A 72,089-nucleotide genomic window follows, 5' to 3' on the forward strand; every position below is an offset into this window, starting at 1 on the left:
TCCCTATGATGACAGTGAATGCTTCTTCCTTGATGTTATTGATGAGTTGGTTGAGGAATCACTCCCAACTATTTATCCAAGGATCCTTTAGAAGCTTGTTTGAATCACTTCAACTATGAAGACTTCGATATCGAATCTTCAATAGCTGAAGTGAATTCATTGCTTAACTCCACTCCCATCACAGATTTTTCTTTATAAAAATCTAGAATTGAGCCTCTTCCTCCAATTTCTAGTACTCTGCCTATTCCTTCCTTAGAGTCTCCACCTAAGCTTAAGCTTAAGCCACTACCGAACAAGCTCAAGTATGCTTTCTTGGGTTTAAATGACACTCTCCCAGTAATCATTGCTTCCAATCTTACAAGTTCCTAAGAAATTAGTCTCTTAAAAGTTCTTAAGCAAAATAAAGAGGCTATTGGGTAGAGTGTGGCTGATTTGAAAGGAATTAGTTCCATAATTTGCATGCATCAGATTCATTTGGATGAGAATTCTTGAACATCTCGGGAACTCTAAAGAATATTAAATCCCAATATGAAGGAGGTGGTTATGAAGGAAGTTATGAAATTACTAGATGCGGGACTAATCTACCCCATCTCAGATAGCAAGTGGGTGAGTCCTACTCAGGTAGTACCTAAAAAATCAGGTATTACAATAGTTGAGAATTTTGAGGGAGAATTAGTTCCACAACGCACCACTACTAGATGGCGTGTGTGTATTGGTTACCGGAAACTCAACTCTACTACTAGAAAGGATCATTTTCCATTACCATTCATTAATCAGATCCTATAGTGGTTGGTTAGCTAAATATATTATTGCTTCTTAGACAAATATTCCAGCTATAATCAGGTGGCCATTGATCCTAAGAATTAAGATAAAACTACGTTCACTTGTCCATTCGATACATTTTCATATAGACGGATGCCTTTCGAATTATGTAATGCGCCAGCAGCATTCCAGAGGTATATGATATCTATCTTTTCGGACATGGTTGAAAAGTTTCTTGAGGTCTTTTTGGATGACTTTTCTGTTTTCGGATCCACATTCAAAAACTGTCTCCAACATTTGTCCATAGTGTTTCAGTGTTGTAGGGAAATAAATCTTATTCTTAGTTGGGAGAAAAGCCATTTTATGGTTCAAAAGGGTATTGTTTTAGGATATATCATTTCAGAGAGAGGTATTGAAGTTGATAGAGCCAAAGTAGATTTGATCTCTAAATTGCCTCCTCCTACCTCCATAAGGGGAGTGCGATCATTTTTTGGGCACGTCGGGTTCTATCAACGTTTCATTAAAGATTTTAGCAAAATTTCTCATCCTTTGTGTAATCTACTTACAAAGGATGCTCCTTTTGTCTTTGATGAATCATGCTTAGAAGCTTTCCATAAGCTTCACTCTCTTCTTTCTTCAGCTCGTATCATGAATCCTCCAAATTGGGCTCCTCCATTTGAGATCATGTGTGACGCATCTGATTATGCTATGGGTGTTGTCTAGGGACAACGAGTAGATAAACTTCCTCATATTATCTACTATGCGAGCAAAACTCTCTCAGTTGCACAATTGAATTATACCATTACTGAAAAAGAGTTACTTGCAGTTGTCTTTGCTTTGGACAAATTCAGATCATATCTGTTGGGTTCTAAAGAAGTGGTCAATTCTGATCATTCTGTTTTGAGACATCTTTTCTCCAAAAAGGAAACCAAACCCCATTTGATTCGATGGATCCTCTTACTTCGAGAGTTTGATTACGAAATCCGGGATAAGAAAGAGTCAGTGAATGTGGTAGCTGATCATCTTTTTAGAATTCTGATTGAGGATACCTTAACTTCACTTCCAGTTTGTGATTCCTTTCTGGATGAATAGTTGTTTGGGGTTTCTTATACAGATTTGCTTGGTTTGCTGATATTGTGAATTATCTCGCAATAGGAAAAATTCCTTTGTCTTGGTTAAAGTAGGAAAAAAATTAATTTTTCTCCCAGATTAAGATGTACTATTGGGAAGATCCCCAGCTCTTAGTGTTGTGCTGACCAAATCATTCGTAAATGTGTTCCTGAGAGTGAGTTTCATAGTATTCTGACCTTCTGTCATAGTTTGGCTTGTGGAGGTCATTTCAGTGCAAAGAAAACTACAGCTAAAATTCTTCAGTGTGTTTCTTTTGGCCTTCACTCTTTCGAGATGCATATTTGCTTTGTAGGTCATGCATTCGATATCAGCAGTTAGGATCAATTTCCAGAAGAGACATGATGCCCTTAACTTCGATCTTAGTCATTGAGATTTTTGATGTACGGAGTATTGATTTCAAGGGTCCTTTTGTCCATTCAAATAAAAATGGTTATATTCTTGTGGTTGTTGATTATGTGTCTAAATGGGTTGAGGCAGTGGCTACTAAAATCACCGATTACGCAGTTATGATTGAGTTCATTTAAACGAACATTTTCAGTCGGTTTGGTATGCCACGAGCTATTTTTAATGATAGGGGTGCTCACTTCTGTAATAGGTACTTCCGTACTTTAGTACAAAAATACTCCATCACTCATAAAGTTGCTACTCCCTATCATCCCCAAACAAATGGCCAAGTTGAAATATTTAATCGTGAGATTAAAAGAATTCTTGAAAAAACAGTTAAGCCAGATCGTAAGGATTGGTCTTTTAAACTAAATGATGCTTTGTGGGCTTATCGAATTTCTTTTAAGACTCCGATTAGTATGTTACCTTACCATCTCGTCTATGATAAAGGGTGTCATCTTCCTATAGAGTTAGAGCATAGAGCTCTCTCGGCCATAAAAAAGCTCAATTTTGATATGACCTCTGGTGGTTCTAATAGGAAGCTTTAACCAACTGAGCTCAAAAAATTACGTAATGATGCTTATGAGAGTGTGAAGATTTACAAATCAAAGACTAAGGCATTTCATGTCAAACATATATTACATAAAACTTTTGAGCCCGGGAAGAAGGTTTGGTTGTTTAATACACGACTGAAATTTTTTCCTGGAAAGCTTAAGTCACATTAGGAGGGTCCATATATGGTTATTTTTGTTACACCTTATGGTGTGATAGAAATACAAGATTGCAAGACTGGATAAGTGTCCAAAGTTAATGGACAGAGACTTAAAACCTATATTGAGGGTAGTGTGCAGAGAGGCACAATGGAGGCAGTAAAACTTCATGATCCTATTTACTTGGACTAGAGAGGTCAGTTTTCGTCGAGCTATCGATGTTAAACTTAGCATTCTGTCAAGCTATCGACGTTAAACTTAGTGTTTGTATGTTGTACTTTAGTTTCTTTTTATTTTTAATTTTGCTTTAATTTTTAGGTTTTAGTTTATTTTTATTGTTATTTTATTTCTAGCTTAGTTTAGGTTTAGATTTATTAAGAAAAAGAAATAAAAATTGAAAAAATATAAAAATTTGTCTTCAAAGCTCAAGCTTTAATTCTTAAGCTCGAGCATCAGCTATCAAAAGCTCAGGCTTGCACACGTTAAGCTCGAGCTATTCTCCATCGCTAACTTAAGGGTTTTTGGTGGTAGGCTCGAGCTCTCAGGTTCTAAAGCTCAAGCCCTGGGTTTTAAAAGTTTTTAACAAAGCCTGGGTTCTCCTTCTTTCATTCTATCAAAATCTCTCTCTCGAAGTTTCTCTCCAAGTTTTCTTCTCCATACTAATTCACCATGATTTTTGACATTCTCCTTCTAAAGTTGCAAGTGTTAATCAGGTAAAAATCTTTATCTTCATAATTGCTTAAATTTACTTCCTTCTTAGTTGCTTAAATTTCTAGATCTGGACTAGGAAAGCATGAGTTTCTTTTTAGATGAGTGATTATTTAGATTTTCATAAGTTATCTGCATACAATGGTGGTTTAAAGGACTTCTTGGTTGATCTGTATATTGATTTCTGAGATCTGTGTTGGTGTAGCTTCAGGTAGAGCTCAAGCTCTACAACTTTAAGCTCGAGCATTGGGTCAAGCTCTAGCTCAGAGGGTTAAGCTCGAGCTTCAGTTCCCAGATTTCATAATTTGATGGATTTTGGTGATTTAAGGGGATTTCTTTGAAGGTACTATTAATTAAAAGTTGAGATGGTTCGTCCTGGTCCTTTTAAGCATGCTAGGGTGACTAAAGATGTTTTGCCAAGTCCTTGGAAGACAATTCCAATTTCCTATGAAATGACCTTTGATTATCAGGCGTTCATCACTGATCCTCGCACTAGATGGGCTATGAAGTCCTTTAGTTATAGGCACCTTCTGCATCTTATGGTTCCTGTTACTAAGATTGCTTATCGTCTTCTTGTTCGGTTGTTTTATATAAATCTTGTTTATAGTGAGAATGACAATTGGGAGCTTAGAACTATGATCAATGGGCATGAGTTGATTGTTAATCCTTGTGTCATTGCTGCAGCTTTGGAATGCTATCATAAGCTTCCTCAGGTGGTAGATGAGAGGCGTAGTTGTCCTAATTTCACACATTTCGCTAGGGTACCACTTGCAGAAAACTTGATTCAAAAGTTATGTGATGATAGGTTTGCCAGAAGAAAGCATAGTAATATTACCAAGGCTAAGATTCCAAAAAGGTTATGGATTTTGGATTCTATTATCTCTGCTAATGTTCATCCTCTAGGACATAAAAATATTCAGAATACTAATTTTCTTTAGGCATTCTTTACTATTCAACTTAAGCATTGGTATTCGTTTCCTCGGATGATTTTCTGCCAGTTACTGGAGTTTTGATCAGAGATTGGACCACATAAGAATGTTCCTACCGATAAGCTACCATTTCCTTATATGATTACTAGGCTATTAAATATACAGGGTTTTATATTAGATAAAAAAGAGGAGTCTTGTGATGAATCTCCTCTATTTGGAATGAAGGAATGGAATAAGGTGTAGACACATATAGTAGCGAGTCGCCGCAATGTAGTGGAGTTTGAAGATGAGGGTTATATAGTAGTTACTACTAGAGTGGCAGATGAGGATAACGATGAGGCCACAGAGGATGAGATGGATACCTCTGATGGCCAGGCACCACCAAGAAAGAGGCCAATTCCTGCAGCACAGCCTAAGAGTTCTTCTCAGGCTGAGATCAGAGAGTTACATGCCAGGGTGGCAGAGCTACAGGATGAACAGACATTACTGCCACAAATGCTGATTGAGCAACAGAGCATTCTTGCTGAGCTTTTATGCCGCACTCCATCTACCGCTTTTACTTCTACAGATCCTCCTCCACCTCATATGGATTAGCTGTCTAGGGCTTTTCTATATTTTGTCTTGCTAAATAGGCACCTTTTAAGGACTAGGGCAATTTTTTTTTGATGTATTTCATTCTCTATGTTGTATTTCTGCCTTAAGTTTGTTATTCAAAGTATTATACTAATTCTGATTATTTATATACATGTTTTTTGCCTATCCTATCCTTGTGTTGATATTTGAGCTACATGTGATATTTCTCTGTTATTACTCCATATACTTAATACTCTGATGTGTGTTGAAGTTTGATGTTCTTGCCAGGTACTACAGGCTAAGTTTGGGGGTGACTTCTCTATTTTTCCCTTATGTGCTTCATATTGGTATATATTTGCTGGTCTGGTATAGTATGGTAATATCTTTCTAACTCTCTTTTGTTTTCACACATTAAGGGCAATGTGCACACTAAGTTTGGGGGTTAGGGGAAATTCAAATTTTTGATATAAAATAGCACAAGGTCAAGGTCCTGAATTTTGATATTACAAGCATGATTTTGAGTCTGTTGATTTTCATGTATTCTTTGTCTGATATTGGTTAGAAATGGTCTGTATGCCAAAAAAATGTTGAAAAGGAATTCTTAAAAAAAATTTACATTAGTTGGTAGCCTGTGGTCCACTTTATTAGGATGATTATTGTTTGATGATATTGATCTCTGAAATACTCCACTTTGCACATATTCACAATTGCATGAATTCTATATGGTATAAACTAGAAGTCTTGTTTTGTTTTGAATTAAACTGAGATGAGTAGGTAAATTTGATAATTTAGATAACCAAGGCATAAAAAAAAATAAAACAAAGGAAAGAAAAGGTATGTATGTAATAAATGAAAAAATTCTTCACCAATGTGAATGAACAAAAAAAAAAGGGTCAAGTTCAGGTCTGTACCTAGATTGCTTAAGCAATTAAGCCCTTAGGGGTGTGTTCTGACACCTAATGCCCTAAGACCATCTGGTTTGGGAGTCATTGGCTGAAAGCTTGCTATATAAGGGGTTTAGGTTGCCTAGATTACTTGAACAATTAGGTCAGGAGGGGTGCTTTATCACTTAATGCCCTAAGACCGTCTGGTTTGGGAGTCATTAGCCGAAAGTTTGTTACATGGGTGATTTAGAAAGCTTAATAATGCCTTGGGAGTTGGAATTTGAAAAGTTTACCTGTAAGTTGAGGAATAGCAAAGAATAAATGCAAGTATGGATAGTAAGCCACATGTTTGACTGTAAGTTCACTATTAAAGAGTTTTGGAGATTCAGATTGTTAAATAAATGATTAGACTAACATATGGGGACCATGGCTGTTAAATTAAAATTGGAAGTTGAAAGTTTTTCTGATTAATATAATTATCTGTACTTGTTATATTTGATTGATTGATGAACTTCAGGGATATCATGAATTAAAAACAGGCTTGAATGAGCTTATTGTGTAATTAATGCATTATTTGAGATGTTTGTGGGTACCATCACTGGAAACCTCATGAGACTATAACTCGCCCACTAAGGGTAACTAAGTGGTTTAAAGGCTTGTTGCATAGGCTAAATGCAACCGTGATTCTCACGAAAGTAGCAATATGTAAGTTTGGGGGTGTGATGAGTGCTAAATATTGCATATTCAATCCCCTAAATATTCGTTTGTTAAAACCTAAAGTGATACTTCTATCCATTATTAGACTGATTTATGCTTGTTGTGTGTTTATAGGTACTTTCCCAGAGAAACATTTAAAACTGGGACTTTATGATAAAAAGATTGATATCAAAGCTTACAAAGTCATTACCGGTCATCCAAAGCAAGCCGAGAGCTTAAATGGTGAAGTTTGGAAGAATTCAGGTACTAAAGTTCGAGCCTAAGTTCTAAGTCTCGAGCCCGGCAAGAAAATGAAGAAAAAACAACAAGGCATTAAAGCTCGACCCTTGTACCTCCAGAGCTCGAGCCTTGTACGTCCAGAGCTCGAGCCCTACTCAGTGGTGCTTGAGCCTTACCCTAGGGTGCTCGAGCATGAGGCGTCGGAATTTGAAGAGTTGATTTTAAATGAAAAACAAGCACTAGGGCCTCGTGCCAAACCTCAAGGATCGAGCACTATCATTCAAAGCTTGAGCCTTGAGGCCCAAAAGCTCGAGCCCTATGAAGCTTGGATCGAGCAATGTTAAAAGAAGAAAACCCCAAAATATTTTATGTGTTGATGGAAAAGACGCTTCGAAAAATAGTTGAAGAAATTTGACGAAGTACAAAATTGGAAACCGAGCACCATCCTTTGAAGCTCGAGACATATTTCAAGAAAGCTCGATCTTTGTTCCCAAAGCTCGAGCCTGAGCCCCATAGCTCGAGCTCTACTTCTTAAGCTCGAGCCTTCCAAGACAGATTGGATTTAAAGTTACGAGGATTATTCTTTTCACTCCAGAGGGGCCAGAAGACCTAAAAGCCCACCAAATCCTTATTTCTTCTTTAAAAGAAGGCACAGGCCTTGATAGAAGAAGTTCATTTTTCTCGTATTATTCAGAAAGCTGCTATTATGGTGGTAGCTTTTAGGGTTTCCATAACCTTTGAAGATGAAGATCCTGAGAAGAGAAGTGCCGTCCATGACAATGAAGACGATAACAACACAGATGATATTCTGCATCATCATGAGTAGCTAATTCCTCTCTTAGGGCACTGATGTAACCCGATCTAAGTACTATGGTTTAATTATTTTAACTCTGGGATATTTTTAATATATATTATATTTCTGATTACAAGATTATGAGCAATTGAGACAACTAATGTTTTAAATAGTTTCCAAAAAATTATTACTTTGTCTTAGATATAACTATTCATAAACTATTCTCACCCGACTCTTATTGAATGGTATCTGGCGTAGCCCTGCTAGACATAAAAATGGAGATCATGTAATGGTGTTCCAATATTTTTTATAAATGAATGTTTTCATAGTCTATGCTTAGGAAAGATGGATTGTTTATAAAATTAGTTAAAGTGGGTAGGTGGATAGTCCATGCTAACCACAGATAGGTTATAGTTAACTGCAATTTATAAAACATCTTTCTTTAAAAACCGAATTGAACGAATGTTATTTAATTCAATTCATTTGATATATAAATTGTTAAATCCCCAGAGTTGAAATAGTTAATCATAGTATGAAGGTTATAGTGAAGTCAAAACCCTAAGACTTTTCTCTCTTTGGTCACTGTAGTTTAATTTCAGTTTAATTTTATTTTATGTTCTTGATAATCAATCAATCAATCAATTCAACTAGTTACCTGCAAACCAAGAAATAAGTTTGATTAGTTAAAAACAAAGTAAAGAACATTCATCTCCCTGTGGGATTGACACTCTCTATATAGTATTATCCTACAAAGATTCGTGCTATTGCGAATGGTAATAAACTGAGACACAACATTATTATTCACGCTAAATTCAGGTCATATAGCTTATGGAGTTTGCGGGCGTGCCAAAGTATATATACATATATATATAACTCAAAATTGTGAACGCAAACTATCCCTTTTTAATTGGTTGCTGACTTCAGGCGATTGCGCAAGAGAGAAAATATGAGGAACTCTTGCCTAGGTTCTTTTCTGAGTTGGATCCAAGGAATTTTAAAGGGTTTTGAAGCAAAATTGTAATGCTTAAATGAAAATAATTTTAATGAAATGGCATGGCATAATTGAAATTAAATGGAAAATAAAGTGCAATAAAATTAACTTACAGAATTAAAATAACTGGAATCTAAATAAGGATGGTCATTGAATTTGATTGAATGGTGTTAGTCCCTCCTTTGATTAAAGTTTTCCCTTTTAAAGGTTAAAAAGTTATTTCAGGCCCGTCTCTGAGAGTTATCTTTGATTAAAGTGTGTTCAGTGCATTACAGTGGTTTACAGGGCAGTATAGTCATTTTATATATTCATGAGAAGTCATTTCAAATTACTTGAGGAAGGTAAATTGTATTAACAGCCCATTTACAAGCTAATTTGTGTGGCATTTCTGGTTTAGCAAGTGATATTTGGCTACTAAGACTATCAAGGGAATTTATATCTTTCATAAATATTTTAGATCATTATACACTTGTTTGAGATACTATATTGCATTGAATTCCACATAAACTCAATTTGCTTAAGTGTACATAGCTGTAGCTCTAGATTTCTGTATATATTGACAACTGTCCTTCTTAGAGGTATTTTGGTCTTTACAGATAATGAACACTTATGTAACACATATTATATGGTCCTTGTGTGAGAAAAATAAGGTTTGTTATGCATTACATAGTGATTAAGCTTGATATATATTGCAGATATATATACATACACAAGTTATCAAATTGTATTCTCACTAGAGGACAAAAAAGTGAGATGTACCAGTTGATGAGCGCTGTAATGAGCCGAGTTTTCATTCAACCCGGTGCGTCAGTGATGACCAAAAGATGACCCGATAACGAATCTGAAATGCGGAAACAAAAGGTAAAACAATGGTCTTTAGAGATACAATGTGTCTCTAAGACACTAATGTGATCCTCAATGAGGTCACGGAACCCAAAGGAAAATAATTACAGAAGTAACGCTTCAAAAACGGGTAAAAAGGAACCTGGGGGAAAAATGATCATTTCCAAGTTAAAAGTGGGTACTACCGAGCACACCATTGGAAAAACAATGAAAAATTAATGAATTTAGACTCAAGAATCACTTGATTCGAAGTTCGGATGAGGAAGATACGGCTAACGGAAGAAACAAGGGTAAAAAGGTCAAAGTAGTCAACCATAGGTCATCTAACCGGTTACCAAGCCTTCCTAACCGGTTAGGAGGCCAAAAATGAAGACCAATACACTTCCCACACTCATCTAACCGGTTACGAGACCCCTTCTAACCGATTGGGAAGCAAAAACAGAAGGTTCAGCAAAGAAAACTGGCAGCAGGCGTTTTTTTGGCAAAAATTGGAATTTTGAGGGTCAAGATGACATTTTCTGGAAAAACACAAAAAAGAAACCCCCCCCCCCCCCCCCAAATCGAGTTTTCTACTCGGTAGCGCAGGTGAAAATGAAAAAAAAAAAACATTTTGAAATACCCGAATGCCCCTGGAATAGAATAGGGTAAAAACTCATTAAAATGCAACCTTAAGTTTTTATTTCATCAAGAAGGGCATTGTTTACCAAAGTGGGCATGCAAGTGTATGTAATATGATAAAATAGATGTGCTATAATTACCTATGGCCTCATGGGATATCATATGCAAAATATGACCCTTCAATGCCTTAAATCATATATCTTCCATAGGCAACAATAAAGTTAAAATTAGCATACATTTCACATAAGTGTCTTTGGCCCTTGGCCTCATTACAAACACATTCTAAAAGTAACAAAAGGTACACTTAAGTGCACATTACATGGCTTGAACAACAAATACATGTTTTGTCAAAATAAACCAAAATGAAGTATGATATGCTAACAAGTGCATATTCCAATATAATAAAAATACTCCAAGGCATCAAAGCAACTTAGGGATGTGATGCATCCCAAAACAAAGTTTCGTTATCTACAAAATAACCCAAACAACTAGGGTGAGTAATTAAGTTACTCGTAGGATATGGTACATGCGCATACCCTATAGTTTCAAGTATAATGCGAACCAAACATAGATCATCACAAGGGTGCATTCCACCTACCGTCTATGTTTTCAAGGCACTCTAAGGGATCATCTCAAGTTATACAAATATTTGAAATGACAGTCACATTGCATCCAAGTATACATGAACAAGTACACTAACCGCATTGAAATTAAAATCACCAAATCACAAGCTACAAGAAATCCATGATTTACAACTTGGAAAGAAAAAAAATGCGAAATCAAATAATAGAAAGACTAGGATATGTGGCCACGAGACCATACAAGTTATTTCGGGTAATTACGATCCACAAGGTACAACCTAGTGCGCACTATGACTTAGGAGAATTTTTATCCTCCGTACTAGAGCCAAACCCTAGCCATCAACATTTCATATCCTTACAAGCTTCCAAAAATCAACAAGTTCATGACATTTCTATAACCTCAATGCATGAAACTACCTACCAAACACAAGTAGGGTAAAACCACACAAACCATGCCCTAAGGTTGCATGTCTAAAGTGGTAAGCTAATGATACTACACATTGTGCTATATGAATTTAATATTAATGTTGGCCACAATCACTAACCATGCAATATGGTAATTTACTTACAAGTAATTACAAGTGCTACATACAAGATTTTCATACTAGACTTTCAATGAGATTTCAATTACTTAACAACATAAGTACAATTTCAAGATATTCATAACAAACCCTCAATGAAATCACAAGTATTAGGCAAATCATTAAACAATAACCTACCTATGCAATTTAATAGTCATATACATGCTTTAATCTACAAATCCTAAGTCGATCATATAAAATCTATATTTACATGCAAGTATAAGAATTTAAAAGGCATGTAATTAATATATATAAAGCTCTAATATGTATAAAACCCAAAGAGGATAAACATACAACCACCCCTACCTCAATAGAGAATTGAATCTCTATAATCCAAGCAACCAAGTTTAAAATAGGAAAACAAAACAAGGGTTTTGAAAAGGAGAGCAAGAGGAAACTTTTGTCTCCCAAGGTTTTTAGTTTAAGGTGAGTGGAAGGAGGCCAAAATGAAGAAGAAAGCTATCAACCAAGCTTTTCTCCAATGGTGGCTAGGTTTAGGGTTATGAAGAACAATGAAATAAAAAAGATAAAGTGTAAAATGGTGAGTGGAAGGTCTAGAAATCCTCCACTCATTATGTGTTCTTACATTACCTCTCACACACACACAATGCAAGATTTATTTTGGTGCCTACACTTGTCACAAATCAATTGCTCCTTCCTAGGCTTAATCTCACACCTACACTTGTCAACCATCCATACCAACAAGTATTCCTATCCTAGGCCAACAAATGGGTGAATCTCCACCCTCCATGTGTCAAGAGATCATGCTTCCAAGTCACTCCACCCCAATGCAAACAAATGGCACCATGAGAATGTGACACTTGTCACATTTTTCAAAAATTACAAAATGGTCCTTTTTTAAAATATCTTATAAATTTAATTGCAAAAAGGTCCCTAAGACGAAAAATAATTATTTTTCATAATTACACGAAAACCCCTCAAGTTTAAGAAAATTACCAAAAATCATGCATCTATACCCTTTACAAGAAAAGTAAACATTTAACATACTTTTCTACAAAAGTAAAAATGTAGGTATCATGGAATTTAAATATCATGGATGTATGCAAGGCCAGAATCAAATCCGAGCACAAAAAGTGAGGTTATGCAAGTAAAAACAAAAAAAATAAAATGAGAAAAAGACGAAATAGGAAAAAAGATGAAAAAAAGAAATTACCAAAAAAAAAAAAAAAAAAGGACAATGACTGTGTCATTACAACCTACTCTCCTTAAAGGATTTCATCCCCAAAATCGAATCGTACCTGAAAGAGAGAACAAATGGGGATACCGAGAGCGAACCTCCTGCTTGAGCTCCCAGGTAGCCTCCTGAACGCCGTGGTATCTCCATAAGACCTTAACCAATGGGATGGTCTTGGTCCATAAGACCTGCTCCCGTGAATCAAGAATCTGGACCAGACCCTCCTCGTAGGTCACATCCTCATCAACAACAACATCCGTCCACCGTAAAACATATGATGGACCTGGCTCATATTTCCTCAACATAGAGACATAAAAGACGTTATGAACCCATCCAGGTCTGGCAGTAATGCTAAACGATAAGCAACTTCACCGACGCGCTCTAAAATCTCAAATGGTCCAATGAACCTAGGAGACAACTTGCCAATTTGTCAAAATCTCAGAAGTCCCTTACGCGGAGAAATCTTAAGAAAGACATGATTTCCTACCTTAAAAGATAAGGATCGCATCCTCCTGTCAATATAACTCTTCTGTCTACTTTGTATGGTAGCCAACCGCTGCCGAATCAGCTTGATTTTTTCTGTAGTATCAATGACGATGTTGGGACCCAAGGCAACGGTATCACTAACCTCGGTCTAACAAACTGAAGATCTGCAAGGTCTGCCATACAACGCCTCAAAAGGTGCCATACCAATAATGGTCTGGTAACTATTATTGTAGGCAAACTCAATCAAAGGTAAGTAGTCCTCCCAACTACCACCGAAATCAAAAATACAAGCCCGTAACATATCCTCCAATATCTGAATGGTGCGCTCTGATTAACCATCAGTCTGAGGATGAAATGCTGTGCTAAATTGAAGCCCCGTATCAAGAGCCTCCTGAAAACTCTGCCAAAAGTGAGACGTGAACCGCGGATCCCTATCCGAAACAATGGATACCGGAACCCTGTGAAGCCTGATGATCTGCCTCACATACAGTCCACTAAGTCTCTCTGCACTATCTGTCACTGCCATAGGCAAGAAGTGAGCCGTCTTAGTTAACCTGTCAACTATGACCCAAACGACATCATTCCCTACATAAGACCTTGGAAGTCCCATTACGAAATCCATAGTGATATGCTCCCATTTCCACTCAGCTACTGGTAATGGTTGCAACAATCCTGCCGGTCGCTAATACTCTGCCTTCACTTACTGACAAGTAAGGCATTGAGCCACAAATTGTAAAACATCCCGTTTCATGCCCTACCACCAAAACTGTCGCCGCAGGTTGTAATACATCTTCATACCACCAGGATAAACTGCTAGCCGAGAGTGGTGAAAATCCCAAAGAACATCCTCACAACAAGACAGGGGAACAAACATCATCCCCTTGTACCTGAGACCACCGTCTGAATGTAAGGTCCAACCCTTTACATTCTCACCACCTGAAATCCGAACATAGATGGCCTTCATCTCCCCATCCTCCAACTGTGCCTCAATAACTCTACTAACAAGAACCGGTTGAGCCACAAGGCTAAACAAAATAGCCGGTGAAACATTCTCATAAGACTGTAAACCAAGATCTGCAAGTTCTTCTAGCATCTTCCATCTGTGAATGGAAATGCTAGCAAGAGTCCCCCATGACTTCCTACTCAATGCGTCGGCCACCACATTAGCCTTACCCGAATGACACTGTAACTTAAAGTCATAGTCTTCTATGAACTCAACCCACCTGCGCTGTCTCAAGTTCAAATCCTTCTGAGAGAAGAGATACTTGAGACTCTTGTGAGCGGAGAAAACCTTAAACTTCTCCCCATACAAATAGTGTCTCTACCCTTTCAGGGCAAAGATAACTGCTGTCAACTCCAAATCATGTGTCAGATAGTTCAACTCGTGAGTCTTCAATTGTCGAGACCCATAAGCAACTACCCGCTCCGTCTGCATCAAGACACAGCCTAAACCTTCCCACGAAGCATCACAAAAGATCACATAACCCAAACCACGTTCAGGAATGATCAACACTGGAGTTGATGTCAACCTGACCTTCAACTCCTGAAAAGCAAACTCACAGGCCTTGTTCCATACAAACTTGACCCCCTTGTAGGTAAGTCGAGTCATAGGTGCCGCTAAACGAGAGAAATCTCGAACAAATCTCCGGTAATGGCCGGCTAGGCTAAGAAAACTTCGAATCTCAAACACTGTCTTCCGACGTTCCCAATCCATCACTGATTCAATCTTTGACGGATCTATTGTAACTCCACCCCCTGATACAACATGTCCAAGGAACTTCACTTCTGATAGCCAAAATTCACATTTCTCGAACTTGGCATACAACTGATTATCCCTAAGGATCTGCAATACTGTTCTCAAATGATGCTTATGTTCCTTCACCGAAGCTGAGTATATGAGAATGTCATCAACAAAAACCATAACGAACTGATCAAGATGGTCACTGAATACGCGGTTCATTAAGTCCATAAAATCTGCTGGAGTATTGGTCAAACCAAATAGCATCACTAGAAACTCATAATGGCCATACCATGTATAGAAAGCGGTCTTAGATATATCCTCATCCTTAACCCTCAACTAATAGTAACCCAATCTTAAATCAATCTTCGAAAAACAAGTGGCTCCCTTCAACTGATCAAAAAGTCATCAATCCTAGGCAAGGGATACCTGTTCTTGATCGTAGCGTGGTTCAGCTTGCGATAATCGATGAAAAGTCTTAAAGACCCATCCTTCTTCTTCGCAAAAAGAACCGGTGCTCCCCAGGGTGAAGCACTAGGATGAATAAAGCCCTTAGCTTTTAAATCATCCAATTGAGCTTTCAGCTCATCAAGTTCTACCGGTGCCATAGAGATAGGTGCAATACCGGGAATGACATCAATGGCAAAGACAACTTCCCGAAGAAGAGGAAGTTCTGTCAACTCCTCTGGAAAAACATCCAAGAACTCCACAACAACTGCTGGGTAACCGTGGCCCGAACTACTATCCTCATCAGCTAACAGGCTAGCCAAGTAGGACCTGTGGCAACTCCAATCACCGATACTAAAAATCATCGTCGAGTGGGAATCACTCCGATCTCCCACGAAGTGAAAACAATCTCTTTTGGGAGTGCAAACAGTCACCCTCCCACGGAAACAATCGATCGTAGCACGAAAGAAGGATAACCAATCCATCCCGAGAATGACGTCAAAGCCCGTCATGTCCAAAACAACAAAATCAAACTCTAAAGTCTGCCCAGCTATCTCGATAGTACAACCCTGACAAACACGGTCTAAAAACACTGGACCCTAACTGGTGTGTCAACACAAAGGAAACCATCCCGCTGCGTGACCTCCAGACCTAATGAACGTACAAATGAAGCAGATATGAATGAATATGATGCACCTGTGTGAACAAGAACTCTAGCCCAAGAACTGAAAACTGGAAAGATACCTTAAACTGTAGAAGTTCCAACAGAGGTATCAGCCTGTGGCAGTGCGTAAGCTCGTCCCTGAGCCCCAAACTACTGTGAACTGCACTGGTGGCCCGACTGATGTCCGGAAGCAATAGGCGTAAAGCCTCTGACCGGATAAGAACCAATTGGTGGCACTGCTGACTGCGATGCCTGAGGCACCCTAAAACCTGACTGTACAACTGCTGACTGTGCCGGTGTGGCCTGTGAACCTATGTCATTCTGTGTCCTGCCTTGCAATTTCGGACACTCTCTCCTGAAGTGACCTGGTTGCTTGTAATAATGACAAGCTCCGTGAACCCTCTTTATCGAAGTTGTAGGCTTACTAGCCTGTGACTGACTGGCCTGTGGCTGAAGTTATGGGCAGCGAGGCTTGATATGCCCCGGCTGCTAACAGTGGTGACAAATCACTCCTCGGGCTGACCCCGAAGATACTGGAACTGTAGGTACAGACCGAGCCTGCTGTGACTATCCCTAAGTACGTGAACTGTCCCCGGCCTTCGCCTTCTTCCACTGACCCCCAACAGATACTGATGAAGCCTCTCCACGAGACTGCTTATATAAACCCTTGATCCTGAGCTGATCTCGGTCCTTTACCTCAACCAACATAGCTTTCTGTACTACCTCCCCGTAAGTCCTCAATTCTAATATTGAAATACGTGGCCTAAAATCAAGATGTAACCCATACTGAAACTTCCTCACCTTGAGCTCCTCGGTAGCTACCATCTCCGGTGCATAGAGGGAAAGAGAAGTGAAGCGTGTCTCATACTCAATAACACTTATCCTGCCCTGATAGAGACCCGTGAACTACACTCTCATGTCCTGCCTCATAGCCCTCGGAAAGAAACGGTCGAAGAATAATGTTCTGAACTCCTCCCACGTCATCACCTCCACATCGTGGATATTGGCTATGGACCTCCACCAGATATCGGCATCTCCCATAAACATAGAAGCTGTCAAGGAGATCCTCAATCGGTCTATAGGTACTCCCATGTTATCGAGCTTGCGTACCATGAGATCAAACCAAGCCTCTGAAGCAAGAGGATCCATACTCCCTGTAAACTGGTCGATCTTAACCCGTTGTAACTTCATGAAGTAGTCCAATGCCTCATTAACAACTGGTGTCGGTGCTAGTGCTAGTGTGTAATACCCCTAATTTTAAAAGGATAGTCTCGGTATTTATTTATTTGTTTTAATTGTATTTTTAATTATTTAATTGATTATTGGACTAATTGCTTATGTGTCTAATTGAATTAGGTAATATTTGATTATTTGATTATGTGTCTATGTACTATTTGTATTTATTTATGTGTTAATTGTTTAATTAGAATATGTGCTTAAATGGTGTTTTGATTAATTGAAAATTAAATGTTTTCTTTTCTTTTCTTTTATTATTTTATTTTATTTTTCTTTTAAGGTTATGGTTAGTAGTAATGGGCCAACCAATTGGGTCCCATGGACTACTTAGATAGGAGGTTGGATGTGTATGGATTATTACCCATGGATGGTTGTGCATGTATATATATAAATATATATTATATACATATATAAAAGAGAAAGTAATTTATTAATTACTTTTATGGTAACTTGGGTAGTAATATTTAATCTGATGTATATGTTTTATATTTAAATAATAAAAATATACGTAGATTTGATACATGTTATGTTTTAAGTTACTTTATAATATTATAGTAACTTAAGTATTATTGGATAATCCATTAATAAATAATGGAATGTGTATAATTTATTTATTTAACAAAGATATATATAAATTATATACATAACATATTTTACTTACCTTTTTAATATATATAAAAAGGAAAGTAATTTATTAATTACTTTTATGGTAACTTGGGTAGTAATATTTAATCTGATGTATATGTTTTATATTTAAATAATAAAAATATATATAGATTTGATACGTGTTATGTTTTGAGTTACTTTATAATATTATGGTAACTTAAGTATTATTGGATAATCCATTAATAAATAATAGAATGTGTATAATTTATTTATTTAATAAACATATACATAAATTATATACGTAACATATTTTACTTACCTTTTTAATATATATAAAAGAGAAAATAATTTATTAATTACTTTTATGATAACTTGGGTAGTAATATTTAATCTGATGTATATGTTTTATATTTAAATAATAAAAATATACATAGATTTGATACGTGTTATGTTTTAAGTTACTTTATAATATTATGGTAACTTAAGTGTTATTGGATAATTCATTAATAAATAATGGGACGTGCATAATTTATTTATTTAATAAAGATATACATAAATTATATACGTAACATATTTTACTTACCTTTTTAATATTTTAATATTTATTTTTTTAAGTTGACTTGGATTGGGAAAAGGGTTAGGGTTATTTTATTTAACCTATAAATATATAGCTATAGGTTATAAAAGGGGGTTAGAAATATTCACGTGATATATTCTAGAGAGAGAGAGAGTTAGAAAGGGAAGGAGGAAAATGAAGGATGGAGGAAAAAAACCCTGTAGAGAGAAGATCAAGGAAGAAGAAGTTTAACTTTCGATCTGAAAGTTTAAGGCTAGTTCTTCTTCTATCTTTTTCCCTTTGATTCGTGTTTCTATGCACGCCTAGGAAATTTCAGGATTTATTAAACATATAAAATTAAATAATTATGCATGTTTAATTGGATTAGAACATATATTTTATGAAACTGGTTCATATCTGTTCTTGTGTTATGAATTAATAAATGCATGATTTTGATTTGATTTCCAGTGTGAAATTTTATATGTTTACATTATGTATTTTTCATATCTGTGGAATGATGGAACGTAAAAACATACCTAGGATTCCTGAACATTAAATAGGAACTAGGTTTGGGTTTAAATAAATTTAAATAGACTTAATCATAATGATGTTTGCTATTTGAATGTTTTAAACAAACGAATGGATTTAATCTTTTAAAATATTTTAGCAATTAAGATTAAATGTGTAGGATGAATTGGATATGGAGAATGCTTATTTGATGGTATAATAAAATATCATCATGTATAAGATTCAGTTTGTGTATGACATATGATATAGGAAGCTTAAATAAATAATAAGTCATTCATATTTTGTGATAACTTGATATCATATTATCATAGTTTTTTTCTGGATTGTTTGATGTATTTCCTTAATCGTTACATCAATTGTTAGATTGTGTGGTTTAATGCACCGGTATGGGACGGTGGCATTCTAGGGACAGATTAACTTATCAGTTAAGTCCTACCTATTTTATATAAGGGAATGGATTAACTAAAATATTAAGTCCTACTTATATTCAAGTCAGGTCAGCTGAACAAGTTGAATGACTTATGGAGGCTTAATTTATTATATAAGGGAATAGATTAACTAAAATGTTAAGTCCTACTTATATTCAAGTCAGGTCAGCTGAACAAGTTGAATGACTTATGGAGGATTAATTTATACTGGATAGGATGGTTACTAGATTTTATATATATAAGTATGGTGCTATGATATGAACTTGAGTCTCATGATCAATGGTTAGGGCGCGTATATCGCCAGGGATGTGTAACTAGATATAGTGTAGTTGTGTACCCTGGTAGGTCTAGGTACTCATGCCCACTATATGTGCGTTTTGCATGTTGCCTACTATTCAGGTTGAGACAACCCTATAGTCTAGTGAGATTCCTTTAGTGTGTGTATATATATATATACGGACTACTAGTTACTGTTGGATTGACTAGGATGTATACGTGTATCGGCTCTCTGCTTGGACTGTAGTAGAGTAGAACTTATTTGTGGGCCTGACCCACCATTATTTTTCAGGTGTTTGTCAGGAGTAGAGGTTGTTCGTGCTGAGCGGGGATCAATCTACTTCATTTTTCCGATGCTATATAGGAGTTCCTTTATGATTCAGTTTCCTGATTTAGACAGTTATTGCTGTCATTTGTTTAGTTTGGATTTTTTAGGGGTCCACACAGTATGGATTCCCGAGTTGTATTTTGGAGGATCAGTTGTATCAGAAGAGTTTATTAATTAATGGAAATATATTCTGAGGTTTATTATTAGATTATCATTTTAGTTTCTTGTCAGCATTTTATTTATTCTTCTTTATTCTTTTGTACTCTGTGTTCGTTTATTATCAATTTGTTTTGATATTCTTGGGTATTCGGGCGTGGGCCTAGCCAACCCGCATTCAGAAATCCGGGGGTATCACATGGTGCTAGTACCGAAATCTGCATCCCTGCAATGTGCTGGCGAAACATCGCCTGAATAGACTCTAACATCCCCAGATCCACTCCCTGTGCAATCTGCTCCTCATAAGTTGGCGCTCGTAATGGATTAGGATCTACGCCACGAGGTCGAGCCCTAGACCTCCCTGGACCCCGTGCGAGCCCGGTGTCTAAAACCTGCTCTTTAGCTTGCTCATCCACTCCGACATGACGAGAAGACTCTCCACGAGTCAAGACCATGGTGCTACACACATAAGGGACAAGGTCAACAACAATGCTAGTCATTAAGACCTAATGCAACTCATACCGTGAATGCATGAAACAAGTATCGCATAGTAGATGCAAGAAATGTATGCAACATACAATTATGTTAAAATATACGAGCATATACAACATGCTAACACCCAACAAATATATACAAAATGCTAAGGCATACAAACATATACAACATACTTAAACAGTTAAGGAAAACTCCTAAACATACTACCATATAAGCACGTAAACATGTTATTAAATCAAAGCATGTTATCAACAAACATGTAAACATATCAAAGCAAGTCAGCAAAAACATGATATGCACCCAAAACCCGTCGTCCTAAGGTTTTCGAACGTAGGAGCTCTGATACCACTTGTAATGACCCGAGTTTTCATTCAACCCGGTGCGTCAGTGATGACCAAAAGATGACCCAATAACGGATCCAAAATGCGGAAGAAAAAGACAAAACAATGGTCTTTAGAGATACAATGCGTTTCTGAGACACTAATGTGACCCTCAATAAGGTCACGGAACCCAAAGGAAAACAATTGTAGAAGTAACGCTTCAAAAACGGGCAAAAAGGAACCTGGGGGCAAAATGTTCATTTCCAAGGTAAAAGTGGGTACTACCGAGCACACCATTAAAAAGACAATGAAAAATTAATGAATTTAGACTCAAGAATCACTTGATTCGGAGTCTGGATGAGGAAGATACGGGTAACGGAAGAAACAAGGGTAAAAAGGTCAAAGTAGTCAACCATAGGTCATCTAACCGGTTACCAAGCCTTCCTAACCGGTTAGGAGGCCAAAAATGAAGACCACTGCACTGCCCATGCTCATCTAACCGGTTACGAGACCCCTTCTAACCGGTTAGGAAGAAAAAACAGAAGGTTCAGCAAAGAAAACTGGCAACAGGGGTTTTTTGGCAAAAATTGGAATTTTGAGGGCCAAGATGACATTTTCTGGAAAAACACAAAACAGAGACACCCCCCCCCCCCCCAAATCAAGTTTTCTACTCTGCAGCGCGAGCGAAAATGAAAAAAAAATTTATTTTGAAATACCCGAAATGCCCCTGGAACAGAATAGGATAAAAACTCATTAAAATGCAACCTTAAGTTTTTATTTCATCAAGAAGGGCATTATTTGCCAAAGTGAGCATGCAAGTGTATGTAATATGATAAAATAGATGTGCTACAATGACCTATGGCCTCATGGGATATCTTATACAAAATATGACCCTTCAATGCATTAAATCATATATCTTCCATAGGCAACAATGAAGTTAAAATTAGCATACATTTCACATAAAGGTCTTTGGCCCTTGGCCTCATTACAAACACATTCTAAGAGTAACGAAAGGTGCACTTAAGTGCACATTACATGGCTTGAATAACAAATACATGTTTTGTCAAAATAAACCAAAATGAAGTATGGTATGCTAACAAGTGTATATTCCAATATAATAAAAATACTCCAAGGCATCAAAGCAACTAAGGGATGTGATGCATCCCAAAACAAAGTTTCTTTACCTACAAAATAACCCAAACAACTAGGGTGAGTAATTAAGTTACTCGTAGGATGTGGTGCATACGCATACCCAATAGTTTCAAGTATAATGCGAACCAAACATAGATCATCACAAGGGTGCATTCCACCTAACGTCTATGTTTTCAAGGCACTCTAAGGGATCAACTCAAGCTATACAAATATTTGAAATGATAATCACATTGAATTCAAGTATACATGAACAAGCACACTAACCGCATTGAAATTAAAATCACCAAATCACAAGCTACAAGAAACCCATGATTTACAACTTAAAGAGAAAAAAAAAATGCGAAATCAAATAATGGAAAACTAGGATATGTGACCACGAGACCATACAAGATATTCATAACAAACCCTCAATGAAATCACAAGTATTAGGCAAATCATTAAATAATAACCTAACTATGCAATTTAATAGTCATATACATGCTTTAATCTACAAATCCTAAGTCAAGTATATAAAATCTCTATTTACATGCAAGTATAAGAATTTAAAAGGCATGTAATCAATATATATAAAGCTCCAATATATATAAAACCCAAAGAGGATAAACATACAACCACCCCTACCTCAATAGAGAATTGAATCTCTATAATCCAAGCAACCAAGCTTAAAATAGGAGAACAAAACAAGGGTTTTGAAGAGGAGAGCAAGAGGAAACTTTTGTCTCCCAAGGTTTTTAGTCTAAGGTGAGTGGAAGGAGGCCAAAATGAAGAAGAAAACTATCAACCAAGCTTTTCTCCAATGGTGGCTAGGTTTAGGGTTATGAAGAACAATGAAATGAAAAGGATAAAGTGTAAAATGGTGAGTGGAAGGTCTAGAAATCCTCTACTCACTATGTGTTCTTACATTACCTCTCACACACATACAATGCAAGACTTATTTTGGTGCCTACACTTGTCACAAATCAATCGCTCCTTCATAGGCTTAATCTCACACCTACACTTGTCAACCATCCATACTAACAAGTGTTCCTATCCTAGGCCAACAAATTGGTGAATCTCCACCCTTCATGTGTCAAGAGATCATGCTTCTAAGTTACTCCACCCCAATGCCAACAAGTGGCACCATGAGAATGTGACACTTGTCATGTTTTCCAAAAATTGCAAAAAGTCATTTTTCAAAATATCTTACAAATTTAATTGTAAAAAGGTCCCTAAGATGAAAAATAATTATTTTTCATAATTACACAAAAACCCCTCAAGTTTAAGAAAATTACCAAAAATCATGCATCTATATCATTTACAAGAAAAGTAAACATTTAACATGTTTTTCTACAAAAGTAAAAATGTAGGTATCATGGAATTTAAATATCATGGATGTATACAAGGCCGAAATCAAATCCGAGCACAAAAAGTGAGGTTATGCAAGTAAAAACAAAAAAAAAATTGAGAAAATGACGAAATAGGGAAAAAGACAAAAAAAAGAAATTACCGAAAAAAAGAAAAGAAGGACAATGACCAGGTCATTACAAGCGCTGAATATTGTATATTCGAACCCCTCAATATACGTATGTTATTACGTAAATTGATACTTCTATCTATTGTTAAACTAATTTATGTTTATTGTGTGTTTATATGTACTTTCCCAAAGAAACGGTTAAAACCGAGACTGTATGATGACAAAGACTGATATCACAGACTTGATGTTGATGCATGAGAATTGAAATGTGTTTAGCCATTGTGTTATAGCAAGGCTTCATATACACAAGGTAGTCTTCATAATGATTCCATCTCCAATGTTCTCTATGTTCCAGATTATCAAATGAGCTTTGTGCATCTTCATGCACCATGTTTGATGTTTGTGGGTAACATTTCTGTTAAACCTTCACGAGAATTCACTCATCCTCTAGGGATGCCTAGGGGTTTTAAAAGGCTTGTTGCATATGCTAAATGCAACCGTCACTCCCACGAAAGAGGAGATTTGTTGTCATTTTATTAAGTGTCTTCATTTTGGTTTTACTATGGGACTAGCAAAATGTAAGTTTGGGGGTGTGATAAGTGTCGAATATTGCATATTCAAGGACCCTTATTTGCATTAGTTAAGTCCATTAGTTGATCATATTGTACATATTAGCTTCATTTGTGTGTTTTTGTTTACTTTTAGATTGGTTCCCCAAAGATAGTTAAAAGTGCAGCTTTGTTGAGTTATTGAAGAATCAGAGCATGTCGTTGCCAGGGACCTTCATTTTGTCCAAGACTAGTTCGTTGGATTTTCATAGACATAAATTTTGCCTCAATTAGATTTATATCTAAAGAGTTATGTCATTTTTACCCTAGGTGTGCAATGTTGAAATTTACAGTCTGGCAACAGTGAAGTTTGACTTTGTTCTTTATTTTTGACCTACCATACTTAATAATTGGACTTCTATTAAAACATGACATACTTAGATCTTTGCGTTAGCTTTCCAAATCATCAAACGGTTTGTCATTTGGAGTTCGGAGCAGAGAGTTATGGCCCTTTTACCAAAGGTGCGCAGAGCTAAGGATAACCTGCAGGCGCTCGCAAGAAAGCTGCAGGCGCCCGCTAAAATGGGCAGCGGGCTCGTGAAGCCTCAGGCGCCAGCCAAATCTGGCAGTAGCATCGTCAACGCGCGGGCGCCCGCCAATCTGCAAACATCAAAGCGTGGGCTTCCTTTTCTCACCTAATGTTTTCCCCTTAATTGAGGGATTGCTCTGCACTTGTCTAGGAGTTTTGGGCCACGAAAATGAAGTTGTTGGTGGCTATGGTTGATTATTAAGGGCTTGATTCAATGTATTATTGATATCTCACATTTTGCAAGTTTTAGAGAGAGAAATATTGTGAGTTTAAAGGGTTTGTGTGTCTTGGAGCTCCTAGGTGTGAAAATGGAGGGTGAGACCACTTTTTCTCCTTCCTTCCTTGCATCCATGGGCAACTAACTCCCTATCTAGGGAGGTGATGAAGCCCTATCTAGTAAGCATGTTCTAGTTTTGATTTATTTTGGGGGAAATAATGTGTATATATGGTTATTTCATAATCTAGAGTTTACACTTGATGTAATGAACCTAAATTCTTATAAATGATTATGTTGAATCTATTATCTTGTCTTAGATCATATTTTCTCATAATTATATACCTTGCATTTTCATAGTGATAATGGAAATGAGATTGTGGAATGGTTTTAATGGCATGTTGTTGGAGAACCTTGATAGTCTATGGCTTAGGTCCTTTCTTTGATGGTATATGCTTAATTTCTAGCTTCATATGCTTTCATCATTTGATTAAGGGCTTGATAATCTCTAGCTTAGTGAGCATGTTTAAGGCTACACCCTAGTTTAGGTAGTTCAAGCATGTGAAACTTTGATAGGTTATTCTTGCTTTTTGATTTAATGAATTTCTTGAAGATAATGTAGCAACCATGTGTAACTACATATCATGGCCACTTATGTATGTTGTTCTCCTATGTAAATCATTTTCTAGCATGTTTATAGGGTAGGTAGTCGATTCACTTCCCTAGTCCTCTCTACCTAAGTTCATTTCCTCTTAATTTCTTGCAAATTATTGTTTTATGCAATTGTCAATTCTAGTTACCAAGTGACAAATCAAACAAAACCTCATACCTCTTTCATCAAACCAAAAGTGATTTTATAAGACCTTAGTTGCCATAAACTAACAATCCCAGTTGTTCGACTTACCCGTCCAATAGCCCTATTTTACAATGATTTGTGCTATTGCAAAGGGTTGATTATTATAAATTGTGACAGTCGACGAGACCAATCATTAAGTAATTTCTTGTTACCCATAATTTAAAGGGTACAAGTTTTACTATCCTAAACACAGTATGAGAATTGTTGAAACCGGAAATGTTAGATTCATTGAGAATAGTGAAGTCAGTGAGAGTGATAAAAATAATAATGTGATCATTTAAGAAGTTAGGGTATAAAGTTCTTTATCTATAACTTCTAAGAAAATAATTGTTCTTTCAGTTATTGAACCATAAAACAACGAAGAACAATTGAATGATCAACAACTCCATTATGAAATTGTCACCAATGAATATATTGTAGAAGAACCACAAGGAATAACATTAAGATGATCTCAAAGAGAAAGGAGATATGCTATTCCATATGACTATGTGGTATATCTATAAGAATCTAATTTTGATATTAAGATATATAAGGATCCGGTTATATATTCATAAATCATTAATAATAATAATTTTACTAAATGGATTAGTGCCATGAATGAAGAGATTAGAAAGAAATCTTCTCTTCAGTATTTAAGAAGGATTCTCTTAAAATATCATGGCATTAGTAGCTTATTATGATTTAGAGTTACATCAAATGAATGTGAAAACAACTTTTCTGAATGGGAGTTTAATAAAAGGAAGTCTAGTCAGGATTTTTTTTTTTTTTTTTAAAAAAAAAAAAAAAAAAATTAGTCTATATGGATCAACCTGAAGGCTTCACTTTAGAAGGTAAATAATACATAGTCTGTAAACTTAAGATGTCAATATATGGACTTAAACAAGCTTCCCGACAATGGTATATTAAGTTAAATGATACCATTATTTCTTTTGGTTTTAAGGAAAACACTGTTAATCGATGTATATATCAGAAGGTTAGTGGGAGTAAGTTTATATTTCTAATTCTATAAATATTGATGATATTTTGTTTGATAATAGTAATCTTAGTTTATTATATGAAATTAAAAGTAATCTCTAAAAACTTTGAAATGAAAGACATGGATGAGGCATCCTACGTGATAGAAATAGAAATATTTCATGATAGATCACGTGGGTTCTACAAAGATTTTGTATGGAATATTGTTCAACCAGTATTGTTCCATACATAAAAGGGGATAAATTCAGCATAATGCAATCCTAAAGAATGAGTTAACATTTTTATAAATATGTGGATAATAATTAATTCACAATTGATTATTTGTTCCTTTTGGCTGGAGGAACAATATTATTCTATTATGAATTTTAATTTGTAATATGCTTTAAGGTTACAATTTATGGTTGCATAATTTATTTTAGGACTTGAAGTTATGGGTACCATTTTCAGATTGCTGAAAATTTATGCTGTAATTATTGATCTTCCTGTATGAAAAATGATAGGTATTCTAAAGTTGAAATACTTTATCATCAAAGAAGATGTTTAGAAACAACGAGTGTTTATTGAATATATAAGCACACAACTTATGATTGAAATCCATTAACGAATGGACTACTATCCAAGACATGTATGGAACATGTTGAAAGAATGGGTTTTGAAGGTAGTCAATGATGATTATTTTTTAATTGTAGATTGCTTAACAATGCTTATATATATTTGATGTTTTGCGTTCATTAAATGTGTTTATGATATTTCCTATTAATTAATGTACAAGTACGTATAGCTTTAATAAATGGTAATAGGAATAGTCTTTGAAAAGACATTATTGTTAGATCATTATTGATACTTCTCATTTATAGACTATGTTGAATATGTTACTAGTGTTGTGGTACATTGAAGGGACTGTGTCATTTAGTGATATATAACTGTCATAACTCGCATTGGTAGTTTATTTACCATGATATTTATGATGAGTTATTTAATTACCCAATCTGATTTATGGTGCATATTAATGACTATTTTACTAAACCACTATGGAAGTTATCGTATGGGCCAAATGGGAGAATGTAAGATTATTTATTAATTGTGAGGCCTACATGATTTGTACATGTGATATATTTCATTAATTAGTGGTTAAGTAAATAGATATCAGATTAATATTATATTATTTGGTTAACTTATTAATTACCTTTTTGGTAATTAATTATTAGGGAAGTATTTTCCTATTTATTCCTTATTTTGATGGAAAGTGGAATTACGGTTACTAAAAGAAAAACTGGTCCTCTCTCTACCTCTATAAAAGTGCATATATCCCATCAATTATGTACGTTAATGAAAACAACACGTATAATGTTTATGTGTGCAAAAGGCCAAAAGAGATAAATCGATTTTCACGCTTTGGCTATTGCAGCTTAGTATGTTGTTCGTTCCGCAGAAATGATCTCGATGCTTGCCTTGATGTTTTCAAGATTTGCAATTACAGATCGAGGTATTTATGTCTTATGCATTATGAACCATGTGAAAATAATGAAGTTCTAAGATCTTGGGATTCATGTTTATTTGTGATTAATGGTTTGCATGAATAAATTATAGTTTACATTACCACCATTGTTGCCACCTTCAACCACCACATTATCGCCACCACCACCGACTTCCACCACCACCACCAGCTTCCACCATTACCACTAACCACCGCCACCTCCATTGCCTTCCACCACCGTTATTGCCACCATAACTGTTAACATTACGTCACCACTACTGTTGCTGTCACCACCACCGCATTCCACCACCTCCTTCCACCTACACCACTACCGCCTTCCACCCCTCCCACTGCCACCACTGTCGTCGCCTTCCACCACCACCACACCGCCGCGGCCACCTCCACCAATACCGTCACCTCCATCGCCACCACTACCGACCTCTACCACCGCTACCGTCTTCCACCGCTGCCGCAACCTCCAATGCCTTCCACCACCACCACCATTGTCACCTCCACCACCTTTCACCACCACCACCGCTACTGCCTTCCACCATAATCATTTACACCATGGACGCCTTCTACCATCGCCACTTCTACCATCGCCTTCCACTAACACCATTATCGCCTTTTGCCTCCACTGCCGCTGCTGCTTTCCAACACCACCGCCTACGCCACTACCGTTTTCTACCTCTATCACCATCGTCACCGCCATCTACCACCGCCGTAATTTTTTTAAAAAAAAATTATAAAAGAATGTTATTTTGTTAATTTAATTTATTTGTCACTAATAGGGTATTTTGGATAATTTAATTTGAAATTCATTTCATTCTAATTTTATAATTGATCCAACTAAAAAATAGAATGGTTATTATCATTATATTATTTCTTTTTTAACAAATTATAAAAGAATGTTATTTTGTTAATTTATTTTATTTGTCAGTAATAAGGTATTTTGGATAATTTAATTTAACATTCATTTTATTATAATTTTATAATTGATCCAACTAAAAAATAGAATGGTTATTATCATTATATTTCTACGTTAATTAGGGCTGCAACTCGAGCTGGCCATCCCGAATTTACCCGAGCCCAGCCCGAAATTTTCAGGGCTTGGACAATGTTTTTCTGTTCTAGGTCTGAGCTTGTGCTAGATATTCTGAGCCCGAATTAAATTCAGGCTGGGCTTGGGTTGATATTATATAAAGCCTGAAGCCAAGCCCGAGTCCGGAAAGGGTATATTTATTTTAAAACTATGTTTTTTCACAAGTATATAATAGTTTAGTTGGTAGTGTTTGGTATTTTTCTTGGAGGAATGCTGTTCGAGTCCTTGTAGCTGCACAAATTTCTTATTTTTTACATTCTGAATTTAGAGGCGTGGCCTCATGGGCGGGCTTGGGTAGGAGAAGTTAATTATGGGCTTTAGGCGGGCTCGAGCTAGGCTTGGGCAAAAGATTTTGTACACGGGTTGAGCCCGAATTAAGTCTTTAACCCGTCTGAATTGCAGCCCTACCATGAATCATATTTACAATGAAACAATAGAATGATAAATGGCACTCTATTCCATTTTCACTGGCATTATATTTCATTCCCGCATAATAAACCCAACATTATTATATTTGAATCCCGTGAATATTTTTTTGGAATCATTCTATGAAGCACGGACACTCCTCCCAGGGGTCCCATACCCTTGTCGGATACTTTTCGGACACCGACATTCGTGTTCGAGGGTCGGACACGTGTCCGATACTTCTGTAAAGTGTCCAAATATTATTTTTTATTGGACACGCGTGTCTGAGGCTCGGACACACGGTCAGACACTTCTGTAAAGTGTCCAAAATTTATTTTCTCTCACTCCTCTCAATCTCTCATCTTCTTCAATTATCTCTCTTCATGAACAAGATATATATATATATATATATATATTTAAGTTACATGAACAAAACTTTGTGAAAGACTAAAAGTATATATGTTTATTCATATACATATTTAGTTCATTATAGTTATGTCTCTTCTGCACATCTTCGTTTGGAATTTGGATCAACTTTATTTTTCATTTATTTGTTGTTTTGTCTTGTCTATATTTGTCTTATAACATAGATGAAATTATTGAAATTGATTCTGTTCTTTGTTGTTGTTTTATTTTTCTGTACAAGATTCTAGTAATTATATTTTGAATATATAATTATATATATATATATAATTTTATAGGCGTATCCCCGCCGTGTCCGTGTCCTATTTTTTTAAAATTTGCCATGTTACCGTATCCGTATCGTGTCGTACCAGTGTCCTGTATCCGTGTCCGTGCTTGGTAGGAATTATTAAATTCAACATCTTTCTTTATTTTGTTTTTTTTGTTTAAATCACTTTTCATATATGGAAAAGTACACGCGCGCACACATTACATGTAGAAGTATATTATTAATATTACACCCTCTTGAATCTAAACATCATATGTGTCACCGGGGCTCCGGTGAGCGGTGATTGTCAGGTCCCGGCACCGTAAAGCCTCTGGTGATCTGTGCATATCACTTCGTGCTCAGGTATGGTGGTCTTTACATATCTTGGACTGTTGGACTTTTTTTTTTTTTTTTTTTTCGGGGTGTTAAATTCTTAGATTTATCTACTAATAAATCTGGGTTTAGTGTTTCAATTAAAGCATATTTTGTGGGTTATGTATCTTTCTCTGGAAAGAACCCAATTTATGTTATTTTTATCATCAATATGAATTTGAATCAGAGAGACACCTTGAGATGAACAGTTATAGAAGGCAACTTAAATTTGTGCAATTTGAAGTTCTCATGTTAGATACTCCATGTATGTGCTTGTTATTGTGTGTGAGTGTGTGTGTGTGTGTGTATATATATATAGCAGTACTTAATATTGTGTAAATTGTAATGATAAACAAGCAATTACACTGCAAATATACGTAATGAAGTTTTTCTACAAAACCCCAAAATATATAATAATAAATAAATAAATAAGTAATCAGGGAAAGTATTAGATATATTCTTAATGGAAATGAAATATTAGCTTGCTGGAATGCTGTGGTTGGATGCTTAATGGATTTTATGTTGAATATTTTCTAGATGTTTGACTTATAATTATGGCTGTTAGCTTCTTGTTGGTGTTAGGGGATGTTTTTGCTTTGCAAGGAGAACTGCTGTATCATACTTGAGCTGTGAAATTTTAAACTGCTTAAGATGGCCTCTGTACATAATCACACTGCTGATAGTATACATGGATTATCCAATATTTTGGAGCGTGAAAAATGTGAAGACTACTTACTTTTTCGCGGTGAAACTTCCCTTGGAACTACACAATTGCAGACATCACTCTGCTGGCATTTGGTACCAGCTTTCCCCAAATTTCTTTAGCCACTATTGATGCCATACAAAACCTTGGGCAGCTTTATGCTGGAGGTTTGTTTTTCATCTCACCTTCGGCGCATATACATTCAAATATAACAGATGGCTTGTGTTTCTTTGCGAAACTAATAATATAAAATTTGAAAATTTATATCATCTTATTAAATTACTTGTGATTGACTATGTATTTAAAAACTCTCTCTCTCTCTCTATATCTACACACACACACACACACACACACACACACACATATATACTTTTTGAATTCATTTAGTGACATTTAACTTCAACCCCCGCCCCACAACACCCCACCCACCCTCACAAACCCATCCCCCCCCCCCCCCCCCCCCCCCAACAACACCCCAATCAAAACCCTTAGTTAATTTGTCATAATTAGTTGCTTCTATAGTTTCTTTCTGTTGACATTTATTCTTGACACCTTCATTTTTATTTTTTTTCACCATGCAGTTATATCATTTTGCTTTGTTTTTTAGTTTTATGAATTTCCTAAATTCAGTTGTCAAGTATTTTCCTTTTCTCCTTGTTGGGTAAGCTGTATGAAGAACATTATTTTATTTTTATTTTGAAGATGGTTAGTGAAGGGGTTTGACCCTTAGTTTCTTGGATATCCACAACAGATGTGTTGATAAATGGACACCACACTGTTAACTCAAGTCAAAAGAGCCTTTTCCGAATTATTTGGGTCGGATACATGATTCCATTTTTTCCTTCCTTTCTAAGGCAGGTAAACCACATCTTATCATATATTTCCTTACTAGTTCTATCCATTTTTATTTTGGTGTTCCTTTTTCCTATCAGAATCCTTAATGTGGACTATGTCATTCTTCCTAATTGGTGCATTTAGTGGTCTTCTTGCACATTTCAAACCATCTTAATCAATATCTCTCATTTTATCTCCTATTGGTACTATTTCATACATTTCTCCAATATGTTCATTTCTAACTCTGTCCTATCTTTCTTCTCGCACATCTTTCTCAACAATCATATTTCTTTTACACTCACTTTAATTCATGTGTTGTTTCTTACCTGCCTAGTGTTTTGTCCTACGAAGAATGGTTGGTCTAATAGCTGTTTTATAAAACTTTCTTTCAATCTTAAAGGGGATACACCAATCGCACAATAAAAGACTCCTCCATTTAACATCATCTCTAATTTCTCCTTCATTATGAATAATTGATCTGAAATATTAGAAATGTTCAATTTTTGGTATCTCTTATGACTGAAAGAAAATTTTTTGGTATCACTTGATCCTCGATCTTTACTCCATCCCTATTTTTATTTCTATGTTTACTAAAGTTGCAATTCAAATTCTTTTAATTATATTGCTTCCCTTCAAACCTTCAATTTAACACTTACTGCTTCTCTAGTTTATAAATTAAAATAATATCATCAGGAAATAAAATATGGAATCTCATCCTAAATGGATCTTTCCAGTTCATGCGTAACTCAGGCAAAAAGATATGGGCTGACTCTTGACATAAGCCCACAGTAATTGGAAATTCATTGGTTCCTCAGTTGTTCTAACTATAGTCATACCATATGAAGATCATCTTTCTTCTTCTTGAAAACTGCAAGGACAAGAATGCAGAAGAGACTAGGCACTAGAAGCCAGGCTAGACTAGGCACTGATTTTGTCCTTGCAGTTTTCAATTTACATTTTCATGCATCTCTTGAAAGCAACAGTAGAAAAGAGTGGAGTACTAAAATGCTGTATAAGAGTATCACTTGATAATTTGTAATTAACTTGAGTGGTCAAGGTTTTTATTGCTAAGTGACGTTGTAAGCTATCACAATTTCTTCCAAAGACTTGAGATAAGGGAAAACTAAAAGAAGTTGATAACTAGAACTTTAAATAGTGTATTTAAATTTGGGTTAAGCAATATTTTTAGAAACTAACAACTTATTTGTGACAATGTGAACAAAATTGTATTCAAGGTATCCAATTTATTGATAGGAAATTGAAAGAAATCTCTTTCCCAACGAAAACTTTTGTATGTCTGCATGTATGTATGAATCAGGTTATTTATGGTAGAGTATCTGTTTGTGAATGCTTTGGTATGTAGATCCAATCAGATTTTTTTTTTTTTTTTTAACTAATATGTAAAATTAATCCATTCTTGAATATTTTTGCAATTGCTTCTTGTGAATAAATGTGTGTTGATCATTTTCTTTGCACGATCCATTTAGTAAATCGATCCCAATAAAAACGGTGACTTGATCTTTTATTGATGCAGAAAATAGGACTTTCATTAATCTTGGAATAGTCTAGTCATAAATTATTAGACAATATGATTGATATTTTTCTTCTATTTTCTAGAAATATTTGCATGCTATATTTTGGTGATTGCTTCTGTATTCCTTGTTCCTGCATGAAATTAGTTGATGATCTTAAGATTATAATTTTTTTGCCTTTTAAAATTATCATCGACATTTACATATTTAAGTTTGTTAAGCATCCACACATTGAACAGGTTTGGGTCCTGGAACGCTTGTTGGTTCTGCTGCATTTGATCTATTTCCCATCCATGCCGTTTGTGTTGTGGTCCCAAAAGCTGGAGAGTTGAAAAAGATATCGGATGTAGGAGTTTGGCTAGTAGAGCTCTTTTGGTCTTTTTGGGCTTATGTAGGGCTATATATAATCTTAGAGGTTATCTTTGTCTCTATCCTCGTCATCTTGGTTCTGTTATTGTTTGCTTTGATGTGAAGACACGTGTGGCACTTACATGGTACACGATAATAGTATTCAATGATGAGAATCAGATTCACTATTTGGTCTAGAGAGCATAAATTCGCAAATAAGTCTTTTTACAAGTAGTATACATCTATGTGTCTGTTTTGACATCGATAGAAAGGTTCAGTTCCATGTTTCATTATCGCTTCTCTCATAGATAATGTTGTCATATTTTTGTTCATGTGCGGATCCTCAGTTCCATAAGATTATGTCACATAACTGATTTGATTGATTACTTGAATTCTTTTGGTGTGCTTTACTCGATAGGAGACAAATCCATCCATGAGAGCCCTTGTTAACAGGAATATTAACCAGAGAGTTAACTTTGCAATTGTGGGAACTGAATGATACAAATAACCTGGGCTTTGGTAAAGATAAGCTAACTTACTGATATAATTATTAAGCATTACTATTCCTTGACTCTAGTAGATGTTTGTTTCTACTTAGAAGTGCAGACCACATATTGGTCTAGAGCATGTAATCTACAGATGCTGTTTGTGTGCTTCAACAAACATGCTCAGGGCTGAGGAACTTTGACATGCTACTACTAGAAAATATTTTTTTATACATGTTCTGAATTTTGTGTGCTATATTGTTGTTGCCCCCAAATCCGATGATTATCCTCTTGCACCTGTGTGTATGTGTGTGTATATGTCATGGGAAAACACATTTATTTATTTTTCCAATATTTTTAGCTAGTGGATGCATTTCTTCAAATTGATACATTGTCAATTGATATTGGAGTGACTGATCCCATTCTCTCTCTTATAATCACCATTGAAGACTTTTATGCTGAAAAATTTCTCATTTACAGGTATGGACTCCAGACATTGTTACTCTCTGGGAGGCCTTTCTGACAGTGTTGCAGTTTGGGTTATTGCTGATACATGCTTATGCTCAAGACAAGCGTTGGCCCTATTTGTCTCTTCCTCTGTATGTTTTTTATTTTTATTTATTTATTTTTTATTTGTGCTGATCTTACTTGATATCCTGCTTATGATGCGTTTTATATGTTTCAGGGCCAGAACTGAGAGACCAGAGGACTGGGTGCCAGAACAGCGTGCTTCATTTAAACGTGACAAATTCTATGATGAGTACTCTGAAGTACTTCAAGTTGGGGAAGACGAAAGCAGAAGCATTGTTGATATTTTCTCTATTCATTCAAGAAATGAAATAGGTAAAACTCACAGATGTCTTAACAATGAAATAATATATAGTCTAGATTTCAAAAAACAATAAATAAAAACAAAAATATTATGATGTATAGTCTATTCAGATGATACTAGTTCTAAATTTTAGTAATTTTTATTTTAATTTATTTTTCATGATTTTATATGATATAATATTTAGAACTGAAGAAAGAGTGCAAAGGGATTGTATGTAGAAACAACAAAATATTGGGAGGTTGCTTGCCCAGAAAGAAAAAAAATAGGTGGAAGAGGATTCTTCCAAAAAGAATTAGGGGGGGGAGAGACCACCGAAGAAAACTCCAAAGCAGTGGTACCATTCTTAGGTAGAAAATCTGCTTTTGAGTTGCCTGCCTTTTGGAAATCAATAGAAGGACACTCTCAAAGCTAAACATTTTATGACCCCTCTGCAAATGTGGTTTAATCTTCAAAAGCTCACTGACCACTTGCCCCTATAAATGATGGTGGAGGAAAACTCCAAAGCAGTGGTACCATTCTTAGGTAGAAAATCTGCTTTTGAGTTGCCCGCCTTTTGGAAATCAATAGAAGGACACTCTCACAGCTAAACATTTTTTATGACGCCTCTGCAAATGTGGTTTAATCTTCAAAAGCTCACTGACCACTTGCCCCTACAAATGATGGTGGAGGAATCTCTTTGCACTATAAATTGTAGTATTTGAATAGAAGACAATGCAGTTACGTTTTGGTATTCTCCAGTACCTGATCCCAGCCAGGTACACTACCCATGGAAACTTCCAAGAGGAAAACGGCACTGGACTTGGATTACCAAAACAAGGATATAACTTCTTTCTAAATTCTAAAGAAAGAGGGAAAGACATTTGAAAAGGAAATCCTTCTAGCCTTTTCTGCTAAAAAAAAATTAAAAAAATTCATTTAATTTCCTGAAAAAGGCTTTGTTCCTTAAGGCTATGTTTGGTACGGTGGGTTTGAAGGGAAATGATAACATTAGTTATGAGGGAAAGGAAAGGGAAGGGAAGGATAATTTTAACCACCTATCACGTTTGGTTGATTAATGAAGGAAAAGAAAGGGAAGAATAATAATCATGTTTGGGAAAAGAAAGGAAAAGAAAGGAGAGAGAATTATTTTAATAAATTTACTATTTTGCCCTTTTATATTTTAAAAGATAAATTTATACATTTAATAAGGCCACCAAAAAAGAAAAAAAAAAATTGGCAAAAATGGGCATAAGCTATAAAGCCCATGGATGATGGGACACCAGAAAAGTAAAAAAATTTAGGGCAAATCATTTAAGCCTCCATCTCTATTCTCGTTCTCAACCCTCTCTCTCTCTCTCTCTCTCTCTCCTGCAACTGCAAACTACAAAATCTACACGAATCAGAAGAGAGAAATCTGTATACTTCACCCATATTGGCATATCATTTCAGATTGTTCAAAAAATCAAAACCCATCCAGTTCGGGTTTGCCGTTCGCAAGCTTTAGCCACTGGCTTTGTCAACTCTCTAGCTTGCCCCCCTCTCTCTCTGCAACTGCTAATGGGTATGTATGGGTTTTGTTTAATTTTTTTTTCTATAAATCAACTAATCAAGGTCTGTAATTCTTGCTTTGAACTTGTGTAAGGGTAAATTTGGCATCAGAAAGTCTCTTCTTCCCTTTCCTTCCAATTCCTCCCATTTTTGGGAGTTTAAGAAAGTTACTGTTTAAGCCTACTGATATATCTCCTTCCACCCTTCCCTTTCCTTCCAACAATTTTTGCCAAACACAAATTTTTAATCCCCCTCCATCACCTTCCCTTCCCTTTCCTCCCTTTTCCATTGCACCAAACTGACCCTAAAATACTGCTGGCACTAGCTAAATCCATCGTGCGAATTGCTCTTGCACATGGTAAACGTATTAGGAAATAAGGCTCTAAATACCCCATCTCTTTCATGCCAAAGCTGGCATGCACAATTTTCCCAGGGCTAAAGGGTGGGGTAAGGTAAAAAAAAAGGGAGGGTTAGGATCAAGGGTTCGATTCTTAAACCATCTTTTCACAACTGTGCAAGGGTTTAATATTTTTGAGAGAGACAGTTGAAGAGAAGGCAATATGTCCTACTTAAGAAGATCTCCATATTAGGCAGACTACTATTTATTCTAGTGATTTTGGGCCTAAAGTACGACTGACTCGACTCATATGCAAAGGTAATACAAATTTTCCATTGTTCAATTTATGTGTTTATCATAATTAAATATGTTGAAAGATGATTGCTAGGTGCCTTGGTAAAAAGTGAGACCGTCAAGTGTGGAAACCTAGGTTTCAGTATGAGTGTGGCCACTTCAATCTAATAATGTGGAAAGTTTGGTTTGCATCCAGTCCACCCCCAGCACAATGCAGGTGATCCAGAGGCTTGGTTGAGGCTTGGGGAGGATGTACAATGGGGGTCCAAGTCTGTGATTTTTTGAGGGTTGCGCCTTTAGGCATTTGGTGGTGTCTTTGGCTTGAAAGAAATAGGAGATCCTTCGAAGGAAAGGAGACTCCTATAGGGACTTTAAAGTTTTCCATCATTACCACCCTCTTTTGTTGGGTTCTAGGAAGAAATTATAAATCCATAGAGGAAATTATTGATATTTTGGACTTTTTGAGAGTTTAGAGGCCCTATTTGGTCTTGTGTAGCTTTTGAGGGATGCATTCCCCTTTTGAACGCTTTTCTAATGCACATATTACTTATCAAAAAGAAAGAAAAAAAATCCAAAAGTATTTATAAGATCTAAATGAAAGCTGTAGATGAGGCTAAATTTTCAGCATCTGAAGATTTTAATGGTTTACTATGTTGTTGAAAAATACGAAAGAACTTTTATGAGGTTAAAAGCCATAGTTACATCATTGGTAAGGATAAATAAAATGCCACTTCTTCTTGTACTGTGTAATTTTATAATTCTATCATCTGCGTTTCTTTCATTTCCCACAATAATTTGTAATCTAAATATATCTTTCTCAAAGTATGACTTGCAGATCCTTTGTCTCAAACTGTGCCTGGTACTGATGTGGTTGAATCCTCCAATGAACATCTCAAGGAAAAGATAGTTTTTGAAGAACCTCACATGCTCTTGATTTGGAAGCAGCAATTTGTGGATGCAGTCATGGTATTTATATTATTATCTATGTTTTAAATTCTTTGTAATTTTTATTCCTAATTTTGCCACTACTTTTAAGGAAGAGTAATTGAGGCGTATAATTATCTATATATCTCTCTCTCAAGAGAGAGAGAACCATTGTTATAAATGATTAAAGAACCTCTCCATAGACATTTTGGGATTAACTGTAAGTAGTAGACTAGTAGCTCCCAAAAACATGGGCTGGATCAAATAATGCTGCAATCCCTTTTCTTACCAAGGAAAAAAAAGAAATTTTTTTTAATCATACCAAATAATAATAATAATAATAATAATCTCATAGTTTTTACTTGTTAGAAAATCTTTGTTGTATACTTGAACTTCTGAAAGAACCAATCTCATATTACTTATTCTAGTGTAGAATTGGCTACTCAAACAAGTATGAATTTGGAAATCTTTTTGAACCTTTTTACAATATCTACTTTTATCAAAAACAGCCAAAAATTTATCTGGATTGCTAATTTTTGCACTCAAGTTTACACTTATAAACAAAAATGAAACTTATAAAGTAGCTTTTGAAGTCAACATCTGAAGTCTGAAGTGATTCTGGACTTTAGTCTGAGATTCTAGGCTGAAAGTTCTATTCCCTTTATCCCAGAAAACATGCCTCTCTTCCATCATGTGATTTTACATTATTTTTTGAAAAGTTTATGTACTTTATATAACATTCATGGTTTATACTTTTTTGAAATTGCAGCGCATAAGGCAATAAGGTGAAAGGTAAGTTTTAGATGGACGATTTTGGAAATTAAATCTTCCCCAACACAATGTGAATGCATTAAATCCCACTTCCTTAGAAAGTTGGATTCCTAGGACGGGCATTTAAATTTGGATGGAGTGACTAATAAAATGCAATATATGTTATTTCAGGCTGTTCTCAGCTGAAACTTTTACCACTTAAACCAAAAAAAAAAAAAAAAGGATTCAATTTTCTTTATGGGCCAATAATTATCTTTTTTTTTTTCCCTTGATAAATATTCTTATGAACTGTGTTTGAAAATAATACTTCTTCCTTTTTGAATAGTGCATGACGCCAATCATATATTGTACACACACATGTATATATATTTCCCCAACATCAACTTTTCATTTGTTAATCATTTTTTTTCCTGTGTGTTTGTAAATATATTAAATGATTTGAGTCCATTGACCCACAATGCGTTTTTCATGACCGTTCACTTTCTAAATCTAAAGTCTACCACTATCAAGGAAAAAAAAGTGATCCAAGTCTACCAGTATTTCTTTTAGTTTCTTAGTCAGTCTAAAATTTTCACACGTTGACTGTATATTTTCCTAGTCAGTCCAAATAGTGTCAACTGTTTGTATCTAGTCCTTTCCTCCCAGCACCCCACAAATGTGGGACCAGAAAACTTGGCGATGGTCTTTGGGTCGGGATCTTACTATTAGGGTTAGGTTGGGATTTCCCATTACTTTATAGAATTTTGTTTGGTTACATGGAGTTGTAGGTCTGTTATATGCTTGCACTGTTTGGTTTGTTTATGGGTAAATTACACTGACCTCCCCTGAGGATTGGGCAAATTACAAAGGGTAGACCGTCAGCGTTTATTACTTTGACCTCTCCTAAATCCATTTGCTGGCAGTCGGAAAGTGACTGTAAGTGTGAAAATTTAGTAATGCCTTGATATTGTAATAATATATTTTATTGCATTTTATCAAGGGAAGGACAAAATTGTCATTTTATAAAATTTGGTCAACAAGTCTGCCGGAAAGAAAACACTAGGGCTGTCATTTACCCATTTTTAGCTGCCAAGAGGATATTAAATTGGATGTACGTTTTGGATCCTGATCGAAATAAACAATTCTGCAGTTTAAGCAAAATTTTGAACTCCACTGCCAAAATAAATTTGGATCCTGATCGAAATAAATAATTCTGCAGTGGAAGCATGAAGTCAATTTATTGCTTATTTCGATCAGGATCAAATTTAATTAATTTGGCAGAATTTTTAATTTCGATCAGGATCAAAATTTTCAACCTCCTAGTAAAGCTCTACAGTACAATCTAACATGGCCTTGATTAAATTTGGTTGTTTTTCAATTTAATGCTTTTTGAAGCGTGCATTCAATTTTGTAGATATCACTGGAAAATTTACACCATTTTTATTTAAAAACTTTTAACTATTTTTCATGAATAATTCTTCTTCCTTAAAACAGTTGGAAACCGCAGAATCGAGAAAATTGAACAATACATCCCTGCGTGTTGCAAGAATTCTCTGGCAGTCACTCCTTGCACCATGGAGACTTCTGTTTGCTTTTGTGCCTCCTTATCAGATAGCTCATGGGTGGATTGCCTTTATTTGCACTCTACTTTTCATCAGTGGGATAGCTTACGTTGTAACACAGATCACAGATCTTATAAGCTGTGTCACAGGTTTTCCTTCTGACTGGGAGATAAAACTCCTAGCTTTAGGTCAGCTTACTAACCGACTAGAGATCTATACTATTTTTTTCACACGCCCTATTTTCTTGCAGGAATAAATGCTTATGTTATAGCATTTACTGCATTAGCAAGTGGGACCTCATGGCCAGATTTAGTGGCCAGCAAGATTGCTGCTGAACGACAGACAACAGCAGACTCTGCCATTGCGAACATCACTTGCAGGTTCTATTTATCAACTTCGAATAATATTAGGGCTATGTTACACACTAAAATTGGGTTATGATCTAAACAGCCAAATTCTTTCTAGGAGGCTTTTGGATGTTGTCTTGTTGATAATATATTATTGCAGATTCAAGAAAATTATTTTGAGCAGTTATGTAAAATTTATTCAAGTGGAAGTTATACATGTCACCTGTTGTCTGTTGATGTTAAAACTTAAAAGTAATATATATATATATATATATTTCAGTTGACTTGATACCATCATTAGATTATAGTGTAAAGCTTTACTAGGAGGTTTCTCAATTATATGTCAATTAGAAACCTTCTTGGGAGGTAATTTCATTTTTTGGTTTTAACCTGAAATATGTTTCCCGTGCCTCATTTAAACCAACCAAAGATATGAGGATTTTTTTTCCCTGTTTTTTTTTTTTTTTTTTTTTTTGAACTTGTAGTATTTTTAAATTAAAAAATATTGCTAAACATTATACTTTGATGTGGACTTGGAATTTGTTCTTGAAGTTTCATGTGGTGTGAAACCTTGTATCTTGTATCCATCATATAATAATATTTTACATAATAAGATATTGAAATGGTGTTTATGGCCCTAGTCTCAAGTTATGTAACCAAAGTCAAGACAATAATTTGGGCAATACAAATGTCCCTTTGAACCTTAATGACAACTGAGATTTAAGAAATCTCTTATATATATATATATGTGAAAACTTGAGAATTCTGTTGTTGCTTTTTGTTTAATATTCTTGTTCAGTTTTAGAGTTAGCATGATGAAGGTTTTAACACCACTATCTTAAAGTCATTTGTTATCTTACTGCTTTGCTAGACCAACAAATTTGTTCTCATAATTTTGTCCTCTGCAGCAACTCTGTGAACATTTATGTGGGCATTGGCATTCCCTGGCTTATTGATACTGCATACAACTTCATAGCGTATAATGAACCTTTGCGGATCCAGAATGCTGAGGGACTCAGCTTCTCCTTGCTTGTATTCTTCTCTACGTCTGTAGGCTGTATCGCCATTCTGGTATTTAGGCGTCTGACATTGGGTGCTGAGCTCGGAGGGCCTAGGTTATGGGCTTGGGTTACCTGTGTGTTCTTCATGTTACTCTGGATTATTTTTGTTGTACTGTCTTCTCTTAAAGTTTCTGGTATCTTATGAGAGTTTTGTCATTATTTTTTCATCACAAATATAATTTCCCCCTGCTGCTTACAATTGATTGTATTTTGTGTTTTGTATTCCCTAATATGTCAAGGGTGCTGGGGAACAATGAGAAAAGTATTATATGGAATTTTTTTGCTAGTTTTGTTGAGACTCTGTTATTGATAGAATTCTACTTATGGTATGCTCAAATAAGCATGTTGAATGGTGGGCATTTTGTCTACTTTAACATAGGCTAGGATGATCAAGGCATTCATTATCAAAGGAAGTACACACCAGGTTTCTTGAGATGGTCCAAGATTATGTCTCTAGGGCTGACGTGCGGCTCCGGCCAGTTGGATGGACGTCAACCTAGGTTTTAAAGGTATTAACCTTCATCCCAACTCCTACCCAACACGACGTAGTAGAAATTTTGAATTTGAGATTGTGCTTGGGTTGGAAAAATTGGGTTGATCTCCGGTTAGCTGTGGGATGGATTATTCATGTGCATAGAACATTATAAAAATTGATAGTAAATAATTAACCCTAATGTCACGGTTTAAAGAAAAATGAAATTAGAACTGATTAGGGCTAATCATTATCCTTGCATTTGTCCCCATTTAATTAAGACTATAAACATATAGAAACTTCCATTGAGTTTTGATTGTCTACCCTCAGCTTGAGCCTGTGTCAATTATTCGAGCCAGCTCATTTAACGTGACTTCTTGCTGAAGGGTCTGGGCCTTACCTGCACAGTTAGAGCCTGTTTTTCATTTTGAATCCATAACTATTAGGCGACAATGGAACAACTTTATTGTATAATTTAGATTGTTGATGGCCTCAAGATACAGGCCTCCTTACCTGCACAGTTAGAGTCTGTTTTTCATATTGAATCCGTAACTATTAGGCTACAATGGAACAACTTTATCGTATAATTTAGATTGCTGATGGCCCCAAGATATAGGTGTCGATGAGTTGACAGAAGTTTGATTTCAATTCGGGCATTATATATATATATATATATATATATATTCTTTTAAAGGAATTCAGGTGTTGGTTTACCCTATGAAGAAATTGTGTTCTCAACGGCGAGCAGAAGCACTGATTTTTTCTTGATGCAACCCAGAGGAGGATGGAGGGGTGTTCAGAGAATGTGAAATTGAAACTGCCCTCATACTTGAATTGCATCCGCACCCTCGTCGGTTTGAATTTTGACTAAATCCAAACAATGCTTCTTTCTCTGAGAGCAGCACGGAGTAATGTTTTTTAACTTGAAGAACAGCTGCTAGCTAGTAGTTTCAAAGCATACATTCATGACATGGCATGCTTCTGCAGCAGATAGGCGAAAAAAGCACTTCTGTTGCCAGAAGACAGTTAACGGACTTTAAACTGAGAAAAAGTAAGAAACTTGTAGAGGTTGAGTGCTTTGATTTCCATATTCTTTGTAACAAATGCAAGTTAATTTCCTCCACTAACGACAAAAGTAAATTGATAGAAAATATCAATCTTTTATAAAACATCCATTCCCAACAAAAGTAAAGCTACAAGAAAACAAGAAGAGCAGAACCAAAAGGATCTGTAATTCATAAAATAACACATAAACATGACAAAGCTTCCATGTTCAGCACTTATTTTTGGCGGTGAGAACAGCAGTCCATCAGGGAAGAGTTCATTTCCAAACCCTACTTCAATACCTAACAGCTACATGTTGGAATATCATAAAGTAACAAAAGAAACCCTTTTCTAGAACAGATTTTCCTCTTCACCTCTAAATTTTTTATCGCTTAAGCAACAGCACCCGCTCAAGCAGTGACTGGAGCAGCATTGAGTTGTTTAGCAGAGCTGCATTTCATGGTGACAAATCTGAAAAACCAATGACATGAAAAATTAGCGCACAAGGTTCAAGAAAAACTCGACTAAAGAGCCCACTATGGTTCACATAAACCAATTAGAAAATGGTTTTAGTGTGAAGCCTTAATTAAGAAGTGTTTACTCGCGTAGTGAGAGATAAGAAACCTTAATTCTAGTGTGACACGAGGTTAATGGTTTTTTTTAGTTACCTGAAGAAATCTCTCCATAACAACTCATACATCAACCAGTTCGATCCACCGCTGCCACCATCTTTCTGGTTTGAGGCAGCAGAGATCATGCTGTCAATTATGAAACATCATTCAAAAATCAGAACACGTTGGTCACCTGATAAACTACAGCACTGTTTCTGGGCATGGGGACCTGAACAGGAAGATTAAGCCATACCTGGTAGCAGATTTCTTCAGCTCATCAAACATAGAACGGGGAGAGATGCATCCCGAAGTAAGCCATGGAGCGATTTTGCAAGAAAAGTTTGCACCATATATGCTATCATTGTTTCCATTCTTGGTCCCCTTGTGTGGTTGTGCTTGGCATTCAGCTGCAAATTTTGTGAGTCTCTGCAATGCTTCAGTTTCTCCTCCCCTAAGCGGAGCATTAGAAGCTCCAACCTACATGTCATTAAATTACCAAATTGTCAGTTGTCAGAGAAAAGATAAAGTCATCTACATTTTCTTCCCATTTTTCATGTAAAAATTATAATATTATTCATGATAGTCAGAACACTGAAAATTCTATAGACAATAAATATGCATAACAAATTTGGTCTAACAAGTGTAAAGAATCAAACTGAAGGAATGCCATGGTGACTGCATATCTTATGAGTTCAACAGTTTAACCAACATCTCATGGTAGACTAAACCTTATTTATATTACTGTTAGCGGTATTTTCAATCACCATCTTTTTGTGGAGTTTCAAAACTCAAGTATAGAACTTCGACAGAATGAGATAGTTGCAAATTCGTTTATAATCAGGTCATGATTGAAATCTCTCAAACAAACATGTATGAAACAATTCAACAGAACTCATGCTTCACATGGAATGCACAATAAGTTAAATTTTTTATCCTTGAGATTACCCTTCATGTATGAAGGTGCATATATTGTGTGGTAAAAAAAACGAAGAAAATTAGTATTTTGGAACTTCAAGAACTGAATTACCTATAATCATATTGATAAACTGTTTACGTTCAAAAAATGCAAACTCTTACTACTTGTGATCACATAAGATCAGTATTTTCTCCTCCCCTTTAAATTCAATCTGGCTGAATAAATGTTCATTACTTGCAAATTTGAACTATTGCAATGGATATTTTGTAATCCTATGCATTTGTTCTCTTAATTGAATTGCAATTAAACTAGGCCCAAACCAGAATCAAACAACTATATTCAAAGGAAGAACTAACACTGAACATCAGGACAGACACCAATAAATTTTATACATGATAATGTCCAAAACAGAATCAAACCAAACTACATTCAAAGAAAGCTATAACAACATCCATATAGCACACAATAAAAGAATACTCTACCAAAAGATGGTCCACCACTTCTTTTTGAATGTCCCACAATAATTAATAACTCTTTTTTAACTAGTCAACTTATAGTGTCTTTATATTAGATGTGAGGCCAATTTGAAAATAATACTTTTCACACTGTATACAATCAATTAAATATTATTCACCTCAAAAAGCTAAAATCTTTTATTATAGAATTTTTATTATAGAACTCTTCTTAGTTAATAAATAATTGATTGAATCCCCCTGTGAGGTCAAGAAAGTCCACAGAAACAAGTGGGCGTGCTATTTCTTGCGGAGGTAAGAAGAAAAGAAGTTGGGTATGCAATATCCTACCATCTACCTACCAAATATATAACACAAACATAAACCTATAGCTCTAAAAAAATCCAATACCATACCAAATATATATACATACACAAACACATACAGTATAAGCCAACAAAATTGAATATCATACCTGACCCATTGCTGCACTTGGGTTAAGACCCAAATCCACCAAAGATGGAATCTCCCCCGGCTCAACATCTCCTCTAGATGGCAGCCCCTTGAGTTGATCCAAAGCAGCAATGGTCTTCCTAATCTCCAAACCCTGCACTTTCTCCTTAAACCCACTATAATTGGAGGGCATTTCCTCCATCTTAAAGGGCAAATCATCAACGTGGTACAGAGTACTTCCCCAGAACTTCTTCACCTCCACACCCTCATCCTTCATCGCCGCTTCCATCTTCTCCTCCGCCTTAACCTCGCCGTGCGCAACCTCTCCGTGAGCATACACAGCGTCAGCCCCAATTGCCTTCGCCAATTCAACCAACACCGTCTCGGGCTTCCCAATTCTCACCACCAGATCAGACCCTCTTGCCTGGAGGTTCTTCCTGAGGTCCGAGACCGATTCAATCACGAATGTGGCACGGTGAGGACCTGTCTTGTCTAACCCAGACGACGATTTCCCGAACTCCTTCGGGTCGAAGCAGAAGACGGGGAGGACGGACATGGACTCGTTGTTGGCCGAATTGAGGCACTCGTTGTCGTGGACTCGGAGATCGTTTCGGAACCAAACGATGGAAGCTCGACGAATTCCGGCGGCATTGGAAGGGTCAGAGGGGCGGCGAGGGTTCAAGCTCAGTGGGCTCTGGAGAGGGTTTGCGGAGACGGTTGATTTGAAGAATGGTTTGGGAGGAGAGAGAGAGGAGGAGAGAGAGAGGTGAGAGAGAGATGATATTTGTGAGGGGATCTTGACCTTGTTGGGGTGAGGGGCAAGAAAGGAAGAGATTTTGGGAGGGAGGATGAAATGGGTGGGAAGAATTGTAGAGAGAGAAAGAGAGATTGAGGCAGTGGCAAGAGGATTGGCAGGGACAATGGCAAGCTGGTTTTGATCTTCTGAAGGGGTTTTGGTATCTGGGTGTTCCAGAATTTGGGTTTTGGAATTCATTTTCAGGGTTTGGAAGGTGAAGATGAGCTCTGATTTCTTCTTCAGCCTTTTGGTTTTGCTTCTGCTCAACTTTGGGGGGTTTGTGTTTTGTGTAATGGAAATGTTATTTGGTGGCAATTTTATGGTGGTGTCTTTATAAAATATTGGTACTACCTCTCTTGGCAACACTGCACCTAACTTTTTTCCACTAACCTTCAAACTCCTATGCAATTGAATCTTTGAATCTAACTTTGGGAGGGTATTCTTGGAAATTTATCCTTTGGTTGGTAGGAGGCAAATTACATGCTATATTTTTAAAAATTTTTAATTAAAAAAACAAATTCTATTCTACATTTGATTATTTGCACAGTAAGTGTTAGGAAAGTTGTTTCACTACGAAACCAAGTATTATATGAGTTTAGCGTTAACAGTACTTAATAATTTATTTATTTTGGTTGAACTAGGAAACACTAAACCTATTATAATTAGTATGGGAGTTAGTTTCAGTCTTTAATTCGATCCTTTTTGAATTCGCAACGAATGTATATATGGAATAAAATTAAAAAGATGTGAGATGTATTCGTGGTAACAAATGTGTATATTATTTATCATTAAGGCTTAACATAAATTTTGACTCCATCAAGTCTCGTGGTTCTTGCTAGATCCATACAATTCTTTAAAGGAAGTGTTTGAGTACTAATTAGAATAATAATAATAATAATAATAATAATAATAAAAAAATAAATAAAATTAGACTCGTTATTACTATATGAACTAATGTCTATTGAAATCGGCATAACTATCATATGTAGAATTAAAATTTAATATGATTTCAATCCTTCTAGCCTATATATATATATATATATATATAATCAATGTTCATGCAAGGGGTGTCATATATATTTTTTGCATTAGTATTGAACTTACAAAATAAAAAGTTTATTGATGCTTGCATGTAGTATTTCCCTAATTCTTTTGACATTGATAACAAGAATTAAACAAGGATCCCTTCCCTCTATTTTAGATGCATCAAACATTGCCATTATAGAATTGAGACAGTGACCCTTATTTAAATGAATTAACTGATTTCTTTTATTCGTATAATGTAATTACACAAAATAAAAGTCTTTATGTTTACCAAAAGGGTTAGGTAAGGCTTATAGTTTTTGAACAAACTTATGACGGCCAGTGTCTCTTCTAGTCCTTGCTGGAACCCTGAAGACTCTCTAAGATGGAATGTTTGGCGGGCTTCGCACCACCACTGGCTGCTGCTACTATGCGCCCATCTCTAACATGCGCCTTCAAGAAAACCAAAAATGGCGGCTTGAGAGCGAAGCTTAACGACGTAGACGAGGACCCACTATATCAATCCGCTCTATATCGCGCTTCTCTTCGTTTTCAGGAGACCCATCTTTCAGGCAAACCCACCTCCTCTCTCTCTCTCTCTCTCTCTCTCTATATATATATATATATATATATATCCACATCTCTGTCAATTGATTACATGTAATAATCTCAAAAATATTCATTCAGGCATAATATCGAACAGTTAACTGACAATCCTATGAGCACTTTAACTATTGACTGAGCACTAAATCAATATGTTTGAAGCCAAAATTTATGGGGTGTTCTTGAACTATATGGCATTTTAGGACAATGTGGTGGGTGTTCTAGAACTGAAGGTAGGACATCTGTTGTAACTTGATACAATGTGGTCAGTGTCCTAAAACTAAATTACGTTATATGATGTAGATTGATAGGGTTTGGTGGGTATTCTAGTGATTAAGGAAATGTGAACTCATATAAATGAAACATTGTCCGAATTACTTGCGTCCAACAATTTTTTACTCTGTCAGGGGACATGTCTTCTTGTTGTGTGTATTCATGTTTTCGACGAGCTTATTGTTGTCCTCCTAGTGTTTTCAGCTTGAACTAAATCTCACCCCTCATGACTAGGTAATTACTAATCTTTATTGCAAATCAACGAACAATTTTATTCAAGTTTTTATTAGCATTCACTTAATTGGTGTGACATTTTCCTTACACAAACTAATTGGACTCGTATTCTTCCGATTCTTGTCATACCATATTTCCTTCTTAACATTGCTTGACGGAACTCTGAATTCTATACCTAAAGATAATGTTTCATCCAGTGCAATTATTTTTCTCCTTTCTACGGTTTAATTTCTCTCTTTCATTATTTTTTTCTTCCCCTAAAGTTTCTTAATGAAGTAACAAGGATGTTATTGGTGTTCCATTTGCAGAGCCTCTTTTTGTCGATGCCTATGCTGGGTGCTTTCTTCCTTCTAATATTGAGACGGATATGAAGCACCGCTTGCACCATTACTGCCTTGCAACTAAGTTCATTGATGATAAGTTGCTTAGTACAATGAACAATATTGATGGAGTTAAGCAGGTACATTGCCGATGCAAATATAGGCTAAATTGACAAGTTATTATAGTTCTGAAGTTATATAGTTCTCAACTTATACACTGCAGGTTGTTTTGTTGACAGATGGCATGGACACTCGGCCTTATAGGCTCAGCTGGCCAACTTCAACCTTAATATTTGACATATCTCCAGAAAGTGTATTCAGAAGAGCAGCTCAAAAGCTTGACGGTGTGCATCATTTCACCTAATTTATTGGTCTATAACCTTAGAGTTTGTAATTCAGCTGCAATAATTTGGTTTAGGTATTCAAGGAGATGATAAAATTTGTCAATTTTGGTTCTAAGGGGCAAAGACCATTCAAGATATATATATATATATATATATATATTGTTTGCTTCTTATAGTAATAGCTATGTCAAAGTGAACTTGATATTAAAGTTGCATGCATCATTTATATAACTATAGGAATTTGATGACTTCAGTGTTGGTAGTTGTCCTATGACCTGTTGTTTCTTCAAATGCATTACTTGTTGCCATGATTTCTTTCTGTTCTTTGTATATTTTTACCATACAAGTGTCTTTCATAAGTTTTCATGTGTCGTTTTGATAAGCAATTGAACATGTCGTGACAAATTTCCTTGAAAAACCAATAGATGTCGGAGCTAAGATTCCAAGAAGCTGCTTGCTACTTCATGCTCCACTGGAAACCTCTAATATTCAAGAAACTTTGTGCAGTAAAGGATTCAGTGGTAATCGGCCTAGTATATGGGCATTTCAGGTGATTGGGTCTTTTATATTATGTATGTCAGTAATCACTTGTAACTCTTTATCTGTGGCATGAACTTTGGGGAGTGTTTAAGTGGGTGAAGTGATAATTTTGCTCGTCTTTTAAGGGTCTCCCTGTGATGACACTCGCAAATTTTGAAGAGATATTATTCATTGTTAGTAGTTTGGCCATGAAGGGATGTCTTCTTTTGGGAGAATTTCCTGCTTGGTTGACTGAAACTAAAGTCGGGGTCAAGGTGTGCTATCTTTGATTTTGCATTGCATTTAATTACTCCATTGGTTTTGTTGTTAAAAAAGAAACTATCTGCTTTTGCTCTTATTCACAGTGCTCAAAGGAATGGATGGACAGGCTTTTCATGAGCAATGGTTTCCGAGTGGACATGATTGGGTACGATGAAGTCGCCAGGAACCTAGGTAAAGAACCAGCATCAGGAGACTACAAAAACATACTTTTCGTTGCAGAACATTTGCGATTTTCTGACAATCAGGTAGGAAAGCTTATTCCACTTTTACAAGTGAAAACATTCTGATGCATGGTAATTGCTTGATGAGTGAGGGATTTGTATAGCAAATGTTTTCCTCAATGTTCCACTCCATTACTAAATAATTCTTGAAATTTTGGGAAAATGTGATACTTCAACATCTTATCATTCTTTTGATCTTTTCCGAGTTCTATACAAAATTCTGTTTGGCCCTTTTGTTTTCTTTTGGTGGGTAAAATTTTTCATTATCACTATGGCTTTCAAAAAATTTTGTATCCTTGTTTTCTTATGAATCAAATCCTATGCTTCTGATTATTCCTAATGTTGGATTTAGCACACCGTTAAACTGTACATGATTTTGCGTTATTGCATTTCTAGGCCCCCAGGCTATAATAATTTGGTGACTGTGTTTTTACAAATGCTGGCAAATAATATATATATATATATATATATATTTATGTGTGTGCAGTTTTGAGTATCTGATGTTATTGTGCCTTGACAGATGGAAACCTGGAGGAGAGAATTTCAAAGGGTAGAGGAAGAAGGTGATGAAGAAGGATTTGAGGAGCTCTAAATGTAAAATGAATCATATATATATATATATATATATATATATATATATATATAATCGAAATACTCTAAACATAAAAAATTATTAATATAATATGGATAAACTCTTTTCGACATTGATATATAAAACATTCAATTCCTGTGTTCATGGTGCTTTTCTATGTATGTGTTTTGTTTTTGTTTTTATTTGGTGTTACTTGTGTAAGTTATTGCATTCCAAGTATTCGAATTCACATCCACGAGTTCAAACTTACCACTCCCAAGCAACTAGAGGAGTAGGTATTCGGTGTGCCCGGTGTACTGACCCATTGGGCACATCACAAATGTCCGTATTATACACGTACGGACATGAATGGTTACAATATGCCCAATGCATAATGCATCGGACAATTTCAGTGCTCATTGGTTGGTTTTTATTTTTAATTAGACAAAATTTATCTTATGTTCTATAAGAACACAGATTTCTGAAAGTAAGGGTCACTAACCCTAAGATATGGAAGTGGTTTAGTTAACGTTACCAAAAGGCTTGGGAGTGTGTGGCTTTCAAGTGGGACTATCTTTATGTTTTGCATTATTTCTTCGTAGACAACATGAAATTGTATTTTGAGAAATTAAAATGACAAAAGTGGGGTGAAAGAAGGATTTTGTTTGGATTTTCTCCAGAAAATTAGAAAGAATATAACATGAGGGACTGAACCAGATGATATATGCTATCTTTCTAAAGAGAAAGTAAGAGGCTCAATAACCAATATGGATAATGTGAAATGCGTGGGTGGGTTGTTTTTTAGAAATTGTTAGATGGTCCTTCTGGATATTTTTTTAGTTGTTTAACTAATAAATTTTTTTTTTTTTAAAGAATATTTAAGTATTTCAAAATTTCTAGTTGCACATATACTCATTTAAAAAAACAAATCAAATGCACATTTCTTTATTTATTTTTGTGTTAGATGTTAGATTAGGAGATGAGAGAGTCGAAATCTCGCAGTCTAAAATTCACGAAAGACACTAATCTATTGGGCTATCGAGACAACTGCTTAAATGCACATACATATTTAAAACACTACAGGAATATAAACACAGATATAACACGTTACGAAAACAAACATACGATAAATTTTACAAAATAGGTTAATTACATTGACATATCTAGAGTTTGTCTTATTGACCGTTTGATAGAACTTGACCCATTTTTGAACAATGGTGAGTTTAGTAAAGTTAACAAAGACACCCCACCACATCTGACAGATGGTGAATTGATATTACTATCATTTGACTTGTAAATTGACCACGAAATTATAATTTTAACCTTTTCTTAGTCATTTTAACTGTCTAAACAAATCTGTTCATCTCTAAAAGTCTAGCACAACATAATTCTCATTCTCTCTACACACGTATACATATAACCAATTTATATCTCTGCAAATAGCTGCTACACAAACCAATCTCCATATAAGCACAGAGTAATTTCCTACCGTAATCATTCCACACTTGAAAAACTAATTACTAAGTAAGCATATAACTATCCATGCACAAAAATAAAGAGAGACAAATGTTATTGTATATGTGTTCGCGCAGTTTTTATGCCGGTCGATGGACTCTTACGGGAGTGCCAGAGTTTTTGTATAAAACACCTAAAATTATAAAATGAACACCAGCCTATCCCTTTTTTCGATGGCTGACTTTTAGGTGAATGTGTGGGAGAGAGACTAGTAAGAACTCCCAACAAAGTTCTTTTTATGCCTTGGTGCAAGGACTTTTTATCGAAGTGCTAAAAGAAATAAAAATGCACTAACTGAAGAAAATTTGAATGAAAAGGGCTGAATTTAAATTGACTGTAAAGGAAAACGGCTGAATGAAAAAGGAATGACAAGATTTAATCGATTGCCATTGGATTGAAAACACTTTGAATTGAAATGTGCATAATTAAAATTGACAGAATGGAAATTGACTGAAAGAAATGCAGTAAAACAAAATGCAGTGGCAAGAATTTAATCAATTGCTAGTAAAAGGAATGACAAGAATTTAATCAATTGCCATTGAATTGAAAACATTTTGAATTAAAATAACATAATTAAAACTGGCAGAAAGGAAATTGCATGGAAAATAAAGAAATGAAATAAACTAGCCGAATTGAAATGACACAAATCTGATCAAAGATTGGCCATTGAATCCGTTTGCATGAAAAGAAATGACTGATAATGTAAATAGCATAATTAAAGCATTGCAAAAGAAGAGTAAGTTACTGGAACTTAAATTCTTTGAGTGAAAATTGCCATAAAGAAATTGATAAAATGACGTAGAGTCTATTGAATAAGAAATTTATGTTTTGTGGGTGGTGTTGGACAAATTGGAATGAATTACAATTCTTTTATTTATAGAACTTTTAATCAACTTATTCCCTAATTAATTGCTCTGAAAATCATCTTTTCCTTGATTTTCTTCACTTTGTTATTCAAACAAGGTCACAACCCAGTATTCTTCTGCGTCTTGCTTCAATAGACTTCAATCGAAAATCCTTGCTGAAGACTTTCCTTGATTTAGTCAAATACAAGTGGCTGAATTGTTGCTGAAAAGTTGCAAAAAAATTGCTAATTTTTAGCAACTTCTTTCCATAAGCTCGGTTGACATATCTTCCTTAAATGGCCTAATAGCCATTTGCAGCTTTTGAATTTATCTATAACTCCTGTGACTGCTCCTTCTTTTTTGGAATTCCTTCTCTAATTAAATCCTTATTTCATATGGATTTTATTTTTAGCTAAATCTCTAGTGTCCCAGTTTAAACAACATATTTGAATTAATTCAAATATTAGTTACCAAATTTCAGCAACAACCTTATTGGATAAGGTTGCTGAATTCTTAGATTTTCTCTTCTTGTTTTCCAACTGGCCGTCTTTTCTTGGAACCATACTGAACGTTTGTCAGCTCCTCACTGGTCCACGCCACCGCTAAGGCTGCCAAGTTTTGGTGCCAGCAAATGCCCCCTGAATTTCAAATGCCCTTATCACTTATGATAAAAGGCTTTTGGAATTTTAATCTGCCAAAACTTGAATTTCAAATTTCAGTAATAAATTCTTACTCCACCCAACCACCTGCCTTAATGGTTATCAATTCCCATTTTAAGCGGTGATTGGACACATCTACTACTTCATTCCACTAATATTTAGCTCCATGTTTAAAATCCTGAAATTATTCTTCTTTCCCTTAAATCGCTATCTCTGAAATTCCCTTTCTCAAGTCACGACGACTCAACTTCCTTCCCTTGATACTCTTCCATGGCTCCTAAGAAAACCAAATCAACTGATTCTACCTCAGCCCCTCAACCTTCGACTCATGGCAATATCATCGAGAAATCCCTAAAAACCCTTTCTTCTTACAAGTGTTGTCTCAATACTCTCATAGATCTTCGCACTGATTTCAAGGGTTTGGGTCCTGCCTTTCTTAATGAAGCTCCTACATTCATATCGCCATTCTACCCCTCAACCGATGTGCTTCTGTTTCTTTAAACTTTCCCTCCTAATGAAAATGGCAGTTGCCACATTTTCATTTTAGGACATGGCATATTCCCAATGATGCTTGGATCAATTGGGTCAATCGAGTTGGGGCTGTAAAAGGAGAGACATGGAAGGCCTGCAACATTTATAATGCCATTTAACTAAGCAAAACAAATATCGCTCAAGACCGGGCCCTAATGATAGCAGCTATGTTCAACTGGTTAACCACTACCAACTCCTTACACTTGAAGTATGGTATGATGGCTCCAACCATTCAAGACATATGCTTTTTAACCGGCCTCAAAACTTTTGGGATATATGTGAGCAATTTGTTGGTAGAGGAGGATTCTCCCTTCATCTTTCCTTTAAAACAAACTGGAACCAAATCTTCCAAGTCTTCTTATGGTAAGTACTTAAATTCCACCATGGACCCTCGTGTTCTTATAAATGATGCTGAACACATTACCTTCTTATTGGTTTGGCTGAACAAGTTCCTTCTATGTGTACCAGTCTTTTAAGTTACCAAAGACTACATCCATGTGGCCATTGCTCTTTCCAGAGGTAAACCCCTTGCTCTAGCCCCTTTAGTGCTTTCTCATTTATACCGGGGAATTTATAACTTGCTCACTTCCAACTTTAAACGTTATAGTGGCCCCCTTTTGCTATTTCAAATTTGGTTACAAGTTAATTTTCCTAAGTTAAGGCCTGTGGTGAGGCCTTTGGCCAATGACCTACTCCTTTCTATGAGATATGCATCGGCCATTTCCAAATATCACTCATTTGGAGATTGTTTCAATTTCTTCTACTCTGGCTGCGAGCACAGGACCATAAGCCAATTTCTTCCATTTTCCCATTGTTCTCAAGCCCCTCGATGGCTAACTCCTCATCAAGGATTATCCACAAAAAAGGCTTCTGAGGAGCTTTTGGCCATGTGGGCCAGTTTCCTTCTTTCAAGGGATCTTCATTTCAATACTGGTCCTTTAGGGATAGTGAATTCAAAGGCTGGCGTTGAATTCTATAACCCTAGTTAACTTGCTACGCAATTCGGCCTAACCCAAATGATTCCCATGCCCTTTTATCTTTCCTTTAATAAAAACTTTCATCAGCGTGTGGTATTCCCGGATGACTCTTATGTTAAAAATGTATCCTCTCAGTTTTCTAGTTTGCAAGCTGGATTCAAATTCCAACCTTTCATCAAGAATCCAGCCTCAGATTCCAGTTTTGACCGATGATGGTCTTCTTACATTGCTTCTACCAGGACGGCTGACTACCAGTTCCTTATCATCAAAATTCTAAAGTCATTCAAATTTATATCTGTTGCCTTTGAAAGGGCTTTTATAATCACTCGGGCTGTTACCCCAAAGAAAGTGGCTCAAAAAAATCCTCCCAAAGGTAAGAAACAAACAACCAAGAAACTTCCTTTCTCTCAACTAACAGATGCTCCAACAAGGATTAATAAAGAAAGAAAAGCTAAAGCCAAGGCCACAGCCAGCCTACTCAAAGGTATAATCGTCCTTTATTTTCATACATATGTATATTAAAAGCTTTAGACTAAACTTTCTACCTTTTTTATAGATTTAGACAATGAGACTCTGTTGGCCTCCCTTAACCCAGAGAATGTTAAGCTTCAAGATGACGAGATCTCCTCCAGTCAACTTCATCAGCCTGTAGAAACTGAATCAGCCACCATCCTTGAAGCTCCTGAAGTTCCTCCTCTTGTAAGCAAGGCAAAAGATTATGCTTATCAGCCTAGGAAACTTTTACTTTTAGTAAAATAATCATATCGGCCGTATTATCAAAATACTTGGCCAATATTGATACCTGATTCTCGGCCAAAATTGTTATCGGCCAAGACAATCTTTAATAAAATTTTCTTCTTCAGTGAAAGAGAAAGAAATCCACTGCCCATGGGACTTTAAAGAGGACAAAGTTTAACAAAGGTAAAAAGCCTAAGGTTGAAGCAAGTCTTCAGCCTACAGAAGATGTGGCCGATGACCTTGTGATCAATGTGTCTGATGATCCTTCTGATCATTCCTCAGATGAAAAAGAGGTAATGATAATTTTACCTAAGCTTTTTAACCTTCATCATTTTTAATAACATCATTTTTTTTTTCCTGGGTAAATATGAAAATTTTTATAAATATAACAAGATAATAAAAAAAAATAACAAAGGCATCCCCTTGGTCGACACAAGCTGTAACCACAACAAGAGTATTTAAATCACAAGTAAATAAACATCTAGCTAAGCAAAGAGGAGGATCTAATCCCCCCTAGATCCATATCAGAAAGTATTAAAGCTTCTCCACAAATAGCTTGACCAATTTGAATAGCATTTCTATGTTGCCCTTGGTGAAGTCTATTGTTCCTCTCATCCTATAAGAACCATATAGTTGTAGTATAAATTCTCTTCTAGACTTTGTGTATAAATTTTTGTTGCATAAACCAAGCAATTAGATTACCTAAGGTTTCAAACTGAGGCATGTTCCAACCAAAAAAATTTGACAGCCAGCGCTAGACAGCTTTAGCGAATGTACAGGTGACATCATTAGTCTTTCTTTTGCAGCAATCTCCTCTTCTTGACTTGGTCTACAGTCTAGTTAGGAATTTTAGCCCTTTTAAGGATTTTCATGAACCCATTGAGGTACCTTTTGATGTTCAAGTCACTCCTGCCAAAGCTTCATCTCAAGGAGACAACACAGCTCTTCAGCCAGAGTTTCTTCCACCAGTAATCAGCCATCAGCCACCCTTGGATGTAGCTATGGCTGAATTATCCAAAGTATTGAGTACCTCATACCTGTAATTTTTACTCATATTTAAAAAATCAGACGTCTAACCTTTTTCCATATTTATAGGTTATTCATGAAAAAGTTCCTTCATTTCCTCCACCAAAAGCTCTTGCTTCCTCCCTTCTAGCCTTGAGTAATTTCTTCAAAGATGTGGTAGCTTCAGTGACTGAAGAGAGAGAGAGTGACTCTTCAAGAATAACTCCAGTTACTTCAGCCAATGTTCCAGTACAAACTATGGAAAAAACCAAAAAGACTTTGGTTGAAATTTTGCAACGAGATGTTGCTAATCTTCCTCAATTTGAGACTGAACTCACGGCTGTCCTTACCATACTCAGCCAATATCCAGATTTCCCAGTTGACCTTCAAGCCACCATTGCTACTTTCAAAGGTCAACTGCCAGCTTTGGCTGATGAGATTTTCTAGGCCAATGAATCGATCAATCAATTTGACAGGAGCAAAACTAGGAAGGACATTCTTGGTGAACAGTTGTTAACCCAAGCTTCTACCTTTGATAAAGTGAACAAAGAGTTCGTTAGCCTTGAAGACAGAGAGAGAGTTCTCCAGCAGGAGATCAACCTGATTCATGCTCGTAAGGCTATCTTGTCTGCCGAGGCTGCCACATTGCAGTTTGAAGCTCAAGATCTTGCTCACGAGCATGCAAGTCTTCGTGAAGAGTTACCTAAATTAGAAGAATCAAAGAGATAAGCCATGGTTGCTTTCAATCGGTCCTTAGTGATTTGGGCTGATTTCAAGAAAAAAATTGGCAAACATATAATCTTTTTCAATAGGACCCTTTTTTGTAGCCATTATAGTGTATGAACTTAAATGACAATCTTTACACTTCAATAAATAAATAGCTTGTTTTGTTGCAAATACCGATACTTTAGCAAGAATTTTTATTAAAATTTAGCAACTAGATCAGCCTATAAACAGGCCAAATTTATTACATAGAGGTACACATGGTCAGCCAAAGGTACTAGCTGACTCTAATTTTTCCTTTCAAAGATTGTTGGCACATACCTCTTAAGGTACTTGCCATTAATGGGGTAATCATGCAACTGGCCACTAAGATACTTCAGCTTGTATGCTTCTCCACTTAGGACTTGATGAACTAAGTATGGCCTTTCCCATTTATGCGATCACTTCCCATATTTTCTATCAACCTTACCCACTAGCAGAACAACTTTCCAAACTAAATCTTCTTCAGCAAAAGGCTTAGGTTTTACCCTTTTGTTGTAGATCTTCATCATTTTTTTTTCTTGTGAGCTATGATATGATCCAAAGCATCTAGCCTGACTTCATCCAAGTCTTCCAATTCTGTCAACATCGCTTGAGTATAATTAGCCGGAGTTAGATTATTTTGGAATGCAACTCTGGCCGATTTAACCTTCATTTCCATAGGCAGAACGACATCATAACCATAAGTTAACATGTATGGTGTGATTCCTGTGCCTGTTTTTTTTTTTTTTTTTTAAATTTCTATAGGCTCATAGAGCCTCAGATAAAGTCTCATGCCATCTCCTTAGCTTATCTTTGATCATTTTTTCAATGATCCCTATTAAAATTTTGTTTGAAGACTCAGCTTGACCATTTGCTTGGGCGTAGTATGGTATAGAGGTTGCCATGTGGATATTCATATTGTGGCCAAATTGTAACGCATCAGCTGCCCTAAGCACTGTTGCATTGTCTGAAACAAGTGTTTCTGGAGTCCCAAATCTATGGATAATATGTTGTTCCATGAACTTTATCACTGTTTGCTGATCAACCATTTTACAAGCTTTGGCCTTAACCCATTTAGCAAAATAATCCATGGCAACAATCACCTAGTGATGGCCTTTGCTTGATGGTGGATTAACTTTTCCAATAAGGTCAAGGCCCCATCCTCTGAACTGCCATAATTTGATTATTGGCTGTAATTCTCTTGCTGGTACGTTTTGAATCGGCCCATGTTTTTGACAAGCTTGGCAACCTTTTACATAATCTATGCAATCTTTTCTCATTCTTGGCCAATAGTATCCATACCTTCGGATCAACTATCTCATTTTAATTCCTGCTTGATGGGCTCCACAACTGTCTTCATATACCTCGGCCATAACCTGAAGTGACTCTTCTTTACTTATGCATTATAGTAAGAGTCCATCTTCAAGGCCTTTTTTGTATAGATACCTATCAAGGAGTAGAAAATTGACTGCTCTTCTCTTGATACTTCTATCAGCCTTAATGTTTGGATTTTGGAGAAACATTATGAATGGTATCCTCCAATCATCATTAGCTAGATCTTCTATATCAATTACCCATGAATCGACCAACGTGGTATTTCTTAATTCGGCCGATGGCGAGGATCTTCGTGTTATTTTTATTAACTGATCTTCCATTCCAACTAGTACTCTAATTCCAGAGGCTACTTGGGCCATGTTATTGGCCTTTTTATTTTGTCCTATTGGCCAAAACTTAAGTTAAACATTATCAAATTGATTAATCAATGAAGTGGCCAGAGAATGAAATGGCCTTAATTGCCAACTTAAGCATTTGAAATATTCAGTAATTTGACTAAGTACCAAGTTTATATCTCCTAAAATTTTTACATCTCTAACAGCCATTTCAATTAGAATTTCTAGGCCGATTATAAGTGCTTCATATTCGGCCTGATTATTTGAACATTTAAAATCTAAGAAAAATGAAAATGAAGTCTTCTTCTAGCTGGTGAGATGATAATAATACCTGCTCCTGCTCCATCGGCCGTGCTTGATCCATCGAACATCAATATCCAAGGAGTTAGAAAAATGGTTGATGACTCTAATTCATCATAAACCTGTGGATCAATATCAGTTATTTGGCTAGTGATCAATAGCCTTGATAGCATATATTTAATCATATTAGTTTGACAAAGAATGTAAACATCAACCGGCCACATATATATTCTTAATTTCATGGCAGAATAATACAAAGATAAACAAAGTTTCTCAATTAAAGAATATCTGCATTCAACATCAGCTAGTACTCTGCTTAAATAGTAAATAGCTTGGTCCTTTCCAAGTTCATTATTCTGAGCAAGCATGCTGCCAATTGATTCTTCTATGGCTGATAAATAAAGCTTCAATGACCATTTCTTCCTTGGAGGCATAACTACTGGGGGGTTTGCTAAATACTCTTTTATTTTGTCAAAGGCCTTTTGATGGGATTCATCCCAATGGAATTTCTCATGTGACTTCAATTTTAATAAAGGAGAAAAAGCATGTACTCGTCCAGCATGGTTAGAAATAAATCTTCTAAGAAAACCTACCTGGTTGAGAAACCTTTGTAGTTGTTTTTTGTTGGTTGGGGCCATAGCATTCATAATAGCTTTGACCTTATTCTAATCAACTTCCATGCCTCATTTGTGTACCAAGAATCCCAAGAAATTCTCGGCTGAGACCCCAAACGCACACTTGAATGGGTTCATTTTCAATTTGTGGACTCTCATCTTTTCGAAAGCTTTTTCAAGTGTTCCAAATGCTATTTTTTGGCCGATGATTTTACAATCACATCATCTATGTTGACTTCCATGAATCGACCAAACATATCATGGAAGATTGAATTCATTGCCCTTTGATAAATAGCCCTTGCATTCTTTAGGTCAAATGGCATTACAACCCACTCAAAAGTACCAATTGACCTAGGACATCTAAAAGCTGTTTTGGGAATATCCTTTTCAGCTATATAGATTTGATTATAACCTGAATGGCTATCCATAAAAGACATTATTTCATGTTTGGCGGCTGAATCAATAATTTGATCGGCCATTGGTATTGCATATTCATCTTTTGGAGTGGCATTATTTAAATTACGAAAATCCACACAAATCCTAAGTTTGCCATTTTTCTTTATTACTGGAACAACATTTGATAACCATTCAACATACCTAACCATTCGGATAAATCCTACTTTAAGAAGTCTTTCAATTTCTTCTTTAATTTTGAGCATTACTTCCAAGGACATTCTCTTTGGTGGCTGTTTATATGGCTGAAAATCTTTCTTGATAGGCAATCTGTGCTCTACCAGCTTTCGTGATAGGCTAGGCTTCTCTTCATAACTCCAAGCAAAGCAATCCTTATATTCCTTCAATAATTTGATCAAATTGGCCTGGAAATTAGGCTCAAGCAAAGCACTAATAAATAATGGCTGCTGATCTTTTTCAGTACCAACATTAATTTCATATAAAGGATCCTAAACTTCTAATTTATTATCTTCCATCCTGGAAGGGGCTGACTCTAGATCTTCAAGTTGGATTGCATCCAACTTTTCAAAACCTTCTTCAACTATTTTGGCCATACTGGCCGATACTTCTTCATATAATTGCTCTTCTCTGACCAATTTCTTTTCAGCCAGATATGCTTTCAGGCTTGTGTAAGTGGCCCTGAAAGCTTACCGCTTCTTTTCTTCTTTATTTGTGTAATCCATCAGAAATGTCTTCAATTTCCTTGATGGTCGACCTGAAAATATCAATTTTCGGCCGAACTACTTCTGTCAATAGCTCTTCAATATCAGTATTAACCAAGTTTTTCTTCATTATTGCTACTGTTGGTCATCTCATCCTGTTAATGCCAACAAATTTGATTTTTATAATAATTTTATCATAAAGTGCAGCCTCGGCTGAATACACCCTAGCTATAAAGGGTATTATCGGCCTCAACAATTTTTACCTCATTTCCATCCCAGAAAATCAACATTTGATGCAATGTTGATGGGATACACATATTAGGGTGAATCCAATCTTGGCCTAAAAGGAGATTATAGGTCGTGGTTGAATCAATGATAAAGAAGGCTGTGAAGGATGTTTTACCGCCAATAGTAATTTCCAAAGGCAGAATACCTTTGGTGTTACTAGATCCTCCATTAAAACCATTGATGGCCATATCGGTTGGAACCACATCATCCATGGTTTTACCCAATTTCTTCAAAGTAGTTGCTGGAATGACATTTACCACCGAGCCATTGTCGACCAATATCCTATTAATTGGCTGACCTTCAACCCATACTTTAACATACAACGGCCTCAACTGTTGTGTCATAGCTAGAGGTGGATTTTCAAAGATGATTTTATCGGCCTTAGTTGGTTTGTCTTGAGAAACCAATCCTACCCCTGCCAATGAACCCTTTAAATCATTCTTAATTTTTGATGATTCAGCCTCGTCCTTATGATCGACTGATGTAACATCCCTGTTCATCTTTGGCTTCGTCCTTACTTCAAATATAGAAGGCAACACAAATACCATATTACAATTTACCTCATCCGGAAAAGAACCAAAACAAACCCTATACTTGGCCGCATGCTTTGGATCTTGATCTGACTGATCATCTTTCTCCTCATAGGAGGATGCTTCATTCCCAAAAGATATAGCAACCTCCATATCTTCAGCCTTTGGTGGTTGAAATATGTTACCAATAATAATCAACACTTGCAATAACATAAATCATTGTAAAATAAGGCTATCGTAAGGGTAAGTTGAACTGCAAGGATTGCTAGTTTATGGCAACCAAGGTTATAAAATCACTTTGCTTAATGAAACAGGTGTATAAGGTTTGATTTATTTGTCACTTAGAACTAGGAATTAAAATTTGCATAAAATAGTAAATGGAATGAATTTAAGATGAATTAAACTTATGTAGAGAGAAGTAGAATTGAATCCACCACCAACCATATAAACATGCTTGCTTGCAATTAACTTGGGGAACAACTTATGTATGTGACCATGAAATGTAGAAATACATGATTGCTACATTATCTTCAAGAATTTCATAAAATCAAGAATTAAGTATAATGCATCAAAGTTTTACATGATTTAACTACCTAGACTAGGGTGTAGCTTAAGACATGCTCACTAAAGTATGGACTATCAAATTCCTCAATAAATATGATGAGAGCACATGAAGTTAAAAACTAAGCATAATCCATCAAAGCGGTCCCTAAGTTATGGATTATCAAAATTTTCATACAACATGCTATTAAAAATCATTTCATAATCTCATCTCCATTCTCACTATGAAGATGTAAGCAATATAATTATGAAAAAAATACAATCTAAGACAAGACAATAAGTTCAACATAATCATTTATTGAAATAAAGAGCCATTACAACTTGTGTAAATCTCTATACTATGAAACTATCATATACATACTTCATTCCCCAAATTAAAATACAACTAGAGCATGCTTACAAGGAATGACTTCATCACCTCCCTAGGAAGGGAGTTAGTTACCCATAGCAGCAAGGGAGGAAGAGGTTGAAGAACTTAGCCCTTCTATTTTTGCCACTTTCAGAAAATATAACCCAAAAGCTCTCACAAACTCAATATTTCTCTCTCTAGAATCATCCTCTAAAAATTCAATAATGTTTTACAATGATCCATCTCACAAAAATAGGCAAAATATCCTACCAAACCCATTTAATTTCGTGGTCAGAACTCCTTAAAAGAAGGAAGACACATCCCTTCAATCAAGGGGACAACATTAGTTAAAACAAAGAAGACCACTCATTGCTGTCTGTAAGTTGGCAGGCACCCGCACAGATTGGCGGGCCCCTGCTGGGTGCCATGGTGCTGGCTTCCACGCTTAACAAAGGGGCATCCTGGGGCTGTTGTGGCAACTGGTGGGTGCCCGCAGGAACTGGTGGGGCCCCGCGGATTCTGGAGGCTATTGGAATTTCATTCTTTAGAATTTAATGCCTCGAGTCTAGCTTGGTGGTCGCCCACAAGATTTGTGCATGAGGCTGGCGGGCGCCCGCAATGGTATAAACTGGGCTCAAAACTACTTCTCTTAAATTGACCTTGGGCTTGGCCCAATGACTCCATCTTCCTTATTGTGCTCTGCAGAATGTGTCCATGAGTTCATTGGACCATATTTACTTAGCAAACATGTAGAGCCCCTGCCCGGTATGCCTTGTTCTTCAAGAACCCATAAAACCTCATTTTTATTTCTTTTTGAGGAACAAACCTGAAAATATACAAAAACACACAAATGAAGATAATCTATACAATAAAACCAAAATAATGGACTTAACTAATGCAATTAAGGACACTTGAATATGCAATATTCGACGCTTATCACACCCCTAAACTTATATTTTGCTAATCCCATAGCAAAACTAAAATGAAATACTTAATGAAATGACAACAATTCTCCTTTTTCGTGAGAGTGACGGTTGCATTTAGCATATGCAACAAGCCTTTTTAAAACCCTTAGGCATCCCTAGAGGACGAGTGAAGTCTCGCAAGGGTTTAACAGGAATTTTACCCACAAACATCAAACATGGTGCAAGAAGATGCACAATGCTCATTTGTAACTTGGAACATAGAGAACATTGGAGATGGAATCATTATGAAGACTACCTCGTGTATATGAAGCATTGATAGAACAAAATGGCTAATTAACTTCCAATTTTCATGTATTAATGATGAGCGCTGAAAAATGTGCTTTTAAACCCCTTAAGCTTGAATATTCTAGGACCTTTATCTATCTTATTTTTCCGTTTTAGATTAATTTCGTATTATTTCCCTTTTTAGGTCAATAAAGTTAAAACGAGCTAAAAATGGTGTCTTAAGGCCTTTTTGGAGTCAAACTAAGTCTTCGTGAGGATTTGGAGCAAAAGAAAGCTGATTTTGAGCAAAAGGAGGCTAATGCTGAAAAACTGCCAAGTTGGATAGATCCAACTTTTCTGAGATCGATCGAACTTGGATTGATCAAACTTTTCTCAGATCGATCCAAGAAAAGTTTGATCGATCGAAGAAAAAGTTGGATTGATCGAAAATGTGCTAGCAGTGAGCTGTCTTATTCCCGCGCGCCCAAAACTCCACCTACCGCATAGTACGGGATTAGATATTTTAGGGGCCATATTTCTGACTTAATGACTAAGAAAAGGACCTTCTATTTAAAAGGAAGTGACCCATTTTGTAAAGGGAGCTTTTTATTATTTTTACTTTTACATTGTAATTTTAATTTCTCTTTCTAGAAAAGTTAGAGATTAGGGTTAGAAGAAATGAGGGAAGTGGAGGCACATCTCAAGAACCCATCTCTAGATCCACATACTCTCTATCTCTAGAGCTTCAAAGAAGAAGAAGAAGAAGAGGAAGAAGAAGATGGAGCCATGTTTGGAGCTTGCCATTGAGGGTTTCATGACCACATCTACCTCCTCCATGATAGGCTAGATCTACACTTAAGGCTTAGATGAGCCCTAAGTCTTGTGTAATCTAAACCCTTGTATTTTTATTTTTGGGGATTTATATATATTGTTGTGATTAGTGTTCTAGCCTTGTGAATTTAATGAATCTTGGTATATTTATATGATTTCTATGATTTAATTCTTCCATTAATTCTCTAATTTATTTACATGTCTATGTGTGATTAAATTGGGAATTATTTCTTACATGATTCATGTGGATTAATTCTTTCTATTGGTTCTCTATTTGATTATATGTTGTCTTATCTGTGATTATTTAGGAATTGATCTCTACACTAGTTTCTCTATGTTGGTTGCATGTCTATGTATAATTAATTAAGGATCTAGTGATGACTAGACATGATTTTCATTGAATGGGTTTGTCAATTAATTTGATGGATTATTCTTATGCTTGATGGGTTATTCTACAATTTAATTCACGCTTGTAGGTAGGTAGACAATCTATACTTGATTTGATATTCAATGGCTTATTATTGCAAATTCCATGATTCTCTAGATTGATGTATGCTACAATTGTGACTAGTTTGATGGGTCATGCTTAGATTTGATGGTTTGTTCTACACTTAGTTTATTTATTGGTTAGGTAGACAATTCATACATGAATTTGATGGTCCATGCTTAATCTTGCAATTGGTAGTCGCATTTTGTTCACAACAATGTATTCCTCATTAATAGAAAGCAAGTAGTTAATTAAATGAGCTTAGTGGTGATTCCAACACCCTAAGGCCTCTCTTCATATCTCTTAAATCCCTATCTCTCACTAGTTTACTTTACTTGCATTTTAATTTCATTGCACCTTAGTGTAATAATTCAATATCTCTCTTTGCAATCATTTGGTACATTAGAGTTGAAGTTAAATTCCAACACGTATAATCCCTTGGGACGATCCCTACTCACTCTTGCTACATTAATAGTAGTGGTGGTAGTGATTTTTATAAATTTAAACTTGACGTAAAAGGCTTTTCTTGAACCGCACATTTACTACATTATTTTGGCGTTCATAAGCGGCCTCGTCAAATTTTGGCGCCGTTGCCGGGGATTAACAGTTTTGTTAGAATTATACTAGACAATAGTGTTCATTGATTGCTTCTATTTTTATTTTATTTTCTATTGTATATTCCTTTCTCTTGTTCTTGATATTATTTGTTCAATTAGGTACTTGACTACAAGAAAGGCAAACATTGGATTTTAAAGCAATCATTGGAGCTTAAAGCTAACATTGGAGTTTGAAGTTGGTTAAGGACCTTTGTGAGCATTTCTTGAAAATCTCGTAGTTTAATTGTTTCACTACTTTGCATGCTTGTGATATCCCTTGTTGAGGCTCATTATATTTCTTAATTTTTTTGTCCAAGCATCGGCCCGTGTGGAGGCTAAATTTTTTTTTTTTCTTGTATTTAGATTTTGATTGTGAATGGAGGAATTGTTTGGTCCAAGTTTGGGGGGAAAATTATATCCCTTCACCTTATGCTTCTCCATCATATTTTAATCCTTATGAGGTTGAGTCCAATTCATTTCAAGCATCATCATCTTATTATGGACTTGACTATTCCCATTATCCTCTTTGTGACTACTACCCTTCCTTACCATTTTATGATGAACCAACTCCACCACCTTCTAGGTATTCACCCGGATTTGAAAAAAAAGTGTTAGCTTTACTTGATATGCATATTTCATAAGCTCAACTTATTAATTCTCATTCTCAAATGTTAGCCAAGTTAGAAGCTCAAGTTGAGCAAATTGCAAGTACTCTTTCTCGTCAAAAGGAGGAGGAAGAGGCGAATAAAAAAATGGTAATAACTTCAATGTATATAAATGAGGATAATGAGAGTGAAGAGGAGGATGAGACAAGTGAGTTAATGCCTAACACTCTATCTTGTATAGAGGAGGAAGTGGCAAGTGAGTTAATAGCTAATCCAATAGAGCATAATATGATTAATGAGGACTTTCCTTGTTTTGATTATGATTTTATCTCGGACATTGCTACTCTAGAGAGTGAGGAGATGTTGACCACTATAGAGGTAGGAGAGGAGGAGGAGGAACTTGTTAAAGAGAACCTTCCTTCTATTATCTCCAAAGACCCTTTTGAGACATGCCTTTTTGAAATGTATAAAAATTGTGGTTTTGACCTTGAAAGCTCCAAAAATGAAGTGAACTGTCTAATGGACTCCTTAGCTAACTTGGAGGGTGAGGAGATGGTAATTTTTGAGGGAGAGAAAAAAGATGAAGAGATGGTGTTTCTTATTAATCCAAATGAGTCTTTGAAAAATAATGCCTCACCAATTATCAAAATGGATGATCATTTGAATGTGTTTCAAGAACATAACAAAGAGGCAAGCCCAACCATGATTGATTTTGTTTTCAAAACCGTGAATGAAAGGAACAATATCAGCTCTTTTATTTATTTTCAAGTCATTCTTTTGGAGAATAATTTCATTGTCATAAGTGAGGCATTAAATGAGAAAATTGAAAAGAGAGTCAATAAGGATGTTTCATATCCCATTTTTGATTCTTTTGATTAATAAGTTGACCCAACGTCTTGCTAGAGACGTTAAACACTAGTATTCGTAGAGTTTTTAACTCTATTACTCTCCCATTTCTTTTTATCTTTCATTTCTTGCGACGTCTAGATATTTGTTTTGGGTTCATACACACTGCTAGGAACTGTGGTCTAGGATTGCATGCACTTTCATATTGAAAAAAGGCATTTTGTGTCTGTTCGATCGATCTCAAAAGAGGTTTAATCGATCGAACTTCCACCCTACATCCAAATCACCTCTCTGTTTAATCGTGCGAAGATTTCCTGCATAAAATAGCTTTCTGTCCCATCGTGCGAAGTTCTTATCTGATCGATCTTAAGTTCCAAGATCGATCCAACCCCCTCTTAGATCGATCTTCAGTTCTAACACTTAGAAAATTTTTTGAACCCCCTAAAAAAGGCCTCTCTGTTGCATCGTTCGAACTTGTATGCAGGTTTTTGCATGTTCGATTGATCTGAGCTTCTTTTAGATCGATCTGGGATTGATCGATCTCTGTTTTTTGGTTGGCTTTTACTTAAAATTTATTTTGAATCTTAAATTTTAAAAAAATAAAAATAAATAAATGTTGGATCGATCGAACTTTTGTTGGATCGATCGAAAGTTCTGAAAATTTCAGAAACACAAAATGCATGCTCTCGGTCCCATCGTTCGAATTTTTCTATGATCGATCCAACATTCCCCCATCGATCCAAGTTTTCTATGATTGATCCAACCCAAAAAAATAAAAAAAATTATTATTTCTTTGCGTTCTTTATTTTAACTTCTTTTATTTTTATTTACTTGCCTTTTTATTTTTCTTTGTGTACATATTTGTTTTATCTAAAAAAAAAAAAAAAATTAATTAAAAAAAGAAAAAGACGGTTTTTCAAAGTAGCATTCCGTCTTACTAGAGAAGTTAAACTTAGCACCAACATGACACATTGTGTCTTTTATCTCTTGTATCATACATGTTCATATTCATTCCTATTTCTTTATTTTCTTGTATTTTGTTTCATTGTATATACTTTCAAAAAAAAAAGAAAAAAGAAAATGCATTCTTTATTTCATTGTATTTTCATTTATTACATTTTTATTTCTTTGCATTTTATTGTGTGTGTGTACATACTTGTTATATCATATAAAAATGAAAAAAAAAAAAAAAGTTTTTATTTTTTATTATTTTGTTCTTCCATCCTTTCTTACTTTTTGTTTTTCATTTCTTGCATTGTACATATTCTTTCATTGCATTTTATTTTTTTTATTTTTATTTTTCTTTTATTTTGTTCATGCATTTTATTCTTTATTTTTCTTACATTTTGTATATACTTGTTTTCATAAAAAGAAAAATATAAAAACTTTTCACCATTGTGCCCTTATGTGTAGTCATGCATACCTTATGTTTTAGTTAGGGCTTGATCTCGTATCTCTCATTCATATTGTGCTATATTGCCTTAGAATGCTTGATTTACTTATCTTATCCCATTTGATATTTGATGTGAGTTTGCTAGTGTGGTTATACAAATAAGTTGTTGATTCTATATTTGGGGGAGACCCTTTTCATTTTGGATTATTGCCGGGCTTTATCCTTTCACCACCATGGTATACTCTTTTCATCTTTTCCATTGTTCTCATTGCACATCGAGGACAATGTGCGGTTTAAGTTTGGGGGTAAGGTGATATAATTTGTTGCATTCTATTTAAGTTGAACTTTAAATGCATGATTGAGATTGGAGATCCTTGTTAGCGATTATTTTGATCTTTTGAGGACTATATTGCTTAAAATTTAAAAATTGATTGACTTGAAAGTCCAATACTCATTGTATGTCTTGCGGAGTCATTTAGGAGTAAATTTTTCGAAAGATTGACATAATGCTTGCATTTGTGGTCCACATCATCCTGATTTTGTGATTGTTTTGAAATTCACTCTAGAATTCTACACTAGCATAGGCACACACTAGCATTTATTTGTGGGGTACATGCTTTATTGATTATTGAATTGGTTATATCCCAATTGAGCTAGTAGTGCATTGAAAGCTTTCATTCTTGATAAAGGTGGATAACAACCACTTTTCACTAAGTAGCTCGGATTCTAGCCTCATCAAGCACTGAACTTCACGCGCCGAAGGGTGGAGGGCCCAAACTCTAGGTTAATAATTTGAAAAAAAAAAAGAAAAAAAAAAGAAGAAAGAAAAAGAAAAGAAAAGTTGCAAAAGCAATAAATAAGTGAGGACTTCTCCCGAAAGGTGAGAAGTGGAAAATGATTAGATGGAAGTTGTTTTGATTTGTAGCCTAGTTGATTTGAACTTGTAAGTCCTTAGGGGTGTTTGAACACCTAATGCCCTAAAGCCGTCCGGTTTGGGAGTCATTGACCTAACGTTCGACCTCATGGATCGCTAGAAAGCTTAATAGATCAACACATTGCATTATGATTCCATCTTTGATCCTTAGGGAAAAAAAAAATTGAGTGAAAAGAATAAGCGCACCTAAAACAATAAAGCTTTAATAAAAGGTCCACTTTTTGTCTTGATGATCGATACTAGATTTGTGTGCTAGTTTGAGGGTGGGGATGTGATCATTTTTTTAGTTGGTTAAGATAGTAACATACTTGATGCCGCTCCACTCAAAAGGATTCTAGAGTTGTTTTGATTTGCATGATCATTTTCTTGATGTGTGGAGGACCATACTTGCTTGCTTGATGTTGAAATTTTGGGAGATTGCTTGGAAATGTTTGAAATATTGCATACTTGAGGTAGTTTTCTCCCAATGCTTGTTTGCAATATTGGTGTCTCTTTTGAAAGAATAAGCTTAATGTTTGTGGGTATCATTTCTGGAAACCCTCACGAGACTTCACTCGTCCACTAGGGGTAACCTAGGGGTTTAAAAGGCTTATTGCATGTGCTAAGTGCAATCGTGTTCCCTACAAAAGTGGCGTTATCCATTTATTGCTTTCTAGTTCATAGTTAATTAGTTGTTCATTTCATTCCTTTACTTGTAATTCATTGCTAGGGACTAGTAATATTTTAGTTTTGGGGTGTGATGAGCGCTGAAAAGTGTGTTTTTAAACCCCTTAAGCTTGAATATTTTAGAACCTTTATCTATCTTATTTTCCCGTTTTAAATTAATTTCGTGTTATTTTCCTTTTTAGGTCAATAAAGTTAAAACGAGCTAAAAATGGTGTCTTAAGGCCTTTTTGGAGTTAAACTAAGTCTTCGTGAGGATTTGGAGGAAAAGAAAACTGATTTGGAGCAAAAGGAGGCTAATGCTGAAAAACTGCTAAGTTGGATCGATCCAACTTTTCTGAGATCGATCGAAGTTGGATCGATCGAAGAAAAGTTGGATCAATCGAACAAAAAGTTGGATCGATCGAAAATGTGCTGGTAGTAAGCTGTCTTATTCCTGCGCGCCCAAAACTCCAACTACCACATAGTACGGGATTAGATATTTTTGGGGCTATATTTCTGACTCAATGACTAAGAAAAGAACCTTCAATTCAAAGGTAAGTGACCCATTTTGTAAAGGAGCTTTTTATTATTTTTAATTTTACATTGTAACTTTAATTTCTCTCTCTAGAAAAGTTATAGATTAGGATTAGAAGAAATGAGGGAAGTGGAGGCATATCTCAAGAACCCATCTCTAGATCCACATACTCTCTATCTCTAGAGCTTCAAAGAGGAAGAAAAAGAAGAGGAAGAAGAAG

General features: G+C 35.7%; 2 protein-coding genes and 1 pseudogene across 3 annotated transcripts; 2 read left to right on the top strand and 1 right to left on the bottom strand.

Moving 5' to 3' along the window:
• Positions 1 to 30,438: 30,438 nt before the first annotated feature.
• LOC132306255 (magnesium/proton exchanger-like) lies at positions 30,439 to 42,528 on the top strand (annotated as a pseudogene).
• A 1,316-nt stretch (positions 42,529 to 43,844) lies between these two features.
• LOC132306256 (blue-light photoreceptor PHR2-like) lies at positions 43,845 to 47,285 on the bottom strand. The gene is made up of 4 exons (XM_059803581.1): positions 46,203 to 47,285; positions 44,613 to 44,836; positions 44,417 to 44,506; positions 43,845 to 44,219 (listed from the first exon to the last, which is right to left on the bottom strand). The coding sequence occupies exons 1-4, from the start codon at positions 47,172 to 47,174 to the stop codon at positions 44,159 to 44,161; spliced, it is 1,347 nt and encodes a 448-aa protein (XP_059659564.1). The 5' UTR covers positions 47,175 to 47,285; the 3' UTR covers positions 43,845 to 44,158.
• A 1,027-nt stretch (positions 47,286 to 48,312) lies between these two features.
• LOC132306257 (O-methyltransferase 1, chloroplastic) lies at positions 48,313 to 51,529 on the top strand. 2 transcript variants are annotated; one of them, XM_059803582.1, is made up of 7 exons: positions 48,316 to 48,571; positions 49,418 to 49,569; positions 49,653 to 49,773; positions 50,199 to 50,323; positions 50,439 to 50,567; positions 50,658 to 50,819; positions 51,316 to 51,529. In XM_059803582.1, the coding sequence occupies exons 1-7, from the start codon at positions 48,385 to 48,387 to the stop codon at positions 51,385 to 51,387; spliced, it is 948 nt and encodes a 315-aa protein (XP_059659565.1). In that variant the 5' UTR covers positions 48,316 to 48,384; the 3' UTR covers positions 51,388 to 51,529. The 2 variants fall into 2 exon arrangements, with proteins under 2 accessions (XP_059659566.1, XP_059659565.1); XM_059803583.1 differs by lacking the exon at positions 50,439 to 50,567 and having other exon boundaries at positions 48,313 to 48,571.
• Positions 51,530 to 72,089: the final 20,560 nt, after the last annotated feature.

Source organism: Cornus florida, unplaced genomic scaffold (assembly GCF_030987335.1).
Source record: "Cornus florida cultivar Cherokee Brave unplaced genomic scaffold, ASM3098733v1 CherokeeBrave_3.0.0_Hap2_Chr05, whole genome shotgun sequence".
Taxonomy (NCBI): Eukaryota; Viridiplantae; Streptophyta; class Magnoliopsida; order Cornales; family Cornaceae; genus Cornus; species Cornus florida.

Excerpts from the sequence above, each read along its gene's own strand:
- LOC132306256 (XM_059803581.1), bottom strand. The coding sequence starts at position 47,174 with ATGAATTCCAAAACCCAAATTCTGGAACACCCAGATACCAAAACCCCT. Across the intron at positions 44,837-46,202 it reads CAAGTGCAGCAATGGGTCAG|GTTGGAGCTTCTAATGCTCC; the intron begins GTATGATATTCA and ends AATGACATGTAG. Across the intron at positions 44,220-44,416 it reads TTATGGAGAGATTTCTTCAG|ATTTGTCACCATGAAATGCA; the intron begins GTAACTAAAAAA and ends TTGGTTTTTCAG.
- LOC132306257 (XM_059803582.1), top strand. The coding sequence starts at position 48,385 with ATGGAATGTTTGGCGGGCTTCGCACCACCACTGGCTGCTGCTACTATG. Across the intron at positions 49,570-49,652 it reads ATATTGATGGAGTTAAGCAG|GTTGTTTTGTTGACAGATGG; the intron begins GTACATTGCCGA and ends TATACACTGCAG. Across the intron at positions 50,324-50,438 it reads CTAGTATATGGGCATTTCAG|GGTCTCCCTGTGATGACACT; the intron begins GTGATTGGGTCT and ends TCGTCTTTTAAG.